The following is a 60,948-nucleotide window of genomic DNA, read 5'->3' as shown; positions in this document are numbered from 1 at the left end:
CTTTTTCCATTCTCCAAAATGGAAGTCCTGTTGGTCATTTCCAGACTCACTAGGCTTAAGTAACGTTGATCCCTTATCCCATTTTTATTTATCATGGCAACAAACATTCTCTCTAGACTCTTTATTAGCAAAGAGCAAACTGGTTGTTTAAGGGCTGTACAAGTTGGTAGGCGCTGTCCAAGAATCCCTCATCTCATGCTTGTAGATAACCCTAAGCTTTAAAGCACTAGGTTCGGCTGCACATGCAAGCACCTACTTGCCATCTAAGTTATACCTTATAACAAACCAAATCTATAAATCAGTTGATTTTTAAGGTGCTTAGTAATTTTACCATTAATTAAAAGAGTCACCAATTTTAGAGTAATGCTACCTTCATAATATTTTCACTATAATTTCATAACAAATCCTAGGTTACAAGTTGTTCTTGGTGGATAAAAAAAGTGAAATTGGTGGCAGGCTTACATTAAAACCAATAACAACTTACTACCTAAGTTTTGTTTAGAAATTGTTTTGAAAATATTGTGAACAATTCTCTTAATTTTACCATATACAAATGAAACACAAAAATTATAATAGGAGACAATACATATTTCAAATATATATGTGATCTTTGGAAACCATACATCATACAGTAGACCACAGTTGAGTTTTTTTTCATAATGAATTTATACACATACAGATTCTATTTTAGCCCATTTTATTCAGTTATTTATAGCTATAGGTCATGTCCAATCCAACCCAAAAAAAGATTTCTTACCAGGTCACTTGTCAGAGACCAACCTCCCTAGGTCAATAGGAAAGATTAAAACAAAAACTACTATTGATAACAGGGGGAAATTTAGTTAAAGCAAGCGATGAGTTCAAATAGTACAATTACATTACATAAACATGAAAGGCTAATTACTTCAACTTTTTTTTCATGTCATGCAAAGTAAGCTTGCCCATTTAGAATTTGAAAGAGTAACCTTTACAAATTTAAGAATATAAGCTAATACCCCTCGGGCACTATCTAGGCCACGTACACAAACAAGCCTTGTCTTCTAATACAGTAGAGCTGCTAATTAAGCCTGTAAAGATCAAAAGGATCCCAAAAAAAGGCTTATTGAAGCAGTTCTTCCAAACAATCAAATTGCAAAAAGTAACAGCTACCTATAATAATATCTGTATCTTCATCTCTGTGAGCATGAGAATTAAAAATCTCTAATGTACAATACAGGTTTGTTCCGAGCTAATGAAGGCTTCATAACCATGATAAAAGAACCACCAAAAAACGTCCATAAAAAGAGATAGTACTCAGCCAAATTGCAAACTGAATGTGCTAAAATTGCCTTCACTTAAAGGTGAAAGGTGCTTACAAAGCTTTCTTATTTAACTCTTACAACAAACACCTAAGTCACATGTTATGCACGCCTCTACTCTAAATTCTCTGCATAACCCATACAAACCAGTTTTAAGACCAGCTGGTTTGATTTACAAAATTAACCAATCCAAACCAGAGCGAATCAAAGTTAACCACCAAAAGTCCTAAAAAGCCGATAAGGATTTCAAAATTCAAGAATTTATGAAAGTTATGGACAACTGGAGATGAATTGGAAATACCAATGATCATAGCTAGATAACTTTCCAATGGCATATTTTATAGATTTTACCTGATTTGCAGTGGTTTCTTCAACTGCTTGTTCAGACCCAAAAAAAACCATACAAGTATGTGAAAAACCATACAAGACCAAAAAAAAAAAAAAAACAGTATTCACTGATTGAACTAGCCAATGATCAGGGTAATGAAATGAAAATTGGAAACCAAACAAGCTGCAAAACCTACCAGCCATCTAGAGACTTGTAAACTCTTTCCCTCTGATAATTATTCACACATAATCGTTGTGAGCGTAATATGGAACATATAAAAAGCAGAAATCAAAGAGACCTCCTCTTATTAGTTGTGTAGATGAAGCCCAATAATACAGCAAAGTCAACATAAATGACATACATCTTGAGTAGTTATCAAATGACAAACAAATATCTAGAAGAATCAAACAGCACCTGCACCGACAAAACAATCAATTTTTGCATTTAGAAAGCTGTATAAGAAAAGGGGCATACTTGCCTATACCCAAAAATCATCATCATCTTGTCAATCTTGCAAAAATTCTCTTAAAACCACAGAGCGAATTATATTGTAACAATCAAATCAAAAGGCATATAGTTCCAGTTGAAAAAATCAAATAATGCGGATGAGAATGAACATGTAAGACTCAAAGAAATAGAGAGACACAAAATCAATACAGCACTAACACCCAAAGATTACCAAGCATCAAGGCCAGGGAGAGAGAGAGAGATCGATATAAGATTCACCCGTAAAACCAAAAAGCCCCAAAACACAAAACCTAACATCCAAAAGCCAGACAAATCCAGCCAGAAAATCGGTGTCTGTGATTTGATCCGTATCTATAGGTAATGGTCCCGCGTCAGAAATGGGCGTCAGAAATGTTGCGATCGCCTAATGCCTGACGCGCCATCTCTGACGCGAAAGCGTTACCAGCGACGGAAGGAAGTTTTTCTGTGCACGCAGAGGCACGAGGCAGCAGGAGTTGCACTTCTTTTAATTTGAATCGTTGTTTTAACCTAGTTTAGGGATGGCAATTTCTACTTTATCCGTGGGTACTCAGTCTGGGTCGGATTTTACCCAGCCCATAAAGAATAGGGCCAGGTTTGGGTTTTAGAAAAAAAAAAAAAAAAAAAAAAAAAAAAAAAAAAAAAAACTCGGAACAGGTTCGGATTGTGGTAAAAACCCAGCCCGAACCCGAACCCGGACTCGACCCGACCCGTTTACAACTTAAGTAAAATTACTAAAATACCTACCTCTCTCTCTCTCTCTCTCATATGTCTTAGCTCCAGCCGCCTCTCTCATTGCTCTCACCTCACCCTCAATAACTCTCTATCTTATTTTCTCTCAAGCCACCCACATGGTCTCACCCAGTCCGGCAGTCACCCTCACCCTCACTCTCATTCACTCACCGACCCACCTTTACCTTCACTCTCATCACGTGGTGGTTGCTATTTGCCAGGGAGAATCACGAAGGTTAGATTGGAGAGAGATGTGCGAGGTTTAGGCCATGACAAGTAGAGAGGCCCACCACCGATCATCAGAGATCTCGGTGGTTCGAGATAGAGAGAGGCTGAGTTGGAGTTCGAGGTCAAAGATAGAGCCTTGGTAGACCGAGTTCTCCAATATTTTTTTTTTGGGTTCGTTTTTTTGTTTTTGGGTTCATGTCCTCTCTCAAATCTGAGTTTGTGTTTGTGATTTTGTGAATCTGTGTTTGAAAGGGAATCTGTGTTTGTGAATCTATGTTTGTGATTTTGTGATTTTTTTTTTTTTTTAATTGTATGGCACAACAATGGCGGACACAACGATGCCGTTGAGTTCTTCTTCAAGTCTCACGGCATTCAGCCTCTCTTTAGACAATATATGGTGGATTTTGTGTATTTGTCAAATACAAAGTACAAAAAAAGACAATGCCAGAAACTTTTTCAATATTTCGTTATGCTTTTTATATGTATATCTAAAAATCTTATTACATAAACACAAACACAACCATATTTTGTATGTGTACGCCATTGAGTTCAATTCTTTTTTTTTTTTTTTTTGGTTGGGCCACAATTTGGGCAACCACTGAGCCCAAAGCTGGTTGGGCTAAACGGGGCCCGACGGGGCGGGTCTGGGCTCCTAAAAAAAACCCGTTTAATAATTGGGCCGGGTCCGGTTGCAAGTTTAGACCCGCGGGTCGGGTCCGGGTATGGAAAAACCCGGCCTGAACCCGACCTGTTGCCATTCCTAACCTAGTTCATTACACACTTCATCAATCTGTGTGCCCGTCCTCATTTACTTTTTTATTTATTTTTTGAAACATGTACTCATTTACTTCTCCAACGGAAAAGTGAGAAGACCAATCCAAAAAATGTTCGATTCTCTTTTTTTAAAAAATTTGGGGTAAATTATGTGTGTCAATTTAAAATTTTTGTGTAAATTATATGTGTCAATTTAGTCACTTATCTTTCATTAAATGATTAATAGAAAATACTGACGTATTTAGCGGCCAAAATAAAATATTATATCCATGCCACATATTAGGAACCAAATACATAATTTACCCACTTTTTATATATAAATATAAAAAATTTAACTAGATCTTGATGTTAGATTTGTTTTTTTGGGTCTAGGTCAAAGTAAACTTAGGTATTAGAGCTAGGGATGACAATTTAAACCCACCCGCAAACAAATGGAGTAGGGATGAGCTTAACTTTTTCCACCCTAACCCACCCCGTTTATATTTAAAAAAGATATTTGTATAGATGTAGACACCCTATTTTACAACTCTCATTTAACTACTTTTGCATTTCATTACATCTCACTTGCATTGCATTTCATGTCATTACTATATCATCACTATAATCAATTAATTAGGCATATTTGAAATTGATTTTCTGAACTTGAGGATCAAGAAAGTCTTAAGAACTAGTCACAATTTGGAAGGAATCAAATCACAATTGATATGGAAACATATGGAACCGAAAATTTAAAAGAATATGGAGAATCTAGACTAAGTGCCAATCTGTACTTGGACTAGAATCTCTAGAAATCTTCCAGATTTTTTACTCTGGCCTTCTCCCCACTCAACTTGACTTTGATCCTACGATTTTTCTTTCAAAAAACTTAATTTTTCTTAAGTCTCTCTCTCTCTCTCTCTCTCTCTCTCTCTCTCTCTCTATATATATATATATATATATATATAGAGAGAGAGAGAGAGAGAGAGTTAGTAGTAGGATGGTGTCTTGGACCTCACGATCTCAATTCATCAGAAGGGATAATTTGGACCTCCTGGTCTCAAGCTATCAACCTCCTATGTACTCACTCTCTTTCTCTCTCTCTCTAGAGCTAGTAGTAGGAAGGTGTCTTGGACCTCACGATATCAATTCACTAGAAGGGATAGTTTGTACCTCCTGGTCTCAAGCTATCAACCTCCTCTGTACTCGCTCTAGAGAAATGTTCTTGCTTGGAGTGCTGGTGCATATAGTAAGGTTTTTAGTTTTTATACCTTTGTCTATATTATGCCCTAGGTTTTAGATTAAAACATGCATTTCTTTATAGTTCTTTAGATGTTCTTGGTTTCTTGTTCGAAGCACGATGTTGTCTAATTAGACCACGAATTACAAATGGCTGGAAAAGTTCTATTGCTATTTCGCGAGGCAATCCACATTGATGTAATGAAAGGGAGGGACCCACGACAATGACAGAACGACCCGAATAATCCACCCGTTTGCCAAGCAGAGTCTCACGAAATCTTCCCTCTTTGCCTTCAATTACATCCGAAAACGACTTGTAAACCTTATTATGACCGTCCCTCACAAACTTGTTTCCCCACTTTTTGGCAACTTCTCGTGCCATCCTATAAACACCCCATTTTGCTCCATCCATTTAACCTCATTTGCATTACAAATCATCAAAAACAAATCTCCAATGCAAGACTATAATTTTGACTGCTTGATCTCCAAATACTTTTCATAAAACAAATCTCAAGGTCATAAAGATCAAAATGATAGTTCATGAGTATTAATCGGACCACTGGATTAAAAGATATCAAATATACAAGTGCACCTGCATGAAACCAGTCCCAACCATAAGGGATTATAATCTCTTAATTCTTTTTTCTTTTTTTGAGAAAATATAATCTCTTAATTCTAATTAGCTATTTTTAGTCCAATTTAAATTAAATGATGTGTCATATGCTATTAGCTAAGGATATGATTTGTGGTAAGGTTGCATGCATCTAATTTAATCCAAAGTCAAAGCATTTATTGATTCCTAACAAAATAGGCAAAAATTGATTAATTAGACAATTATCTAATAAATTAGACTTATTTGAAATAACTAACATGTCACTTAAGTTTTTAATTTTAGGTCATATGGCAATACACGTGATAGTTTATGTGGCATGCAAATAATATTTTATTTTTATCATTAGTCACGTTAGCATTTTTCATTCATCGCTTAAAAGCATGAATTATTTTGACACAATACCAAAATGTGTTGGTCCCTAACCTTTTGATATTTTTTTTTTTATATTAAAAAAATACCATAAAGTTAAAGACCAAATTGACACATTTGAAATGTCATAGACCAAATTAACACACAACATAAATGTCAGGAACCAACACATAATTTACCCACTGTGAGAGACCGGGAAAATTAGGTGCTCTAAAAAAAGAGAGAGATTTTTGTGTGCTTTTTAGGGCACCTCTCTTTTGGGTAAGTAGTGTGGAGTTGCCACTTATTTTTTATAAAAAAAAATAAGAAAAAAACTAAATATAACATGACTGAATAGCATCCTTTCATTGATTGAATAAAAAATTACATAATTGAAAATTACATGACTTTGGGTACTAGTTACAATCTACCAAAAATACATGGGTTTTTGTCCTAATTACATTCTACCAAAAAATAAATAAAGACAAGGATTTATTTATCCAAAGACCTAAATTTGGAGGTTAGGTTACGGAATGAGAAGGTGTTAAGCACCCATTCTGCCCAGACAAAGTCTGGTCTTCTAAACTCTTGTGACCTATGCACCCTTTATATGCATGCTATGATGATATGTTGAACATGTGAAACAAAAATTAAATCACATAAATTTATTTATGAATTCATTCTCTTCTTTGTTAAAAAATTTCAGATTTGTTTTAGTGATTAAAAAATTGAGTTTAATTTGTCAAAAGTAACAGAACTGTTTTGTAATGTGTAGAAAAGAATGGTTTTTTGAGATAAAAATTTAAATATGTTTTTTATTACATAAAACAAAGTCTTTTGATTTGAAAAATATCAGATCTATTTTTAAGAACTTAGAAAAATGGCTTTCGATTTATAAAAGACCAGATTGATGACAGAAAAACCAGATTTGTTTTTATATGTCTAAAAAATGAAAAAGATTTTTTTTATGAAGAGAATTTTACTCATAACATAAATTTATGCATTATGAAACAACCAAAACAAAAATAACCCTAAACATAATCATACATAATCTTTTTCTTTATTTCAAAATCTACATATGTTTAAAAAAAAAATTAGATTTGCATCTATAAGAGATACAGATCAATTTTTGATTTGAGAAAAATTCAGATCTGCATCTAATGAAGATGCAGATCCGTTTTTTTTTTTTAATTAATAAAAATTCAAATCTGTATCTAAGAAAGATGCAGATCCGTTTTTTGATTAAGAAAATTTCATATTTATATCTAGGAAAGGTGTAGATCTTTTTTCTTTTTTTTTTCAAGAAAATTAATAGGTTATATGCAAATAATTGAAATTAAGAAAGAGATTGTAACAATTATATACAAGAAATTCAAGATCATGCTTTAATCAAAATAATAGTTAATAAATCATGTTATGAAAAAAAATGCATCGTCATAAACAAGAAGCATAAAAAGAATAGGGTGATTGAAAACAACCTCTCGCATGAGCACTCTCTTATTCTTGAGAGGATGTTTTAGGGTTCAAAGAAACTTATTCAATTATCTTTGAAACCTAAAAACCTTAAATTTAGTAGCAAATATCAGAGATGATTAGCAAATAGCAACTATTTGGGAGCCTCAAAATGCATGCCTCTCAGAGTGTAAAAAAAAAAAGGTGCTGAATTTTGAGATTCAGTATCGATTTATAGAGGCCAAAAGACTCTAAAAAATAGGCACGGGCGATTAGGATGTGAATTCGAACGCATTCTTCCGCGAAAAGGTCAAAAAGGGTGTGCCTTATCGTCACCCGAAGGGAGTTGAGCCAAAGCCCAAGAGGGGACCATTCGGCACTCCAAAAGAGCCAAATGGTGCTCTTGGACGCCGAACGTTCTTCCATGTTCAGGTGCGTTTTGGGCTCTCTTTTTAGGGTTTTTTTATCCGGTCCTTGTACCTAGACGTGTTTTCATCCTTAGTCTATGATTTTTTTTTATCTCTTTTCTGAATAATTTACGCTTTTTCAAGAAAAATTATCTTGTAGATGAATACCCTAAAATAAATCTTAATAAATTTCAGACTATTCACAATTTTATTGTAATCCAATCATCCATTTTATTCTTATGCATGCAATCCTATTTTAAACACTAATAATCAACCAATCACAAAATTATTTAATTAATTTTAATTTTTTAACCAATTTGAATTAATTTAAATTAATCGTGTGTGGTCAACTCTACCTAGACACACTACATGCTAACCGTGCAAACTTGATTATGCAATATCTTTCAATCCGATAGTCTGATTTGGAAACTGAACATACCATTGCGACCATTAGAATCTCAAGATCATTTTTATAATATGCCATGAATGAATTGATACATATAATGTAAGAACAAATTGATGTATGTAATGCAAGAACAAATCAATACATGTATGCAATCATGATTTTTGGGGTACATGAATGTGTTAGGATTAATGTCCTTAAATCCTATTGTATGACGCTATGTATGATATTATGTATGACATTGTGTATGACATGATGTATGACTTAATATTGTGATTGATAAAGTTATTTTATTTCTATCTATAATAATAGTAACATGAATATTCAGACATTATCATATAGTCCATGAGATGCATAGTATGTGGTTTATGTGAAAAGTCACAGAAGATATAAATCACAGGTTCTTTGTAAACTTAGAATTATAGTTCGTAGTCGGTGATAAAATTGGGCATTTCATCTATGAAGGCTATAACATATCAACTAAGATGATTTGTCTTAATCATGGAAGTGGAGACTTCTAGTTAGTATGTTGATATGTTTTAAGAGTTAAGACATATTGAACTGGACTCCTATGAGATTTATTATTCTCCTAATGATTGTCAAATGAATAATAAACTCACGATTTCTATTTGTATGAACTCTTAATCCTGAGAGAATAATAGACTTGATCATGAGGTGTAGGTTGCTTTGATATATCAGGAGTGAGATCTAAAGTTACGGTCAAAATCTCAGTATGTTGGGCAACCACATTTAGTGTTGATGAAACATATATTCTCAAGATGGAATTCATAATCTCTTAACGGAGATACAAAATATTCTCTTGAGATAAGTTTAATGGGTTTGGTTATTTAGAGTGTTAGGCCTAACCACTTTAGTAAGGAGTTACTAAAGTATATATTTATGGAATTGAATTTCATAAATATATGATAAATAATTTAAAGGATTAAATCGGGTACTCAAGGAATTAAGATGTAGTAATCTACAAAGTGGCAGTCTACATTCATGACTTTGTATTACTATGAATATTTTATAAAGGAGTTGCATGCATAATAAAGTCTCAAGATATAATTTATAAATAAGACCTAGAGTGCAACTATATTTATGTAGTGATATTAAATATAATTAATGGTAACTTTGGACTTGTCAAGAGTTGACTGAAAAGCCCAAGGCCCATTAGAGCTAGTGTTTTATTGGTCCCTTTTGGTCCCGCTCCAAGCCGTGACTTAAGCCCAATTGGAAATGTCCAAAAAGTCAGCCCAATTAGATAATCAGTTAGATACAAAGAGAGAAACATACAAAATTTTAATGTATGAAAAAAACATAACACATTTGTGAAATGGTGTGTGAAAAGTGTTAGACACTTTGGCATTCTCCCTTTGAAAACTGATTGAGAGACCATACATCTTGGGCGTTAGTGGAATTGGAGTAAAGATTGAAAGTGTTCCCAAGTACTTCTGATATTTGGTTTTGAAATTCACCGCTCCATGGTACACTCTTTTGTTCTTAAATTCTGAAACTTATATAGTACATGTTAACATTTATGAATGAAGTAGATCCGTTATTTTTCTGTTACGTATGTTTTGTATGTGATACAAATATGATATTTTTCATTAGAATGATCATTTAAGTCATTCTCCTTGATTAAATCATGGGTGCAAAATAGAGTATCTACATAATGCCCCTCATTGACAGAGCTTGGAAAGCGAATGTCAATGTAAAACAAAGACACTAATTTTAATGATCATGATTTAGTTGAGGTTGAGTTTTCAAAGTTGCCTAGCCCTTGAACCTAAAACTTTGGAACATAGAACTATTGCCTTATCATTTGACAAAAAATGAAAATACTTGACTTAGCTAGTAGTTGATGACTCTGGAAATGATTCTTGACAAGTGGGGCGACCAAGATGCTTTCCAATCCTGATCTTAAACATTGAGTTGTTTGCGACCAATGGGCCTCTCAACCTTGAAACTAGAGCTGTAACACCGATCAAAGGGCTTCTCAACCTCGATTTGATGAAAGGCAACAAAAGGGCTTCTTCTCCTTGGAATTGGAAATGTCTGCGACTAAAGGGCTTCTCTGCCTCAATCTAGAGTTGTTGAAATGTTGATCAAAGGTCTTCTCTACTTTAATCTGAACTTGTTGAAATGTCGATCAAATGTCTTCTCTACTTCAATTTGGACTTGTTGAAATATCGATCAAATGTCTTCTCTACTTCAATCTGGACTTGTTGAAATGTCTATCAAAGGTCTTCCCCACTTCAATCTAGACTTGTTCAAATGTCGATCAAAGGTCTTCTCTACCTCAATCTAGACTTGTTGAAACGTCGATCAAAGGTCTTCTCTACCTCAATCTAGAGTTGTTAAAATTTCGATCAAATGCCTTCTCTATCTCAATCTAGAGTTGTTGAAATGACGATCAAAGTTCTTCTCTACCTCGATCTGGACTTGTTGACTACAAAAAGTCAAAATTTGGGATTAGACTTTAATGATGAGTGCTTTGTGGTCCCATTGCTTTTGGGATGGGTGATTTTTTATTTGTTCCTTCTTGGTTTGAACTTAATCAAGAAAAGTTTAATTGACAAGATTCTATTTTTGAGAAACATTTGATTTTTGAAACTTGGAAGTTTTGAAATTGACATTAAAATTTTGGGACTTTGAAACTTTGAGATTTTGAATTGAAATTTGGAACTTGAAATCTGAAATTTTGAGATTTAGGATTTTGAAAGTTAATACTTGAAATTTTGATCATGAAATTTGAGGTTTGAATTTTTCTGAAATCTTGAAAATTGAAGGTTTGGATTTAAAAATTGGGCATTGAGAATGTGGAATTGAAAATTTGGGAATGAAAATTTTGAATTGAAAATTTGGGGTTTGAAAGAAACTTGAAAACTTTGAATTTGAATTTGAATTTTTATCTTTAATCCATTCCAAAAGAAATTTCATCATTTTTTTTTTTGTTGACTGAGTCAACTTAGTTTGACTAAGTTAACTCAGCTCTTGGCTGAATTTAAGAGTGGGGGCCGAAATTTTGGTCCCCCACTTTTTTGTTTCTCCCCTTTTTCCTTTTTTGCTTCATTTTTATCAACTTTTCTTCCTCCATTAACACTATTCATCTTCTTCTTTCTCTTGATTTTTCTTCTTCATCTCACCATTTCTTCTCACGAAACACACTTTTCTAAGCTTCTTAACATTTCTTCATCCATCTCCATCAATATTTCTTTAGATCCTTGTGTTTTTGAGCATTTTCACCACACACACTTTTTTAGTGAAACCCATTTTTCTTTGTATCAAGGTGGCTTCCTCCTCCAAGGGATCCTCTTTTCTTACTTTTCATGGTAAGAAATATGATCCCACATTTGATTGGCATGATGAGGATGGACTTCTTTAAGACCCTAGGACCCATACTCCATATTGTCATGTAGACACTAAGGTGAGTTTTTCTTTGGTTTCTTTGCTTGGAAAAATGTTGTTTCATGTTTCATTGAAAGTTTCATGGTGAGATATTGTCATTTGGTTGTTGCAATTTGGGGCATTGTGTGATTAGTTGGTTTTATAGCATTCTTGGAGTGTTGTTTTCTTGATCATGGTGCAATTTAGACAATGTTGGTAGCTTATGAAATTTTGACAATGTGGGTAAATTGTGATGTTATTGGATGAATTTTAGGTTTTGGGAGTATTGGCATTGTGAAAAATTTATGTTGTAGACTTAGATGAATATGTTCATGATACATGTGAGAAAAGTTTGTTGGCATGTGTAAACTTTGTTTTATGGACATGGCCAAATTTTGTGGGTATGTGCATGGATATATTTGTGGGTATGGGCAAACCTTGTGGGTATGAAATTAACTATTAAACGGGTCCAAATTTGGTTGGGCTAAATGGGGCCTGCAAGGCCCGTAGGGCCCAGCGGGGTGGGTTTGGGCTCCCAAAAAAACCCGTTTAATAATCGGGCCGGGTCCAGGTTGCAAGTTTAGATTATCCACAACGTAGCCATGGGACTGAAAATCTAGAGTGAAGATGTTTCAGGAGCTGCCATGATTCCTTTTTTCGACTCTCCTCCTGCCAACCGTAAAAACCCGTCAACCTCCATAGGTGTTGTTCATCATTGAGCATGAGAGCATCTACGTGCGGTGAGTAGGTTTGGATGTGTAGGTTAACCTCCTTTTTCCATAGAAGTGCCAAACCACCTCTACGTTGTGAACAAGTCACTGCTAGCATGCATTACTACGGTAAGTCTTCTTGTATCCATTGCATCTCTTCGACATTTTGTTTTGTTTCCATCAAAAACAAAACCTTGGGAGCTTTTTCCCTCACCAGATGAGAGAGGACATCGACTGCACGCTGGTTCCCAAGCCCCTGGCAATTCCAACTTATGAGATTCATTGTGCTCGGCGGGGATGGTCCGCAGCCTCCACCATTGAAAAAATGTCATTATGGGAAATCTCCAGTATTTTGGTCCGCTTTGTACTTGATGCACTACTCTTTGAGAGGTCTGCCTCCTCCCTCAGTATTCTCTTCTTCAAAACATTAAGGGTGGGCTGAGTAGGGTTCACAATTGTTGGTCTATCTATTTTCTTCCACGTGCTTCTTTTTACTCCTTCACGTGCTAAAGTTTTGTTCCCCAGGTCACGGGGCTTCTCACATGGGTTTTTAGTTGTCATGGAGGGGTTATTATCACACAAATATTCAACTGGGACACTGATCAGATCATTGGATGAATTCGAAGTTATTACCCCAGGCACGTTTCTAGCTTCCTTAGTAAATGTAGTTTCAGTTTGGGGTGGAGTAAATTCTGAGATATTGTCCCCAATTAGCACGCCACTTAATGATTTCTGTTGACCCATTATTTCTCCATTATTTCTGTTCCCATGATTGGCGTTATTTCCGTTGCCATAATTGGCATTTAATGTGCCATTATTCCAGGACGTTGGAGGTTTGGTTGTCTGAAACGGCTTCTGACCATTGTCTGGAATTTCCCTTTCAAAATAGAATGACCATTTTTGTGATAAGAGTCGTTTAGAGAGAGAGAAATATTGAAGTATATATCTTGGGAAACAAACGTCCAAAAAAAATTAAAGCACCATTGTGACCAATGTAATCTTTTTAAAGGACATTGTGTCAAACACTAGTCTTGTTTCCATTATGTTTCTTTAGGTTTGTAAGTTTATTTGTTATCTTTAGGTTACGTATGATTTGATATTTGATTATTTTATAGGATCATAAATAATAAATAAATTCCATAAGAGATAAAAAATAATTAATGCATTATTTTTATTAATAATTGTGTCGGATTGACTAAAGTCCATGACCTATGATATTATCTTAGTAAGGGATTTCATGTTAGTCTTTCCTCTTATGAAGTAACACTCCTCCCAATATCTATCAGTATATCTTCGTGCAGTAGTCAGAGAAAAAAATTAAAAAGAAGAAGAAGAAGAAAAAGAGATACACTGATAGGAAACTAGAGAAAAAGAAGGATATCAATATATATTTGATGCTTTGGAATGATGTAATATGCATGCATAAATGAAATAAAAATTAAAAATTCATATTTTTGTGCTAGAGGTATGTTATGACATATATAATATATTAGGATAATTTAATCACATGTATCTATTTCTCTTAATGTCAATGCCATATTCCTAATTTCGGTAGAGTTCCGTGGCATGTAGAGAGAAATAAAAATAATATAAAATAAAAAACCTTAGTTTTATAAGTTCAAAAATTTTAAGCCATTTTTGAACCGCTAATAAAAAAAAATTGCTTATAATTTTTACATGGTTTGAAAGTACGTACATTTCAGAAACCTTAAATCTACCATTGGACTTTATATGAGAAAGTTATAAGAATTTGAAGATTAGACTTGAAATTTAAGAAAATTTGAAAAAAATAGAATGCCTATTACTAGTGTTGATACTCATTTTTGCGACACATTTTCTACAAGCCCGATTCAACCAAGCCCGACTTTATAGTGGGCTCTATTCATGTATTATATTTTATCTTATTCTTTTAAGCATGATCCAAGCCTATGTGACTTATGGGGGAAATTGAGAAAGTGTGGTTTGGAGGGTATGGGTCGGTTCCTTTTGGACCTTTTGCATGAGCCCAGCTCATGCGTGCTACCAATGTGCTACCAAGTGGGTAAGGGACATTAGTAGCACCTCAGGCTTATGGAGGAGGTCTTGTATCCAAAATTTCCACCCTAAAACAACTTTTATGCTTTGGGTGATACCTTTTTTTTTCCTTTAAAAATGGTTGGCTTTCAATGGCCAACTTCAGCTGCTAGCTCTCATCTAGGTGAGCCTCCCAATGGTCTGAAACAACTAAAAATGGGGAGCCAATAAGAGTTCAATCAAGCATTTCCAAAATCATGCTAAAAGCATACCAAACTCTTCCCTAAACAAAAGCAATCCAAGTTAAAACACCAAATTAGTATCATGGGGGATAAAAGCCTCTTCCACTACTTAAAAACCAGTCAAGAGCAACACCCCAAACTCTATATAAAACTCTCTCTTCAGCTCATAAATGAACCAACCATGTTCTACCCACATACCTGAAATTTCAGAGTAAAATCTCATTCAGCCAGTCAACAATCTCACAATTCCGAAGCTTGAGGGTGGAAATATGGGTACAAGGGAATCTTCCCTCCCTTCCTCACAACCTCTCTCAATTTTCTCTTCTCGCTAACTGTGGGTCGAAGTTTCAGACCCGTTATGTTTTTATGATTTTTCTGCACTTTTGTTATTAGCATTTTGATTCTCTTGTCAAAGCAACATTAGTTTTTTGTTCATTATACATTTGAAATTTTGGGCTTGATTCTCCACAATAAACACCGCTAAAGAACTCAATGGGAGATTTTGACCGTTCTCCCATTTTCAGTCCTTGTTGCAAAACGTCCCCGACAACTAGCATGATTGATTTTAACAACAAACCTCCAATTCGGTACATGTCCCTTAGCACAATCCTTGATGGTCTTAACATGCCCTTCTCCTTCAGAAAACCTTATTCATAAAGTGAGGATATTCGAGCTTAAGTGAGTGAAGAAATTCTTCAAGTTATACGACATCTATTTTCAGCACTTTCTTCTGTTGTGGAAAGTTGTACTATTGGATTATTAAAATTAATTATTAGAGTATAAACTTAAGGATTTATGTATGATCCAACTTTTATTTTTATATTTTTCTTTGTGTATTTATTTGTATCTGAAAGTAAATACATTTTTTTAAAAATTTTATAAAGTGCATTTAAGTTTCTTTTTTTAATTATTTTTTATATACAAAAAAAAAAAAAAAAAAATCAATGAGTTTACTCAATTCCCCAAAGACAAGGTATGTTCTAAGCAGAGTACTTAATGAACCATACCTAAACCCACTCTTTTTTCTTGGTCTAGCTTAAGCAATGGTTGACTTAGTTTTGTGTTAGGTCTCTTCTCAAAAAAAAAAAAAAAAAAAAAAAAAAAAGATTTGTGTTAGATCCAAGCGACATTTGGACCCTTGTTACAGGAACAAAAGTTGATTGTGAGGTTATCCGGTGGCTCCCAATCAGCTATAAAGGTTAATACTACTCTAAACACCTTCGTCCTCGCTTCTTAGCTTCAAGGGGCATCAACTTTAGTTCCAAGTCAAGATTTGTCAACAAGTCATGATTTGTCAAGTTATAAGTTCTACAAAAAGTCTAATGTTCAGGCTCTAGCAATGATTAAATTACTTTTCATTAAGTTTTAGTAGTGTAACTGATATAATTCAATCACACAGTGATAAATGTACAAATTATGTCAAAATAAGTATGTAAGTGTAATTGATACAATTTAATCATAGATTGATAAGTGTACGCGTATAGAAGAACTTTAATCTCAACCTGCAAATGACATTAGATTATTGGGTGCCTTCAATCTATCCACAAGTTAACAAGAAGACCTTATTAGATTTGGTGCTTGCTTCTCAAATGGTTCTCAATATATATTCTCCCTTAGAGTAAATTTCATATGCCATTAAGCCTTCCTTGGGTTCAGCTCTTTTTGCTAGAAAATATACTATGGCAATCCTTTTTGCTTTGTGATTGGAGAGAGGGTTATGATACATATTGGTAGAATGATCTGAGAGATCAATATTACTTTCTTTCATTTGCTTGTGGTAGAACTGTTGTATCTTTGATGTCACATGGTGCATATACTACTGAAATAGACTTCTTTTTTTAAATTCAATAGTTACAACGAACAGAGAGATTTGAATCTTGAATTTTTTTTTTTTTTTTGAGGAAAATCTTGGATGTTTTGAAAATACTAATAATTGCCAATCAGTTGAGCTATAGTGCTCTTGGTCAAATTTCGTTTTTGACTCTGAACTTTTAGTCTTTTAGATACCCATCCATTAATGGTTAACAATGGTGTCTCGCGGCTCTCACCTGATCCAATGTCTGACTCCAACTATGAATCTCCTTTCGGTCTAAATTTCTACTCCAATTTCCAGATAATTAATATAAGTGACATTAGTATCCTTTCTATTATTTGAAGGTATATAATCGAAAGAATTAATCATGTGTTTATGAAATACGAGAATTATAAACTAAGTCAAATATTTAACATGCATTATTATAAGTAGATAAAGATATATAACATTAGAAAAAGTGTTTAAAAGTGAATCACTTCCCACATTACTAGAAGCTAACTTAAGCAAGTACTATGTCAAATTGACATATATGAATAATTGTTATTAAGATTGTTATGTTTAATAAACAATGTTTATTGTTTTTTTTTTATTAAATATGATTCTTTGATATTGTATTGTTCATGCCTAGTTTGGATATTTAGTATATTGCTAAGCAGAAAATATAATTCTTGCAATTATCCATCTTTTACTTAGGTGTTAGAAAATTAAAAGGATAAATCTCGTGTATATAGAATGGTAGCCCGTAAAAAGTATGTTTTTGGGCAATTTACTAAGGTTTGAGGCTATGTTTTATGATATAGAAGTGTTTAAAACAAAAGAAATTTCTTAAATGAGTGATGTTCCTGCAGTTTAATCTTAATTGAAGGAATTTATCAACATATTTAGTTGGCTTCTATTTTAAATACCTTGAGCTTTTGATTTCTATTGTAATTACTTAGAACTTTTATTCGGTGATGCCTTCTACGATCACATTAAACTTGAGATTTGATGTTTGAAATTTTACTCTGGATTTTAATCTCTTTGAGCTCTCTTAATTGGTAAAATTACACTTCCTATTTCCTATTTTTTACTTTACCGCCTTTTCAAAAGTTTATCAGCTGGCATCAACGAGGAATGCTCACTCTTCTTCTCACTTAGGGCGAGTCTTCCTTCTCACATAGGATGAGTCTTATTTCCCTTCGTACTTTTTGAAAGGGATTTCTTGAAGTAAGGTGAGGGTCTCAACATGGATAGCGACTTCATTGAATGTTTACATAGAATCAATTTGACGGAGGAGGAGGGGGAAGTGTGTCAGGTGAGAGTAACATGGAGAAAAGAAATTCTAGAAGAATGCTCACTAAGTCTTCTAGGCCGTTTCCTCACAACTCAACCTTACAACCAAAGAGTGGCTAAATCCAAGATTAGAGCAGTTTGGAAAATGGGATCAGACTTGAGGATTGTGGACATTGGTGACGGATTATTTCAGTTCAAATTCACCCTGAAAAGTCAGTTAAAGTGGGTGTTGAACAATGGTCCGTGGAGTTTTTATAACCACCCACTAGTACTCCGTCAGTGGGAGAGCGGCATGACAGCTGCATCCATGACATTCCAAACACTCCCAATTTGGATTTAGATTTGGGGATTACCTTTTGACCTTCTAACGGAGGAGACGGGAAGAGATATTGGGAGTGGAATTGGAAAGGTGGTGGAGATAGATGCAACGACGTTTACGACAGACCAAGCAAGGTTCATTAGAATAAGAGTTGAGGTCCCTTTAGACAAGCCCATCTGCAGGGGGGAGTTGTTTTAAGCCCGGAGGGAGACAAGCTACGGATTGGGTTCAGGTACAAACGCCTTGTTGGTCTTTGCTTCAACTGTGGAATCTTTGGTCATGAGGTGAAGGACTACTCTACACCAAGGGACCCTGGACGATCTAAACCTCCCTATGGAGAGTGGCTAAAGGCAGGCCACCGGCAGAAGGAAGAAAGCAGCGCAAGGGGCGGGTCTAAACCACGGCAACCACCGAGGACTGCTGGCACGTTAAAATTTCTAAAAAATTGAACATCAATAGCTATATCATCAATAAATTGTTTAATTTGCAAATTTTCGTATTTCAAAGTTATGCATAAAATATAAGTTTATTGATCATATAGTAAATAATATCCGATTGACATAAAATTTAATATTCGTATTAAGAGCGTAAATAATATACAATTCAACGGTTAGATTTTCATAATATGTACTAATATTTATTTTATTGAATAAAATTGTAACCTAAGATTATAACCAATTCTATACCTAAACTTTGTAGTTCCTAGCTACAATCGAATTTTTAGCCCAACTTTGCCTATAATATATATATATATATATATATATATATATATATATATATTGCGGTAAATAGAGAAGAAAGAGAAGATAAGGGCTTTCCTGTTAATAGAAAAAGGATCCTTGACACAGCTTATGATGTTCCACGTCGGTGAATGACGCATTAACACGTGTCATATCTCCCAAATTTTTTTTTTTTTTGGAGGAATCGGTAATCGGTATGAATATGATATTGATACCAGTAGTAGATAAGTAAATTTTTGGGGACAAACAAAGGAAAATGAGATTCCAACCCATGATGTTTACCGTGTTACAATTTACAAATGATTACATTTCAATCATAAGTTCATAACGTACGAGAGCCAAAGAATCCATATCCCTTTAGAAAACAGCAAACCAAAAAAAAAAAAAAAAAAAAACTAACAATATATACATTTTTTTTATATATATTGAAACATGCACTCCACTGTCTCTCGGTTACGTCTTTCATCTCAATCTTAAGTTACTAACTTCATGGCAGTTCAAGCTAAAACCCCTTCTCTTCATTTCTCTCATACTTTTCACTCTCCTTCCCCAATGCTTGCATCTCTATCTCTTCTCTTTGGACCACTCAGGTCAATGTCAATGGCTTCAAAGCCTCAAAGAATTAGAAAGTCTCTTGAACTCACTTGCAAGTCCAACCCCAATGATAGCCAGCAAGTATGATTGGGTTTTCATTGTTCTTTAACTACTTTTGTTTTTTCTTTTTCTTTTTTTCATATTGACACAAAAACTGAAAAACCCATCTTCATTGATCTGGTTGGTTCCTTGATTATGTTTCAGGATTATCTGATTGATGCTCCTGAGTCTGTTGGAGATGGCTTTTCCTTCAGTGGAGGTGCTATTCTGTTCTCTTTCGAATACCCATTTTTTACTATTGCTATGTGGCTTAAATTCATCAAATTTTAGCCCGTTAGTGAATTTAGTCTATGAAATTTAAAATGATTGCTTTTAGTCACTTAAATGATGTGGCATAACCAAAAACTGACATGTCATCACTCCATAGATACAAAAATTGACTGCTTTAAGTTTTTTACAAATCACTTTGTTACTTCAGAAAGTAAAATTAGTCATAGGCTAAACTTTAGAGACCTGTATTTTGGCATTGTTTTGATGTGTGCGTGTGGATTAATTGAAAAATGTGGATGAGTGTATTTAACAGGAAAGTATTCAGATGAGCCAAGCCAATCAGATGAATGGTTTAAGAAAGGGAAGATGGTGAGTACTCTCCTTGTTCCTTAATATGGTTTTGGACATTCAAATTGCTGTTCCTTAATTTATACATTTTATAAGAACTAGATGGATATAGAGATTTTAACATTTTTCATAGCTCTGGAGCATTAACAGTTGCTTTTGTGTGATTGAGTGAGAAGTCTAAGGGGTATAAAGATCATAGCTGTTCCCAAGAGCAGTTGTGGTAGTGACATGTTTGATCAAATTTCTGAGTGCTTCAAGTATGTGTGTGTGTGTGTGTGGGAGAGAGAGAGTAAACAAATATTGAGTATCATAGGATTTCAAGAGTTGCTCCCTAGGAAGGGCTTCTCCACATGTTAATTGAAGAAACATAATGATTTAAGTTGTACTTTTAGTAAGGAATTGCATTTGAGAGCAATTGAGGAAAGAAAAAGTATACAAATAATATGGGAGCTTCATACTCTTATGCCTAGTAGTAGAATTAAGAAAACCACTTTCGACAACTTGTGATATAAGAATGGTATTGCCTCAAATTTTATGCATTCTGATGTTCAATGACATCTAAAAAGACCATCTTGGTCTGACAATAAACTGGTACAAAGAAAAAGTTTTCATTTTTTAGTAAAATGATTTATTTGGAATGATTAGCTAATGTCTGATTTTATAACATCAATACTTGGATTTTTCACCCTTTTGTACTTTACCAATCATAAGCAGTAAATTCCATAATTGGTTGGTCTCTTATTTATATTATTCTCATACTGTTTCCTTCAGATTTGGCCTATAAAAAGTAAAAAGTATGCTTATTAACATTATCTTCTTGCTGACACTTAATTACGTTATTAATTTTGTTATGTAGGCTGTGTAAAATAATGGTGCAAGCTATGTTCTCCACAATTTAAACTGTCTCATTTGGATTCCATCTCCATCATGTTTTGGTGTGTGAGAAATTTAATATTGATCATATACTTTTCCTAGGTGAGAGCTCATGGTGTTGCTGGTTCTGGAGAGAAGGCAAAGGATCCCATTTTTGGACTTACAATGGGTGTTAGTTCTCAGACCTCAGCTGATGTTTTTAGGTAAATTCTGAGGTATCTTTGAGAGAACTTTCCTTATTTGGACTGATATGCAACATACCAATATGTTTCAACCGTGATTTTTAAGTGGTTTCAGGTCTCTAAGATATGCAGAAATTCAAATTAAATTTGCAGGGTTAACCGATTTTGAAATATGCTCTGTATATTTGATTTTGTGCAATAGATGGTTTTGCGTTGAAAGTGGAAGTGCTGATAAGCATCCAGTCATATTAATTCATGGTTTTCCTTCACAGGTGAATCTTTTGTTTGCGTAATTTTTTTACAAGTAATTTCATCTTGTCAGTTAGATATTTTAAGAACTCCATTATCATTATGGCAGATGAAATGTTGTGATTTTAATATGATTTTGATTATAACAACAGTCATGTACTGTGACTAATTATTTTCTTTTAGATACACCAATTTATTTTTTTAATTTTTTAATTTCAGGTATTATTTAATACTACTGAAACTAGCATGCCAAGCAATGACTGATTGATAATATCAGGTTTTGTTTTATGGTTTCCAAAAGATATATTTTCAGTTTGTGATTTATGTCTATAAATACTACTTGTTTTTTCAGGGTCATATATATCAGTTTTTTACCTAGAACATTCTTTATCACATATATTGAAAGGATAGTTACATAATTTTGTAAATTTTGGCATATAATGCACACCATATGATAAATAATTGTCATGTTGAGTTTTATAGCTTAAGTAGATTCAGCCTCTTAAGGTGTTCAATTGAGTGTTTCATTTCATATAAAATGGGAAATAATGTCATTTATAAAACTCGATCTTTGTACAAAATTTTATCTGTGATGTTTTTGGCAGATTCAAAGCTATGATTATTATATAAGATAGATGTGTTAATTATTCCGTTAATGGTTGCACTATTTATCAAAATTGTCAGATCCTGAAGTTCAGAAAATTGAGTATTTTGTTATGCAGCATAAAGGATGAACATGGAATTAAAACTTCTTGGTCCACAATTCATTACTTATTGCTAGTAATTTGTGGAAGGTCCATGTCTAGGGTGTGTTTAGAAATGCTATAATTTATTTTTCTGCAATTAATAACTTCTTAGTCTATGTTAGGCTATATATTTCTTAATATATCGGTTGGCATAAGTATAATGATGTTTGAACAAGTTTAGAGGAGTACTGAAATGTCCATGGCTGGTGTATCGCTTCAAAATCAATTAAATATAGAAGGAGTGTCTGAGTGAGCATGCATGCATGTCTGTGCGTCATCTTGAAATATCTAGTTCAAGAGCCCGTCTTGCTAAGATGCAGTTCTTCTTGTCAGATCTATGGATATAGATATGTATTCACTTTGTATTGCTTCTCTAGCATGTGTTCTTTAAGGTTGTTGAGTATATTTGATTTCAAATAATTTCTTATTCCTTCCAGTTACATATTGTAGCTGATGCATAAATCTATTATTGTTGCGGTAAATGTCATTGTTCTAAAACTTCCAACTTACTGACCTCACATTAGTACCTTGTACATTGGCAGGCATACTCTTATCGTAAAGTTCTTCCTGTACTCTCTAAGGACTATCATGCCATCACTTTTGATTGGCTAGGTGAGATCATAGATTTAGTCTATTGTGAATTATAATATAAACTGTTAATTTCACATAATTTATCAGTTTTCTGTTCTCTGTGTAATCACAGCGGAGAGAGTGTGGATCATCTGTTACTTATTTTTCCAATTGTTAGGATGTATGACCTTTTGTATCTGTGGTGTTTGGGATGAGATGGGTGATGCTGAGACCTGTGTAAGGAATGATTCAGTGTTAGAGGAGGAAACTAAACTTGTTGCAGAATAGGGTTTGGAATGTGATTCTATCATGTCTCACATGAAAATTTTGGAAGGGAAAAATAGGAGAACATTTGAGTGACATGAGCTTTCTATTGAAAGATTAAAATCTGCATTTATTGGCACCTTATCTTCTTGGCTAATTCTATATGAGTCTCAATTTCTATGATTTGTTGGATACATTATATTTTAATTTTTTTTCCTTTAGGAGCAGGTGAGTATATCACCTGTATGCACAGCATAGAATAAAAAGTCCCTCTGAACTCATTTAAGCATACGATTTCTATAATATTTAGACTCCTTGGAGATAGAAAAAGTATCCATTCTGAAAATATTGATCCTATATGCTGGTTTGCGAAATGAGAATATATTTGTTATCACTAGTTTCTGTAATGTTTGTAGTTGATAATTCCTAATCTCTTCTTCCCCACCCCCCCCCCCCCAAAAATAGTTTTGAAGCACATAAAAATTATGTAAGGTTTCTCATTTTCAGACTTGTTTTAGGAAAAAAAATATTCACCAAGAATTTAATTTCTGCTTGACAATCTAGCTATAGTTGTCAGATTACATGATACATCTTGTCAGGAAAATAAAGTTCATTATATGCTAATTAGACTATTTTCCTGTCCTTTTTTCCTCTGTTCCAAAAGGTTTTGGATTTTCAGATAAGCCTCAACCTGGATATGGATTTGACTACACATTGGGTGGTAATTGCTTTATCTGCCCAAACAATGGAGGCTATTATATACTTCTCTTATAATATCCTTCAATCCTTTAATATCAAACTATTTCAGAGTGTTTCGCATGGTAAGTTTCCTTATGACTGCAGAGTATGTGTCATCCTTGGAGTCTCTAATAAATGAGCTTGCCATCAGTAAGGTTTCACTTGTTGTCCAGGTGTGTTTGCCTTTCCTGATTGTAGAATAATGGATGTACCAATCAGTATTGCCTTTCTCTTCTTTTCTTTTTTTCCAGTAACATCAGACTGAAGACTATTTTTGATGTTTGATGCACTTCCCAGGGCTACTTTTCCCCAGTTGTTGTTAAATATGCTCTCAGTCATCAAGAGAAACTTAACAACTTAATTCTACTCAATCCTCCGGTATGGATTTCGCAAACCTTACCATTTTGCTTGGACTTTCTTTCCAGCAATTCTCATAGAGTCATTCTGATTATAAACAATGCTGGTATATATGTATACAGTCAAATTGCAGAAATCTCCCTAATGGAATGTGTATAGCGCTTGCTTCCCTGTAATTCCTGAAAAATAGCTGATCTTCTGATATTTTTCTGAAATCCCATTAATCAGTAGTGTTTTCTATATCGACTTAGCCTTCCTTTTCCTTTCGGGACTTTTCGTGTAAAATAAATGTTACATAGAACCAAGTGAGTACAAAATTGCAAATCCGTGGGGTAAGTTTTAATTTTAAAAAACTCAAGGAAAGTTAGTCTCAATTTTGGAACATGGGAGATTCTGCAATCTGTACTGTTTGAATGTAGCTATCTAATATTCAAGAACAGAACAATGGCAGTGATGCATATTTCTTTCTTGGTAATATAGTATTATAACAACTAATGAACATGTTCTTTCCTCTTAAAATTACAGCTGACAGCCAAACATGCTAATCTTCCATCAACCCTGTCCATATTCAGCAACTTTTTGCTAGGTGAAATATTTGCTCAGGTAGGATGGTTCTAAGCTTAGGAAAAATGAAAGGGAGAGAAGACCGGGGAGGGGGGGGGGGGGGGTATTTTGTGAGTGCACTGATACATTTCTTGCTCCTATGTACATCTAGGATCCCTTAAGGGCTAGTGATAAAGCCTTGACCAGTTGTGGTCCTTACAAAATGAAGGAGGATGATGCAATGGTTTATAGAAGACCTTATCTCACATCTGGTTCGTCAGGTTTTGCCTTAAATGCAATTAGCAGGGCAATGAAGAAAGAGCTAAAGGTGAATTTTTTCACATTTTCTTTTCATTTTACATCTTTAAAAAAATTTAATTCTCTTGTTGTAAACCTTAAAATTTTTGTTTGCTTTAACAGATTAAGATTGTCAAGAAAACAAGGTAAAAGTGAACCCATTTCTCTGTGCCATCAAAAATTGCCAAAGAGCTTTTAGCCATGGATAAAATTTCCTGTGCTAATGAGCTCTAGCTCAAATGTCATCTCCTCTCCTTGTAAGAATGTTGTGGATAAGTTATGGGTTAAAGGCCCACTAGGTTTGTGTGTAATTACCAATAAAAGAATTACCTACTGCTATGGGTGGGGGAGAATTGCTGCCATAACATGGCAGACTCTTCAAGTACTTCAAATTCTCATGTGATAATAGATAGTGGATTTTTATTCTTTCTATTGGGTAGGGGTCATAAGGGAATGCTCGTCAAGTTCTATTTTACTCTCTCTCTCTCTCTCTCTCTCTTCATAGCTGATAGATTTCGGCAGTTTTCGTTATTTTTGCCTTGAAGTATACTGAATACACAGTGCCTCTTCATGGGTTACCATCTTTGTGGGAGTTAATTGTACAAACATCTGTAGCTGATGTGCAAATTTAATAGGCGTTATACCATCTACTCTATCATTTATTATTGATGGAAAATCTGAATCTGACCATTTAGTCCTGATTCCCAAGGCCAATTTAAGCTCTCCTCAGACATGAGGACAATTTGCTGAATACACATGGTGTGTGATTTGGATTACCATGTCAAAATGTTACTCTTAGGTATGGGGGGACATAAGATTGTGCTATATTTCTGTCTTGTTGATTTATTCATACAGCATTTTTGTGTTTTATAAAAGTTCCAATGCAAGCTTCTTTTGTCATAGATAAAGATGACTACTTTTGTGTGTATGCGTGCAGGTGTATGATTTTTTTTTTTTTCCTTTTTTTGGGGAAGATGATTAGTTGTTGATGCTTTTTCTATCTTTTTTCTTGTCTTTGCTTTACTGGCAGACCTATGTGGAGGATATGCAGATGATACTCACAGATAAAAAATGGAATGTTCAAACTACAGTTTTCTGGGGCCAAAGAGATCGCTGGTTGAACTATGATGGAGTTGAAGATTTCTGCAAGGATTCAAACCATAAGCTTGTAGAACTACCAATGGTACAAAAATATTCTCTTATGCATGTGTATGGATTGAGAAACTTAGTTTACCATTTAGAAAAATAAAACCAAAATAAAATAAAGGCTATAGTATCGAAGAATTAACAGCTACAATCTTGTGAGTTTTCATGTGCACATTCCAAACTCATATCATTTACTGAACATTGTCATTCATTAAGCTCGTTCTCTGCAACAATATTTTCCTCTATAGTCCCCATTTCAATTTTGTTGTCTTTTCCAGCACTGTGAATAGATTTTATAAGCATTATGCTGGATACTCCAACAGTTGTATAGAATTGATTCTTATGGACCTGAGTTCATAGTACCAATACCTAGCCTCCCTCCTATCATTCTATACATTTATTAGTATGATAAGTCATGTTTGATTTTGGGCTTGAGGGGGTGGAATAAAAAAATTTGGGCTTTTTTCATTGTTGCTCATTTAGAAGCTTGCATCCTGAAACCACATCACAACCTCCAAAATTTTCAGCTACCTTCACAAAATATTTTTGAGTTCCCTTTATATTGGTTCTCTTTATGTTCCCTACATATCTGTTTGAAGTAGTTGTCATTACTGTGGTCCTAAGGCTTTTTGACAGTCTTTAATTGTTTTCCTGAATTTTTGTGCATATTTGTTTAGTTACGCTTTTCTGCTAGTAAACTTATTGCCATATCCTATTAGTGGTCCTTTGTAATAGATTTGTATATTTAGTTTGCATCTATACTATAATAAAATGGTTGCCAGAAAGTACACAACTGATAATCATTGCCATATATTTTCAGTTGTTAAGTTTCTTACTATTGTAGAAAACATACAGTTTAATGTTGTGCTCTGTAGGCAGGACATCATGTACAAGAAGATCGTGGTGAAGAACTTGGACAACTCATTTCTAAGGTTATCAGCAAAAGGAGCCAAATTTGATGATACAAAAATGTTGCTTGAGTAAGCAGTGCTCAGCATTCAGTAAATATTATTTTGCATTTTACAATCCATCCAGTATATTCTTTACAACAACAACAATAAAGCCTCAGTCACAAAATTTTTAGGCTCAATTATGATCCTCAACAGATTAGTTAGGATCTGTCATATCTATTCTTTTCCTCAACTCTATTCTAACTGAAGTTGTACTCTTTGTTACTTCCTTAATTACATGTCATTTTTTAGTACTTCTACTGATGTTAATTTTGGTTTTCTCTACTTCTTTAATTCAGTATATTTTTTGAAAGGTAAAAAATGGCATATTCATCAAAGATTGAGCGTCCATGTGTTAAAAAATCACTAAAAATTTGGAGAGAGAGAAAGAGAAAGAGAGGAAATGGCATTCCATAAAATGGAGGTTGACATGTAGTATTTACGCTTTGATTAGGACGTGTTGTGGGAAAATGGAATTTAATGTACTATGAAGATTTTTCTAGTAGTCAATTTCTCGAGTGTTAACAGTTAATTAGATTGTTGTAGGTGTTATAGTCAGCTGCATTCCTCTTCTGTCCAAAATTAAATACAATACATAAAATCTGCATAATATTAGTATATGTAAATTATATACTGACCCCTTGGAGACTCGAGCTGAAGAAGGGCCCAAGTGATATCTTCAAAAAATGCTCTTTCAAGAAATATGAGATCAATTGTAAACATACTTTAGTTAGGATATTTATCCCTGTTTATGGTATCTCTATAATATATAGACATTGCACCAAAATGGAAAATTATATAAGGATGCATTTGGAATTAAAAGATGAATTTCAGAAATTTGTATAAAGTTCAAAATGACAAGATTTAAATGAACGAGAATTCACTCCGATTAATTTGAATTTTCAAAATTTGTATGAGTATCTTAAACTCTGCACCAATTTAAATTTTCATTGTGGTGATAGTGATAGTGATAGTAAGGTATCATGGTGTTTGTAGTGATGGTAATATGGTGTTATGGTGGTGGTGGAGGTCATGGTAGTGATTGTAGTAGTGACAGTGTTGGTAATGGCAGTGGTGGCAGTAGTCGCAAAAAAGGGTGGTCATGGTGGTGAGTGATGATTGTGGTTCAGTGCACACTGGTGGCAGTGACAATGACAATGGCAATGGCAATGGCAATGGCAATGGCAATGGTGTGTTGGCACTACCAGCAATGATGATGATGTTAGTGCTATCAATAATGATGGTGACAGCAGCAATAATGGCAGTGATGACAATGTAAAGAGCAATGGTGGGTTGTATGGGATGGCAATGTTGGTAAAATGTTTGTGAAATGACAGCTTCTTTCTTGATATGAACTTGGGATTTGGATGCTTGAAAATCCCAAAGTCAAAATTTTATGGAATTTTGAATTGAAAGACTTGCAATTTCATTACAAACCCTTGTTATAAAAGGTCACTAAGATTGACTAATACTGTCATAAAACAATAATACACTAAAAACGAAACTGATTTGGTTTTCATTCTTGCAATCTTGAGAATTTTGTGCATTTATTCAAATTCTCACAAATAATGAATAGTGAAATTACAAGATAATGATCACAGGACTTGTATACAGTAATATGTACCATATTAGCAATGCCAACTTGCTATGTATCAGCCATATTTGGGAAGATGTATTTCAGCACTGCTTGAACTCTACATAGCAGTTCTGCTGTCCTCCTCCCACTACTTTAGGCCAATGACTGTGTCATCATGTGTATGTCTTCAGCAATCAGCTTATCTACGCAAGGAAATAAACAAGGTTCTAAAAAATGAACTAGCTTTTGCCTTGCTGGGGTGTTTTTGATACGGATCAATCCAGCAATAATCCTCCTTTACTGCTTTTTTCCACCTATTCTTGAAGATCTCTAATTCAACAAAGGACCTCTTTCTCACCTGCAAGTGTGCAATGAATCAAAGAATGAGAAAATCTTATCCTTAAGCAGCCAAGATCATATGAACACCAGTGACTTTCAAGAAGAAGGTGCATCCCCCTTTTTGGATGCATAAATCATCAAAATCATCTGATAATCAAAGAAAGAAAGCCACTGCGCACAATTTATATTGTACAAGAAGAAGGTGCATCCCCCTTTTTGGATGCATAAATCATCAAAATCATCTGATAATCAAAGAAAGAAAGCCACTGTGCACAATTTATATTGTACATGTCGAATTCATTATGCACTATTTAACTCTCCAGCTAATGGCTTAAGTATATATTAAAGAAGAAAAATGGGCTCCCGATATGCAGGATTTGGGCAGAATAACTTGTTTCTGTGCATAGAAGATACATTGAAAGGCTTACCCCAATTCTACCATCGGATTGATGTGACAGTGATCCTTCCTGCAAATTCAATGCTGCTTATTAGTACCAGTTCAGACGACTAAAGAATGTGATGTGGTATATTGGGCTTTGATTAAGTGCCAATTTCTCTGAACTATGTGAGCTCATACCGTGGGTAGCTTGATTAGGTTCTTCAGTCTGTATATATAATCATCATTATGAATTAGTAGCGATAGGAAAATTACGCAACTGGATTAGTTAGAGAGGGAGAGAGAGAAGTTTTAACAATTAAAAAATAATGATTTATTGTAAGGTTGAATTTATTCAATCATTTTGTTGGCTTTATTCCGTGCTAAATTTGCTTGTAATTCAGCATTTAGAAACCCTGTATTTAGGTGGGAATCATGTAAGGGTAGTGAATGAGAGAGTGAAGAAAAACTCAAGAGTGTGCATTCAAAAAGAGCCTCACGACTGGATCTCGTGACTGGCAAGTCGCCAAAAATGGCACACGTGTGAAGCATGCAAGGGGAGCTGAAGGGTCACGCCAGCTATTGCACTACAGGACAAAACCTCCAGCTGGCCAGGTAATTAGCTCGCAACTCAAACTCATGACTCGTTCCAGTCTCGAGCTCGAGTCGAGAACGAGTCGCCAGAATGCTCTGTTTGGCTGTAACTAACTCTTCGCATTCCATACACACCCTACTATAAATACCCTTATACCCACAAAATGTAGAGAGCTTCTAGAGAGAATTTTGAGAGAGAAACCCTAGAGAAAAACAAGATTGACTCATCTACAATCTTCATCCTTTGATTCTCCAAATTCCTCTACTCTCACCTTCTCCATTGTTACATTCTTGAGATGGACATTAGCCAAATCCTTATCTCACCATACTCATATCTGTGAGGAGGCATTTTGGTACTTGAGAAGCAGTTCAGAAGGGACCCATTAATTTTGGTTGATGCAATGAGCTATTGCGGGATCTGGTAAGTTAGAGAAGATAAGGTTCGGCGTAACCCTGTTGGAGCAAGAAGCTTAGAGAGCTTAGGTGCACTGGGTAGATTAGGCTTGGAGGGTCATCTGCTATTCATGTATCCCAACTTTATTCTTTAGTGGATTATTGACCGCTTGGAAGGCGGCGGAGAGATTTTTCACCGAGGACTTCAGTTTCCTTTTCGATAACACATTGATGTGTTGTCTTTGTGTTTGCATCTCTCTTCCCTCAATCTTTGCCTTTTAATTACTGCTATGGTTGTGATTAATTTCGGTTTATATTTTTTTACCAATTCTGACTTAGCTTATTTTCATATTCCGCACATACATTGTTTGATTATAAGCTTGTATTGGTAATTTGTAATTTGGGGGTCTAAACGTTTATAGGTGTTTTACACACTATTTGAACATTCAATTGGTATCAGAGCGGGTGCACTTGCTGTGGTTTAATTACCTAAGTGTGATCCTTAACCCCATTTGAGATGGATTAATCCCAATCTCTCAATTCTCCACCATATTTTGATGGAAACAACTATACATTTTGGAAAGTTCGCATAAGGGCATTCTTATGTTCAATTAATGAGACTGTTTGGGATGTAGTAGATGTAGGATGGACTAGGCCGGAAGCCGCTAAATCCACATGGGATAAGGCGGCTCTTGCGGCAGCCAATGCAAATAGTAAGGCACTAAATGCTATCTTTTGTGGTGTTTCTCCAGATGAGTTTCACAAGATTTCTCACGTAACAATTGCCAAGGAGCCATGGCAAATATTGGAGACCACCTATGAAGGCACAAAAAAGGTCAAAGACACTAAGTTGCAGATGCTAACCACTCGATTCAAAAAGCTGAAAATGAGTGACGACGAGTCATTCGACTCATTCTATGGCAAGCTGAATGAGGTGGTTATCGACAAGTTCAACTTGGATGAGAAGACGGAGGACTCAAAGATAGTGAGGAAAATCCTTCAATCATTGCCGGAGAGCTTCCATGCAAAGGTTACAGCAATTGAAGAGAGCAAGGACCTTGATAACACCAAAGTTTAAGAACTAATTGGCTCACTTCAAACTTATGAGCTATCATTGCCATCACAAAGGAAGAGCAAATCCCTTGCTCTAAAGACAATCAATGAGAGGGTGGAAGCTCACGACTCATCGGATGAGGATGAGGTTGAGAAAGATGTGGCATATCTTGTAAAGAATTTCCGAAAGTTCTTGAAGTTCAAGAAGAATGGAAAATTTGCTGAGAAGGGAAAATTCCCAAGTTTCAGAAAGAATAAAAAGGAATTCAAGAGAAAAAATGGGAAGGAGTCTCAATCCTCTCAAGGAATCACATGCTTTGAATGCCATGGACATGGACATCTCAAGAAAGAGTGTCCTAATTATTTGAGAGGGAAGGGCAAGGTATATGCCACCACTCTTAGTGATTTCGACTCCTCTAATTCAGATTCAGATGAAAGCTGTGATGGAAAGGGAAACTTCTCTGCATTCATGACCATTGCTCATGTGGAATCTTCGGATGATTTAAGTGTGTTGGTAAAAGAGCTTGGTGAGCACACTGAATTGGAGTCAATAGGAGTAGCAGAAGAATTCGATGATGAGAAAGATGAAAGAACAAAGGGATTGCAAGAGACCTACAACTCCCTTCTCGAGAAAACCGGTGAATATGCAAAAGTGGCTAACGCAACCATTAAGAAAATGAAGAGAGCTGAGCAAGACTACAAGAGTCTTTTAGTCCGATACAAGGAGACTAAGTGTATAGTCAAGACGTTGAATGGAGAGCTGACCGAAGCCTACTCAAAGATAAAATTTCTTGAGCTTGAGGTGGTTCAAGCTAATGCTAAAGTAGAGCGGGTCTCCTCCAAGAAGCTTGATGAAATGCTTGCTCACCAAAAACCTTTTTTCCGACAAAAGCAGATTGGGATACACCGAAAATAGCAGTTCGGCTGCTAATATATCCAAGGAAATGAAGTTTGTGAAAGCTAAGGAATTAGTGGTAGAAACTTCAGTTGTTGAGAAAGTGAAGCCGGAAAAGAAGCGGAATGTGATTGACCAACGGTTTTTACTAAGCCTCCTAACCAATTAGTGGTCAAACCTAAAGATAAAGGGAAATCTCTCCCAAAGTCACAAAGAGGTTCTAGAACTCAACATTTTTGTCATCATTGTGGAATTCCAGGACACACCAGATCAAATTGTCATAAACTTCAAGCATTGAAGAATTGAAGTGCTCAAAGGTCGAGAGGACCTAGACATGGCAAAGGGAATTGGACTGCTGAGCAACCAAAATGTCAAGAAAGTAATCCCAAAATGAGGGATTTGATGAAGATGATTAATGCTGACAAGCTTCACTAGAAGGTTTAAAAGTCAGAACAATGGCACCCAATCCTCTAAGGATATCACCCCAAACGCAAGTGTCGTGTAGGTAAAGAAGGGTACTCATGCATAAGTATTATAACATGTCTATACATTAATACTTCCTATGTTTTGTGACTTTGTTTGGTTATGTGCTTTTTGTTATCATTCCAACATGTGTTGAAAATTCTGTTTGTTTGCTTTTTGCTTTGAATGTTTTTACTTTTTTTTTTTGTCAATCTTTACTTGTTTTGTGTCAAAAATCCAAAAACACATAAAAAGTAGAAAATCCAAAAAGTTTGATCGACATTATTGTGTATCGTCTCAAGCATGTTTTGCCTTGTACCTTTGTACTAATGGTTTTGTTCATTTATGACCATAGCTTGTTCTTTATGCATTCTTATCATTGTGGGAAATATCTTGAAATCTATGTGACTATTGTAAATAGATCTTCAAACTTGTCATGAATGATTAGTCAATGGTTTTGTTGATCTTGAAACTTGCATAGACTTGTGCCTATATATCTTCCCACTCTTCTATCTTTTCTTGCTTAAAGAGCCCAACAAATGTAAATCTCAAAATGAAAAGAGATAATGAGCTACAAAAGCCATCACACATGCTAGTATTTGACTAAGAAAAAGGGAAAGCAACTTTTATAATAATGTATGATGCTCAAAAAGCCAAAGGCTTGCTCATTAAATTGAAATATCAAAAATTTCAATCATCGATCTCAAAATGAGATGTATTGATTATAAAGATCAAATGATATGATGTGTATGAAGTCAAATGAAAAGTTTCAGAATTATGTAATCAAGTTTTGTGGGAGGTCATATATGCATATTTCTATAATTGAGATTGGTCACTTTTTCTCGTGCTAATTGTGTATGTCTTGATTCAATTGATCATTGAAGCTTCACATTCGACTAAAGACCATCTCATCTTTGGTACCCACACACATCACATATGTCTATGTTCAATGAATATTTTATTTATTTTGTGATTGTACATGATTAAATATGTTGCACATGCTCAATTATATGTTGATAAAACAGAAAAAGATTTTTAAGTGTTTTGTTTGCCTTTGGAAAGTATTTTGTTTGAAAATTTTCAAAAATTTCAAAAAACCGTGCAACCTTGTTTTGGCGACTTGCCTCACGAGTCAAGCCAATCGCGAACTTACACAGAAGCTCTTAGCCACTCTCTAGCGAGTCATGCCCCCAGTCGCAAAAAGGACTTTGAAAATTTTTCAAAAACTGGGTTTTTAAAATTCTCGCGACTCAGTTTAGCGACTTGCTCGCAAGTAAAAGCTCCAGTCGTGAGATTACTCAGAAAGTTTGGCGACTCCTGACGCAACTTACTCGCAAGTGGAACTTCCAGTCACGAAAAACACTTAGACAAATTTTTCAAAATTTTGTTATAAGAGTTTTTGGCGGCTTGCTTTGGCGACTTGCTCGCGACTCAATCCAGTCGCGAAAATTGCATATTTTGCACAATGAGGGTTATTTTCAGAGTAGTTTTTAAAAAAATTTCATTTTTCCCTCACACATTGTGACTGTTCATTGTCTCCCTCTCACAAACTCACCGTGTTTCACTTGAAAATCCACCATTTTCATCATCTTCAAACTTCAAGCTTCAAGAAAAGGTATGGGTTTTCCATTTTTCTCAAAGAATTTCACGTTTATGCCCCTTAATTTCTTGGATTTTGGGTTTTTTATGAGTTTTGAAAACTTGAGTTTTGAATATGGCTTAGGTAATTCTTGTTGAGTTTGTTGAATGGGTTTTGTTGATATTGATAATATGCTACTCGTTATACATGTGTCCATGTTCATGTCTCATTTTTTAGTAGTGTATCAAGTTTGTGTTATGTTGTGCATGTCATCCTCATAGTAAATTGTTTTAAGGACAGTTACTTGTGTTTCTATGGATTTCATAGATTACATTGTGTTTAGTTGTGTCAGCACAATCATCACATTTGCACACCACACGTACCAATGTTGCTCATGCTCAAATACATGCTTGAATACTGAATACTTGGTTCATTTACCATGATTGAGTAATAGGTCTTTTTAAATAACAATGTGTGCTTATTTCATGGACTAACTTGGATCTAATCAAGTTTATATTTGCGTCTTGTGGTTTTGCACTTGGTTCTCTGCTGTGTGTATGCTATTTTACAGATGTCTCATCGTTCCTCTCAAGGAAAAGAACCTATAATTGATGTTCCATCATCCCCTAAAAAATGGACTCAACGTTTGTCTCAAGTTTCAAACAGTGAGAGATTCAGGATTCCCCTCGATTCACAGACTTTCTCAAGCATTTTTGAAGATGCTCCCACTGTGGTGGAACAAATTGTAAAATTTGATACCTTGAGAACAACATTTATTCCTAGGATCTTTGAGCAAAAGATTGAGCTGATCTGTTCGGGAACTTCAAAGACCCGATTGATGAATTGGTTAAGGAGTTTTATTCAAACGCTAGATACACCAAAGTTAAGTTGAAGTGTTGGGTATGAGGAAAGGAGTTCAACATCAATCCATACTACATTGCAAAGGTTCTTCAAATCAACAGACCAGCAAATGTAGACCTCACACCATATGATAATAGACTTCCTAAGGCACAAGATATTCTTCAAATTCTTAGGCCAAATCATGAGATTTCATCCAAAGGCACGTCCATTGGAACAGCAAAGTTTGCACCTGATCTAACAACTCTTAAATTGATCATGTTCTTCAACCTCTATTCACTCTCGAACACTGCATTCATCAACTTTGGAAAAGCGCAATTTCTATGTGATCTCATCACCGGAGTTCAAATTGACATTTTTGCCCACATTTTCCAGTTAATAGGGAAAACAGCAGTCAGAACATGTCTACCTTTTTGTAGTCTAATCATGAAGATCATGGTTTTTGAAGGTGTTCGTCCACCAACTGATGGAAAAATTCTAGCATGTCTTCAACCATTATCCATGATATCTCTTCAAGCAAGTAAGAGTCACTCCTCTAAAGCACATAAGAGTGAATCTTTCACTCTTACCACTCCATCCGGTCATGGCTCAGCAACACCTGTGCATACCGAGACTGCATCTCCTCACACTCCAGCATTGCAGACCACTAACACTCAACCTGTACCTCCTAGCTCTCAAGCTGACAGGTTGAGCACCTTGATTGAGGGTTTATACCAGTGTATTTCTGGATTTAAAAGGGTTATCTACTCCACCAACAACCAAGTTCAAATGCGTCTAACAACCATTGAGACACAGTTGGATGCTATTCAACAAAAGCTGGAGGACAACCTTTAGCTATTCGTGCCAAAAAGGGGAAAAGCAAACTCATTGTTCATTGCATAGTTTGGATGATGGCATACAGTAAGGGGGAGAGCAACACAGGAATGGGAAGTGTGCATATTGAAAGGGGGAGTTGTGTGAGCTCAAAAGGAGAATACTGATACATACACACATACTTTTGTCTTGCTATTTATAGCTTTTATAACTTATGGATATTTATTGTGTTACTGTTTAAATTTTTTGGTTTACATATTTAAGTTGTTATTCAGTACTTGTTTTGTACCTTAGCGTTGTAGCTCAATACTTTTAGTTAATGTTATGCATTTCTTTTAGTACATCACTCTTGTGCCCTTATTGGATTTTATATCCTTAATGCAATTACCTTCGGTTGTTTTATCGGTTGAGTGTTAGACATGCAAATGATACTTTGCATTGAGCTTATAAGCTTACATGTAGCTTATAAGCTTGCATGTAGCTTATAAGCTTGCATGTCCGGATGTTCATTCCTTGAGTAAATAATCATTGTGGTCATTATTTATAGTGATTGCTCGTTTTTGGTCAAGCCATGTTTTACTGCTGTTATTCTTTATTGCTTGATTGCATTGTGCTTAATCACATTGTGCTTGCTCCATATGCATTTCAAGTTTTCTGCTTACAATGATCGTATTGTGTTGTTGTTTTCAGGAAAGACTTGTCTGTATGGTTCAAGAGCTTCACAGATTCTAGAGTTAGGTGTGAGTGAGTTTTGTTCAACTGTTCCCAACTCACATGTTAAGTCTAGAGTTTATTTTAGGGTTTTGTCACGAAATAGCCAAAAAGGGAGATTGTAAGTTTGAATTTATTCAATCATTTTGTTTGCTTTATTCCATGCCAAATTTGCTTATAATTTAGTATTTAGAAACCCTGTATTTAGGTGGGAATCATGTAAGGGTAAAGTGTGAAGAAAAGCTTAAGACTGTGCATTCAAGAAGAGCCTCGCGACTGGATCTCGCGACTAGTGAGCCGCCAAAGATGGCACACGTGTGAAGCATGCAAGGGGAGCTGAAAGGTCACGCCAGCTATTGCACTACAAGACAAAACCTCTAGTTGGCCAAGCAATTAACTCACGACTCGTTCCAGTCGCGAGCTCGAGTCGCCAGAATGCTCTGTTTAGCTATAACTAACTCTTCGCATTCCATACACACCTTACTATAAATACCCTTATACCCACAAAATGTAGAGAGCTTCCAGAGAGAATTTTGAGAGAGAAACCCTAGAGAAAAACAAGATTAACTCATCCACAATCTTCATTCTTTGATTCTCCAGATTCCTCTACTCTCACCCTCTCCATTATTACATTCTTGAGAGAGACATTAGTCAAATCCTTATCTCACCATACCCATATTTGTGAGGAGGCATTTTGGTACTTGAGAAGCAATTCAGAAGGGACCAATTAATTTTGGTTGATGCAATGGGCTATTGCGGGATCCTGTAAGCTAGAGAAGATAAGGATCGACGTAACTCTGTTGGAGCAAGAAGCTTGGAGGGCTTAGGTGCACTGGGTAGATTAGGCTTGGAGGGTCTTCTGCTATTCATGTATCACAACTTTATTCTCTAGTGGATTGTTAACCTTTTGGAGGGCGGCGAAGAGATTTTTCGCCAAGGATTTCGGTTTCCTCTTCGATAACACATCGATGTGTTGTCTTTGTGTTTACATCTCTCTTCCCTCAATCTTTGCCTTTTAATTACTGCTATGGTTGTAATTAATTTCAGTTTAAATTGTTTTACCAATTCTAACTTAGCTTATTTTTATATTCCGCACATACATTGTTTGATCATAAGCTTGTGTTGGTAATTTGTAATTTGGGGGTCTAAACGCTCATAGGTGTTTTACACACTATTTGAACATTCATTTATAATTTAGTCATGATTTTGGATGTAATCCTAATGTGAAGATTTAATTAATCACAATGCTTAATGCTCTCTCTATTATGAGTCCCCATGATTAAAACACTACAAAAATAAAAATTTTCTTATATGGGAACCAATAAAATTTTACTAAGAGAATAAAATGCAGAAAAGATGACGAAAAACAGGATAGAGAACAGTTCTAGAGAAATCTAAGGACTTAAATGAGGAAAGGAAGTCCCAGATATATGATAAACACGGGTGAATCTTCTATGGCCAAGATCCCCATTCTTGGATAGAACTCCTTATGATGTTCTTGGTTATAATGTGACATGATGTGTACCAATGTGTTATATGGTCTCCTCTAATTACTAATAAAGGACTAAAAGACAACATCCAATACTTAAACAATGGTGGCAATGGAAGGTTGGACATATGATTCCCTCAATAACAAACGGATTTATGTACCATTCTTTAGAACATTCGAAATTCAGCCTTTCCCTCCTTTTATTTAGTTATCCATGATCTTTAACTAAAACTCATTTGGCTCCCACTATGCAGCCCCAATAATAATATTTCTGGTAAATAATAGCGAACGACACAAGAAACAGAAGAAGAACATAAAAATGGACTGATGAAGATCCCGCAAGAGCATCTGCCTTAAAGAAAAAAGCCAGGGAAAGCAAGATATTTTACCCTCAAACATAAATTTACACACAAGAGAGAAGGTCTTCATTGAAAAAATTTATTAAAAAAAAGGGAGAAAAATAAGGAAGAAGGGAAGGACGATCTCCGTATATTTCAAGTCAAAGGTGTCCATCATAGCCACATAGGTGTGTGTGTGTGTAGTGTATAAAAAAAATTTAAAAGGAATTTATAAACAATGATGTTATACACCATGCAATAACTCAATAAGTATGGCCCAAGTCACCCTAATGCCATTGGGTTGACATGCTCCTTGTGTCAAGTACTCTAAATTTCACATTGACCAAAAGAAGTATTCAATCGTCATTCAACCCCAAAACAAATGTCCTTTTTTATTCGACAGAACAAATTGTTCAGTCATGGCAAATTATAGGGTACATGATATGTATGGGAGGAGCGATGATCAAAAAGTAGCCTAGATGTTATGTTAGACTCATGTAAGCATGTAGCATGGCTTTTAGCTCTAATAGAGGCAATACAAACTAAAGTAACCAACTATAACAATGTATCTAGCTAAGTGATCAAACAAGAAGATATTTGGTTGTGTATAAATAAAGTTTCCACTATGGAAACATGTGTCTCAAAGATTATTTAATTCAAGTTAAGGAGCAGAAGTAAATTAAGGAAGAAGTACATGGATGGAAGTAATGAGGACGGACACAATTATTAACATTTAATTGATAATATAGCCTTAGATACTCTAATTTTAGCCCATCCCAACACTATTGGGATTATGAATTAGTAATAAAAGAGTTCTAACCTTATTTGCCACTGAACCCCCTAGCGTGGGTAAACCATAATGGATGATGTACTCGGAATCAACAATACCAATGTTTTTGGTTCGATCACCCTGCTTTGCACATAAGAAATTTTCTCAAGGTATGAACAAATTGAAAAATGTTTGTGCACGTGTGTGTGGTCATAAGATGGGAAAATTGCCTGTGCACAGTAACCAAGTTGAAAATCCAGGCCCCACGCATGAACTAAGTCATTCTGTCCAAACATTAGGGGAAAAAATATAAATTAGTGGCAAAATTTTGTAAAGCCCTATGTTTATTCATCTTAGAGAAGTTACTGATAATGTTAAAATCTTGTTCATTAGACCAAAATCTATTATTTATAGGTCAAGTCCAGGACATACTGTCCAGCCAAACTGATAAGAAAGAAACACTCAATCTTGTATTCAACCGTTCAAGTTAAGGCCATACCTGAATCATATGCCACGCACAGTGCCAGGATGCTCTTGAGAAAACAGGAGCCATCATTTCCACCCACCTGTCATATTTCACAAACTAAAGATCAGCACAATAACTGATAACCTTCAACGGTTGGATACACATACATACATGCATTCATATGTACGTATATGTATGTATATACACAATTGTTTGTGTTTGTGTGTGTAAAGTAGCAAACCAAAAACGAGCTGCATTCAAATTTGCTACCCTGTGCACGGAGGCTCTGTGCTGTTTGCATCACACTTCCTTCCACCTCCAATCAACTTGTTTATCTTCCTGTTAACCAGTGCAAAACCAACCACAACGTAGTCTCGTATTAGAAGAAACCATACTAAGAAATTCAGTTTGATCAAAGCCAAGTAGTTTTGTCATGACACCCAAAATGACAAAACATATGACAGTTATGCATAAAAATCATGAAGACCTGCCACCAAAATTTATATAATAGTCAAATGAATAAATAGAGATGGGAAATTAATTCAGCTCATTCTGAAATATCATTTTCTTGGAAAGATTAGGGAACCTGTGTACTTTTGATCTGCTATCTCTCGCTGTGAGATGATGGTGCACCTCTGATATATTAGGATCAAGTGCTGGCTGTGATATCTCAAGCCCTTCTTCTTTAATAATTTTAAGATATCTGCAAGGAAGACATTAACCCAAAATTGAGCCAAACTGAGGTTTATGTGCATGCATGAACCCACACACACATACAGATTATGTGTCATATTTATGACACTGTTTTATGTTGACATTCTATTGACAAACTATGAAATGAAAAGCTAATATTTTATACTATCATTATTATTATTTTCAAATGATAAACAAACAGGTGCACAATCTGTTAACACTTCCAACATACATGCATCTATGTACTCATTCATACGTGCATATATGACATATGTACAGCTACAAACAAATCATCATAAATACTAAGTACACAGCCATTTACATATACATACATACATACATGCATGCATACAAACATAATCACAAACTCATACTGACCCAAAAACTACAAACTCATAAAAATGCATATTTACCTTCCAACATTAAAATTTTCAATTCCAAGGTCTTCATCCCATAGGAAGATGTAGGCATACTCAGACACAATATCTGGATGTAAGAACCGCTTGGCAAACCACCTAAGTCATTTAAAAAAAAATTTATATACTAGTATGATGATTAGACACATCTGAACAATCATAAATCTTTCTGTTATTATTATTATTATTAATAAAAGTTACCACTTTGTTTGATTGACGGCAGAAACATGTATGGCACGATCACTCCAGTCTAAATCTCTCCAGTCATCCACAATGCCATCATAATGAAAAAGCATCACGACAAAATCACTGGACAAAAACTGTAATTTGGGTGGAATAGGAAATTAGATTTAATGAATTCAAAGACAATCAAAGTAACGAGAGCATGGCTTGTCACCTTCTTTACAATTTTATTCACACTTTCTTTTTGCTTTATTCCAGCTGCAATAGCCAATAAGTTCATCGATGACTTTGATTTCTGGATAGAAGTAGCATACAATATAATTTAATAGTCAAATCAGATAATCAGCATTTTCAAGTTAGTATCAGAGAAAATACACTGGATCTGTCTCAATTGAAAAAGAGAGTGGAGAACAGGTAGAAGACAATAAAGAGCAGAATTTACAGAAAGAAATATTTTCTCTCAGAAGTTATTTTTGTAATTATGTTTCAAGTTTCTGAAGTATAACATTTCTTTGGTCAGTGGAATGTTTTATGCTAATTATTGTCTTCCTTTCTTTTAAAAAAATTGCATTGAATATTTTCTTAAAGTGGTAACTAACAATCAATATCTCACTTGATTGGAAGTAGGATCCCGTAAATTATAATTTTTTTTTCTAAAAAGAATTTGATCCTAAAAGTTTTGTGCCTGCAATCTAAGGTAGAAATTTGTATCATCAAACCTCCGGTACACCAAGTGAGACCTATTATTTCCCCATCTCTAAAAAAATATAAAAACAAAAACCAGAAAGCAAAAACAAAAGAAAATATGATAGCAAAAACTAACTTCTCCTTTCAAAGATTGTCTCTACAAGCAAGTTTTAGGATGGAAAAATAATATTTCTGCGCCTACAGTTCATGTGCACAGTCAACAAGAAAGGAAGCAACAAAAATTTCTCCTTCTCTGACCTAGATTTTCCAGTAAGATGATTTTCTATCCTTAGATATTCCTTAAATCAGAAAGGGGTGAAAAAGCAAAGTAAAAACTGCATGGCCCTTTAGTAAAATGACTAAAAGTAACGCAATCTGCAAGGCCATATTACTAATAGAGTGACAAACCTTTTTATCCTGGGGACCCCATAATGATCGCATTTCCAAGTCAGAAGTCTTGGAAACAATACCCTTAGGTAGTGATTCACTTCCTTGTGGCCTGCACTGAGTCTAAATACAAATGGATGTGCATATAAGAATAGAAAAGCTAACCAGTACATGATAGAACAAGGAGCAAATTATGCTTTTAAATTGGTTTTGGATGGTAGCAGTATACCTCACGAGTCTTCGATCTTGTATTCTGCATAGCATTATTGAATCCCCTTGACAAAAACCTCTGTGCAAAGATGGCCCAGTTATTACTTTTAGAAGCCAAGTTATTTATTTGCGTCTAAAAATATATACGCACAGGCTTGATATGTTTATTAGAGCTGGTGTAAATTTGCAACTTATATAGCTTTCTTGTGTAAGATATGAATGAAGATATGTCAAGGGTAAGTCCATGAAAATATAGTGGAAAATGCCTCTAAACCCAGAAAGCAAACTAAATATACCACAGTACTCTAATACTAAGTAAATTTATGCAATAAACATGGAAACGAGAGTGTGTTTTACCTCTTTGTAATCTGTGACTACAAATGCACTCCCTATGAAGAAGCCTGCAGAAAGCAAAAACAGCATGCAAAGGAACCTGCATCTAAATGTTCTCTGCCTCCTAGGCTCCACCATTAAAGCTTTCTAAAAGCAAAGAGGAAACGAAAAATATTAGCCCAAGAAAGGGGATAACACGGAATGCATTAATTGAAATAATACACTTGGAAAGACTGATTCTTTTGACATATAGGTTTAACGTGGTATTCTCAGTCATCTGCATGTATTCATTTTTTTCTTGTTAACTGAAAGAATTTGTATATTTTGATGTACAACAACAACCAAAACTTAGTCCCATGAATCCAAGTTTCACTAAGGAAACAAATAAATGGAAGAAGATTTCCAATTGAGAGATCCACTATAAGGTGTTATTGAATTGATGATAAATTAAAACACACAAAGGAATAAAATGAGCACTGTGGAGTGAGAATCCACACAAAATTTGAATGTGACTTTCTTGCCAAAATGGGGCATAATAATCAGAAGTTTTCAATAGGACCATATTCACTTCTCAGTTAAGCTAGTTCAAATCTCCTAATCCAATCTAACTTATTAAAATAAATAAATTTTCAAAAAATTATTAAAAAAAAAAACAAACAAACAAACAAATGAGTGAAAACATTACAATTTACCTCCATGTGATTTGGCCCTATCACAATTTAGTCCTCAAACTTTCAATTGCTAAAATTGACACCATTAGTTTTGGTCCAAAAAAAAAAATCGAAGTACCTCTAACAATTTTATTTTAACCCAATCCTTAGGGGGTTAGATGAAACAATTGAAAAAACTTGTGGGACTAAATTTTGATTAGGCCAAACCATAAGGGGTAAATTTTTATGTACAAAATGCAAAATTTGTTAATCCAAACAGTAAATGTAGAAACTCAAAATTTGAAAACTAAATTGTGATAGGTTCAAACCGCAACAAATTTGAAGAAACTATATGGTAGTAGTACTTTAAAGGAAAAGGAGGTGTCCTTTTAACTTGTAATGCCCATGAATGATCACATTATAATAAAAACTGCATTTAGGATATATGAACTCCCAACTGAATTGAAGAACCTATATATATGTAGTTCTGAGTATATTCATGAACAGTAAATAAATGTCATAGTTATGAAACAGAGAGTTAGATAGTTAAAGACTAGTAAGAAGGTCTTACAGAATTTGACGTCTTCATGTGAACATTTCAGAAGAACGTAATAGGGAGCAAATTCTAGAGATATATATAGTATAGTATAGGTTGTATAGCCAATGTTATTAGATTATAATATAATATGATATAGTCAAATAGATACATATGTTTGTTGTTGTATTCTAAGTTTAAAAAGTCGTGCAGAAGGTTGAGCAGTTTTTTAGTTACTTGAAGCTACAAAAGTTGCTAACAAAGTATGGAACGTCACGCGTATCTCGAATCTCCAGACAACAACGGATAAAACGGAAGGCGCGTGAAGACATAACTCGAGCGCCGTTAATTATGTTGTGTGTGAACCACTTTATCTAAAATCATAACTGACACAGTTTTTCAAGTGATGTGTATATACGGTGTGTATAATTTCTCCTTATAAAAGTTTTTTTTTTTTTAAGAATATTATGTATTTTAACACATACACAGTAGAGGAGATAAGGTATTAAAAAAACTAACAATGGTGTGTATTCAAAATGGTCTAACTCTTGAATACACACCACAGGCTTTAAACCTCTTTAACTCATACTTATTTTCCGATGTGGGATTAACCCACTGCTTTTTTTTTTTGGAAATACTAAGTATTTAAACATACACACAAGTTATATTCTTTTGTTTGAACTTTCTAATTTTGATATATAAAAAAAAGTGCTGAAATTCAATAACTCTTTACAGTTAATGGATGCTCTAATGGAATTGATTTAGGAAAAATTTTTAGAAATTTTTCATGGAAAAAAAACAATTAACTTTTTGATAAAATTTTTATATTTCTCATCAAAGTGATAATTAGACTTTTCTAAAATAATCCATTAACAAATGGGCACCTATTACAGTACCCTTATTTTATTGTGGTCAATATCAATAAAAGAAACAAAAATGTGTTTAATTCTAAAGAATATTAAAAATAAAAATAAGAAGAGAGAAAAATTAATAGACCGGTCCTTAAAAGTTGGAAAGAAAACAAAACATTCTTCCAGCTAGCTCAACTGGTAAAGTCTCTGATAGTTGTATAAGAGATCTGGGATTCAATTCCCGCCTACACCAAAAACTGATTGGTGTCTTGGTCTGATGATAAAGAACTATCATCAGAAGCGGACGCTATAGGTTGAAACTCTCTCAAAAAAAAAAAGTTTCAAGTGTTTTTATTGCAATGTAAGGGTGCATGCAAGGCATAGTAATTGGGTCGTTATGGCTTTAGTATTTAAGGGTGAGAGAGTGTTTTAGGAGATGAGAGTGACACTATGTAATTACCAAGGCTCAAATTAGGAGAATTATCTATCTCTCTCTCAACAACCTTCCACATAAGACTCTCTCATTAAGTGAGACATCATTAGTTACTCTTTCCACCTTTCTCTTCTCTTCTATTTTGGCATACCTAAATAATATTTAGATAAGGGCAAGGATTTGCTGCAAACTATGTTGTAACAACTATTGCAAAATGCACACGTGTCAAGTGACTATTTTGTGAAAAATTCAATTTTGACAAGGAAGTTTTCATTTAAATATAAGTCTGAACAGGTGTCTATCTGAGGCATTGACACGTGCATTTTTGCAAGAGTTGCAGCAACTTAGTTTGCAACAAATCCTTGCCCTTTACATAAACACATTATTCTTTTCACCTCTTACTATTCTCCTTCAGCTGAGATCTTGAAGAAGCGCAAGGACTATCTCAACCTTCCCCTACTATGATTTTTTTGCCCTCACAAAAATATATAGGGTAAATTGCAAATTACACCCTTAAAGTTTGGGGGTGTTTAAATTTTACACCCCGAAGGTTCAGAATTTGGCACTTAAACCATGAAATTTGGTGGTGTTTGATTTTAGACTCTAATGTTTCAGAATTTGAATTTTATCCCCAAAAATTTGGGGGTGTTAAGAGTTTACAACCCCAAATTCTAAAACTTTAAGATATAAAATCCAAACACCCCCAAACTTTAGGAAATAAAATCCAAACAATCCTAAAATTTAGGAGCTAGAATTCAAATTTTGAAACGTTAGGGTGTAAAATCCAAACACCCCCAAACTTAGGAGGTAAAATCCAAATTTTGAAATTTTAAGGTGTAAAATTTAAACACCCTTAGACTTTAGGGGTGTAATTTGCAATTTACCCAAATATATATTTGCAAGGGTGTTGTGCAATCCTCAACAAGGTCTTGTCACTAAAAGCCATTTTCCTTGTAATGTATGCGTTAACATATTTTCACATGCTTAAGCATCATCCATTATCACGTAATACATATTGAAACACTCTCTTATTATCCTAGTTAATTCATTTTTAAATCATCACTTGTTCATGCATTTCAAGATTTTTGCATCTTATTGTTACATAAAGTATACGTTAACTTCAATTTAGAATCTAATTTCAATATTTTTCATATTATGTTTCGTCCATTTAATTTTCATTTTTTTAATAATTCGATAGTTACAATGAGGAAGGAGGATTTAAACCTTGGATGTCTCTGTCAGAAATTTCAAAAAGTGCCAACTAATTGAGTTACAACGCGCTTCGCATGTGATGTGTAGTATATGTCACTGTTCCATTGTTATGGTTGTTTCCTTTTGCTATCCATAGTAATATTATATTTAATTTATGATTTGGATGAGTAAATGAACTATATTGACCAATAAACAATAGCGGAGTAGGGATTGAGGGGACAATTTCTCCTTGTCTCACCAAAATTTCCTTTGTATTTTATTTTTTATATGTTTATTTTATATACAAAGTTCCATCGGGAAAAAATATAAAGAATATATTTCGTATCTTACCAGTGTTCTTTAAGTTTTGAAAGCTAAACAAGGATAGGCACCCAAAAAAAAAAGGGAAAATAGAGAAGCAAAAGCTTTAATCAAAGAAAAGAAAGTATACTATTACATTTTATGATTTTAAAAAGTGTTAAGAGCTTAAATTCTTCTAAAAAAAGCTTAAATTCTTTATATATTATTTTGTTAATTTTCATTCAAATAAATGTATAATTAATAAAATTTGAAATTAGTTGTATAATAAATTCATAATTTTGATATTATTTTTAAATTAACCTTAAAAGGTGTAGACAAACATATTATTACTCTATGTCTATGGTTTAAAATGGGCAGCTCAAACCATTTCCCCTTTCACCCTTCGGACTTCAAGCACTTTGTGTATAGGGAGGTACCAATTCAACTACAAGGCTCTAGGTTTAAAATTATTTTTAAAATATTTTATTACTTTAACAAATGTTGATAGCTATACTTGAAATTCATAAGAATCATAACTATGGAAAAATGTCATGACACTCCCTGAACTTTGGGATAGTTGCACTTACACCACTAAACTTTTATTTTAGCCAATTTAGTACATGGACTTTAATTCATATAGCAAATAGTCTCCCTTAACTTTTTCTTTAACCAAATTAGTACATAAACTTTTATATTGTAGCAATAAGACCCTTTTTAACTCTTTTTTTTAATGTGCCCAATTAACCTCTTTTTGCACCAAATCATTAAATATAATGAAAATGAATTTTTGCAACAACATAAAAGTTAGAGTGGTCTATTTTTTACGGTGCTAATGTTTATGTACTTAATTGCCTAAAATAAAAGTCCAAAGTCAGGGTGCAAATACAACAACTCCAAAGTTTAGGGGATGTCAAGGCATTTTACCCCTCATAAATATTAAAAATCATAGCCTTGAACTTATAGGTGGAATATTATTATGAAAAAGATAAACACCATGTTTTTGTATATTAAAAAATCTAAACAAATGAGCATAATATAATTTGTATTGTAGACACTCAATTTTACACCCATGACTTAATCAAGGAAGATGACTAGAGTGACCATTCATATACCCAAAATTCATGATTGCATTGCATGTATTAATTCATTCATAGCATATCATAAAAATGATCTTGAAGTTCTAACAGTCGCAACAGTATGTCCAATTTCCAAATTGGACCGTCGGATTGGAAGATATCGCATGATCAAGTTTGCATGGTCTACATGCATTTTGTTTAAATAGAACCAACCACACATGATTAATTTAAATTAATTCTGATTGGCTAGAAAATTAAATTAATTAAATAATTTTGTGATTGGTTATTAGTTAGTGTCAAAAATAGGCTTCCTTGCATGGGAATAAAGAGAATAATCAGATAACAACAAAATTGTGGCTATTAAGACTTTTTGGATTGTTTATCTACAAGATAATCATTGCTGTAGAGACCTAAATCATCAAAAAAATGAGTTTAATTTTTAGAATATGGATTAAAAACGCATCTAAGTACAAGTCCCAGCTCAAAAAACCTTTAAAAAAAAGTCCAAAATAGAATAAAACTCAAACATGGGACCAGCACTCAAAAGGGCCATTCGGCACTTTTGGAGTGCCGATTAGCACTTTTCAAGTGCCGATTGGCACGAACATGGGCCACGGCCCGAAGGCACTTGGATTGAGATAAATCTTATCTTTTTCGATTTTTTAGAGATAAGGACACATTCTAGTTCATATTCTGATCATTTAGCTAATTTTTTGAATATCCCAGCCTCTATAAATAGAGGAGACCTCTCAGAACTCAGCACACTTTTTCACGCTTTCTGACCCCCCCTTCTTTCTGGCTCTTCTATTCTTTTATTTTCTCCCTTACGTTAAAGACATTCTGGAGGCTCTTGCCTTAGGAATTTCTTTTCTGTAAGCAAAATATTTTAGACTTCAAAGAGTTGAATAAATTTCTTTGAATCCTAAAATATTCCTTCACTAAGAAGAGCATGCTCATACAAGAGGTAGTTTATTTCTTTCCCTTTCTTTTTTTGTTCCTTTCTATTAATTTTGTTTGATGATGCATGAATAGGTTTAGGATTTTTTTTTTTCTTGATATAATCGCCATGTTTGGTTTGAAATTTTCCTTTAAATATGTTTTTAGATGATTGTTTGTTGTAATCTTTTTCTTAAATTTCAAAATCTGCCAATCATCAAAGATCTTTTTTTAAGCTAAAAACTGATCTGGTTTTCCAGATCTGATTCTTTCAAAACTAAAAACTGATCTGAATTTTTCTAACACATAAAAACTAATTTGTATTTTCATTAAATACAAATCTATTTTTTTCTTACATATAAAAATTGATTTGTATTTTCATTAAATACAGATCTGAACTTTTCTAACCCATAAAAACTTATCTGTATTTTCATTAAATACAGATTTGATTTTTTTAAAGAAAATTTTCTTTGTCACAAAGTAGAAAATTTTGAAATTTAAAAGAGGAAATTAAAAGTTGAGTTGATTTCTGTTTGATGCATGTAATATAGATTTATTTCATGTGTAGTTCCTCTTCTAAAAAAGTATTTTTCTTATTTTATTCATAAAAAACAGATCTGATCTTTTTTTTCCCCTACAAATCTAGATTTTGTTATTCACAAAACATATCTGATTTTTCTTAATGAAAACCACCACTTTCAACTTTGCTCCATAACAGATCTAATATTTTTTTAGCAAAAACCTTATTCTTTTATTTACACAAAAACAAATCTATTTTTTTCATAAAACTTTTGTTTATCTACACATAAACAAATTTGGTTTGTTTTAAATGAATCAAATTATTTTTTTTATTTACGAAAACATATCTGAATTTTTTCTTAAAAAGATGATACATTCATAAGATAGATTTATGTAAGTTAGTTTTGGTCAAGTGTGTCATGTATGTTCAACATATCATTCACATCATGAAAAAGGATATATTGGTCATTAGAGTCTAGAAGACCAGACTCTGTCTGGACGGAATAGGTGCTTCCCATTCCATAACCTAGCTTCCGAATTTAGTTCTTTTGGATAGGTAGACCTATGCTTTGTCTTTCTTTTTATCACTGGGTAGATTGTAACTAGAACAAAAAATCATGTATTCTTTTGGTAGATTGTAATTAAGACCCAAAGCCTTGTAAGGTTAATTTACCAAAGTTGTACTTTTCTATTCAATCAATGACAATGAAGCGTTATGATCATGTAATTTTGTGTTTTCTTTTTTTCTTATTTTTTTATATAAAAAAAATAAGTGGCAACCCCACACCACTTACCCAAAAAAAAAAAAATGCTCTTAAAAGCACCAAAATCTCTTTTTTGAGAGCACCCTTTCTCATTAGAAGTTTGTGGTCACTCACAGATATGTTATTAAGAGAGATGCTCTTAAAAGCACCAAAATCTCTTTTTTGAGAGCACCCTTTCTCATTAAAAGTTTGTAGTCTCTCACAAATATGTTTTTTTTTAATGAGTTTAATAATATAAAAATACTAAATATTTACATGAGTGACATTTTATTGTCCAAATTGATCTTAAGTATTATATAAAGCGTGCACAACGTATATGTTTATGAAGCTATATGTTCATTAGTTATGCATTTTTCCCATGTTTATGAAGATATATGTTCATTAGTTATACGTTTTCCCCATTTTGAAGTTGAATCTTATCCTATAGCCATTGTTATTAGGGCAGTCAACCAACATCGTCCCACTTTATAACTTAGTGCCATAAATGTTAGTTCTTTTGGATTAAGAGTATTTTTTTGCCATTGACTTACATTTTGCTTGGAAAGTAATAAGAACTAAAACAGTAAACTCAAAAGAATTGATAACAAAATGATAAATATAATTTTAAGACTAAACATACAAAAACACATATGTTTATATATTAAAATATTTCCGGTGAAAAATTATTGAAAAGCAAGATAATTTCCTATATTTTGTGATGTGATCCAAAAATGAAATGAAGGATACAATTAAATTTTTTTTTCTAAAGGCTTGTATATACATGATGAAATATCAAGAAGTTTAATTAGGTTTTGTTAGAAAATTGTTATAATCGCCTATGCATTGAAAGAGTATGTGCTGGTTTGTGTAAGCAAAAATGTTAAGATTTAAAATAAAACAACTAAATTAATATACAAATATCGATATTAGTGAATCGGTGAATACAATGTTTGTTTTTGCTTTTTGATTTGGCCTTAGGGGGTTTTATGTTTGGTTGAAGTATGTAAAAGTGAGCTTTAATAACCTTTTATGTATATAAGCTTTGTTATATGTATCTTACATATCTTGGAATTGTAGATGGCAATGCAAAAATTTACCTATATAATTGTTCAAATGATGAAGCATGAAAATTTCTGGCGTCACATGTGGTTTGACTTTGCTAAGACTTGGCTTATTAGGAAGATCTAAAACATCCAAAAAAACTCCAAAAGGCTATTGAGTTATGTGAACCATCTACGTTTTTAGTTTCAATGAAATTCGGCATTCTTAATATCCAGTTTTGCTTTAATTTTTTAAAAATTTTTGTGAAGTGTCATTTTTTAATTCAAAAACGCCACATCAGCATTGCCACTTGGCAAAATCTATATCGAATTTGACATGTTGCTAATATCAAGTTCCACGTAGAACTCAACATTAGTAATATCGAACTGCAAAAGAGGGGCATTCTCCTAGATTGTTTGAAAATAGGGTTGTTTGATTACATAGTTTAAAAATTAAGGCTATTTAGCCATTTTCCCATTCAGGTTTAGGCTAATTTTTCCACTTGGTTACCACTTATAAGTTTCTTGTTCCTTACTAATGAACAATGATGGCAATGATAGTGGAGTAGTTCATACAAACGTAGGGAGTACCCAAAAAAAAATTTTGAAAATATAATCAGCACCACAACACAAGCATAAGGGCAATATTAAAAAATAAATAACATAACATAAAAGTAAACATAAACATAAACCCATAAAATAGTCGCAAATGAGAGGGTATGAGAAAAAGATAGTATTGAAAATATAAAAACATAAACAGTACCACAATACAAACACATAAGCATTATAAACACAAACACAATCAAATATGAGAGAGAGAGAGAGAGAGAAGGTTAAAATGTTCAGATTTCTAAGTTTAATTATTTATTTCAATCTCAATCTCAAATTAGATGTTCTTGGCTTTATTGTTGTTTGTGCTACGAATATTTGTTTGAAATAATTTAAATTAAAAATTTTAGAGAGAAAGAAGGTCAAAATGTTCAAATTTATAAGATTAATTATTTATTTTAATCTCAATCTCGAATTAGATGTTCTTGACTTTATTGTTGTTTTTCCTACGAATATTTGTTTGAAATAATTTAAATTAAAAATTTTAGATCCGTTATGAGTATGAGCTTTTATTGACATCAGCTTATAAGCTCAATTTTTAATTTTTAACTTTTATGTATAGCTTTTTAAAACTTTTCTTTTTCCCGTTTTTTCTTATTTGTTCAAATTTTTTCAAGGTACAAATATACTTTAGCACACTTACATCAAAAAACATTAAACAAAAATATAAATAAACTGATCTCAAACAAACACTAAGACAAACTCATGAGAAAGGTTCTTGTTCCATTAGTTGTTATTACGGGGATTGCATTTCCATCTTTCTCCCCTATGTTTCTTTTTCTTATTTCATTTTATGTTGTTTAAACAAGCACAGCATTCTTCCATTGGCCTTTTTTACTCAAAACACAAAAGCTAAGCCCAATTTGGCTTAAGAAACTTGCTTTTTTCAGATATTGCGAAATGGTGATAACTACACTACTTTATTTCTGCAATTAATTAACCCACCTTAGCCAAAATAAAGGATAAATGGTGATTCCAGATAATTTTCTACAGCAAAATAAAGGATAAATGGTATTTCCAGATAATTTTCTACAGCAAAGTAGATGTAACATGAGCAGATAAAGCGTAAGTTTAAGAATGATTACAAAGATATCCCCCCTAGCTTCTTAAACAATTCATAGAATTTTAAACAATTTCAATAAAAGAAACAAAAATGTGTTAAGAGTCTAAAAATTATTCTTTACAAAAAAAATAGGCTAATATATTATTCTTGTACCAAAACTTAAATAAATAAATAACACGTCCCTAAATTTTGTAAAGAGTTTTTTTTTTTTTTTTTTCCAAAAGTCTAGAAACAAAAATAGAGAGAGAAAAAAATCTTTTTTCAACAGTTTGGAAAAAAATTAGTTTAAAATTAGATAATTAAATATTTTCAAAAGTTTAACGAAGAAAAAAGAACCTTTCAATAATTTAAAGACACAACAAATTTTTAGTAAATTTTAAGGACAAAAATAATATTTTAGTCCAAAAATGATTAAAAGAATAGTCCTGAAAAGTTGGAAAAAAATTATAAATAAATAGACCATCTTCCAGAATCCAAGTATGTGTTTACCCTACAATATAGGTGCATTCAATGTATAGTAACTGAGTTATTATAGCTTTGAATTTTAGGGGGAGAGACCATTTGTAAATACAAAAATGTTATACTCACAAATTGTTTTACAAATTGCTAACGTAATATATAGTTATTAGTAAGTAAAAATGTAATGATAGTAGTGAGTTAAGACAAAAACCTATAAAAATTTGTCATATCAATTATTTGTAAAAATATTATAAAACAATTTATACATGTAACATTACTTTTGCAAGTATAACTGCGTTTTGCTTGTTGAGAAGATTAGGCTATAATTAATAAGAGTCCGTTTGGATAGAACTTATTGCTGAAAACTGAAAATACTGTAGCAAAATAATTTTTAAATGTATGAATAGTGATGCAGGACCCATTTTTAATAAAAAAAATTGATAAAAAAGTACATGAACAGTACGCATACAGTACACGCACAGTACGCGCACTGTGCACTTGTCCCCCGCAGCAGCAGCAGCAAAAAGAAGAAAAAAAAAAAAAAAAGCAAAAAGTGAAAAATATAAGTTGAATCCAAACGTCCTCTAAAGCTCTTGGAAGGCCAAATTAGGGAAGAATTATATTCCGTTGCCTGATCATTCCAAAGAATAACTAAAAAAGTTTAGGCTAAAATATAAATTGCACCCTTTAAGTCTAAATTAAATTCATTTTAGTTTTCTAAACTTCTCTGTCGTTCAATTAAGTTCTTTAAGTTTTAAATTTATTTAATTAAGATATTTTGTACAATTTTGTTAAAAAGTTGCCATTATAAATATAACATTCTAAATGGAAAATAACTTAGAAAATTAATAAAAATATTTATAGAATTTTTATGTGAGATTATTTTTCAACTATTATTCATTAATTAAATACTTTAACAGAAATTTTTTAAATATAATAGCATTGAAAAATGAGGTTGTATTATGATGAGTATGAAACAGCCCTCTTACACGAGGCTCAGAGTCCACTCCACTTAGACCGCGCGTAGCTGGTAATCCATTTAACATTGGAAGTCATAAATCATTCCCATGTTGGGGAAGCTGCAGAGAGACCCATCGAATAATAATAGCACATCTATGATCTACCACTATTGTTGCTGTCAAAAACAAATTATCGATAGTTAATTATGCCAAAACTAACACTTCAACAAATACCATTTGAGAGATTAATAAGAGACAGAAAAAGGTGTATTCCATTCAAAATGGAGCTGCCACCAACACCAACCTCTAAATTAACATAAATTGAAAAGCATTGATTACTTTCAAGTTTCAACCAATTCAAAAGCCATTTATAGCCAAAAGTCGCAATTACTCGATCCATTCCAAATTAACTAGGGTCAATATATATATATATATAGGATGCCAAATTGCCAATAAATATTCTACTAAAGCAAACTCCGAGTGGCAAAAGGGAACTAAATCAGATTCTTGATGATTGATGTATCAAATGGCTAAAATCTTCTATTTAATCTATAGTAGTGATTACAAACTTGGAAATGCTTATGAGAAAATTTCAGAAAATTGAAGACGAAAACATATCAGAATAAATAGCAAATTGAGTGTGTTTATGCATTCAAGTAGTTTGTTCTAGTCGTGGTCAAGATCAAAAGTCTAATATGAATAGGAACAATTTATTCGACAGTACAGCCGATTAAAAAAATATTGGTACAGCAGTTTTGTGAGTTAAATAAAATAGCAAAACAGATTTTACAACAATAATAAAGATGACACACAAATTACTAATAATTAAATGAATATTTACTCATTTAGTTACTTCCTCAAATGGAAATAAATATTGCACAATGTCATTTTCATAGCTATATCCATCTAAGTGTGTGCTTATAGCTTTATATCTTTTCAGCACAATCATTCATTTTCTCAAAGTTCTTGAAGATCTCAACTTCATAAAACATGGATTTAATTAAAATAGTAGCTATGTAAGCAACATTATTTGAATTTAAAATATAACATGAAACAAAACACAGTTCTGAATAGATTAATTCCTGTAAATACAATACTCTAGAAATACGCAACTGTAACATGCAATAAACAACAGTCAACAATTTATGATAGTGAGTTCAATAATCTTGTGCAAATAAATTAGCAACCAAACTATTTACAATAATCCTGAATAGTTAATCCTATAACCATAAACCAATGAAAAGAAATAAGTTGATGCATAGAGAGCATGAAAGACAATCAAGTTACTTATAATCAATAAATAAAGGCCACAAATTTCTAGATACTACTTTCAAGTTCTGTAGGTTTTTTTTTTCAAAAAAGAAAAAAAAAGAAAATGCAATGTTTAATTGCTCTACATTTTTATTTTCTTCTTCCCTATAATTAAAACTGGCATCCTGCTACTCTTGTAGCTGATCATGCCATTACAAGGCCTTTTTCCTATGAGTAGCAAGAATATATGAATGTCAATATTGTAAAGATATACAATTTGAGAATACAAAGAAGAATAAAATTATTACTTAAATATATGGACCATTTCATAGAACAAGTAGGATGGCCAAAATAACTAGAAGAAAAATGAATGATATACAAAAGATTCAATTGAATAGAGCACATATAAAGGAAATCTATGACAGCTCGGTTCAAATTATTGCCACTCCCAAAGAAGAAAAACCATTTCGCATTTATGATGTTTCATAAATTAATTCATAGGGAAAATCTTGTTACACACTCGCTATTGCATTCTCCCTTTGAAAATGAAAGATGAAACCCATTATCTGCACTCTAAAACAGGTTATCACCTTCCTATTGTGTCAACCATTTTCAATAACTCACACAACAAATGGCTTCTCTCGACCTCAATTACAATTTTATTCAATCATTTCTGAGCTCTGCATATGCAGCAACTTCTATGATGCAAATGAGTCACAGTGACCAGCACCACTACTTAGAGCTATCTACAAGGTTATGTCAACCAACTTAGAAAGAAATAATTCTTACACACTAGAACTTCGGAAATGAGACAAAAAGGATATATTTCTAGATATTAAATCACAAACCTAACATGATCTAAAAGACTAAAACCATCAACAGTTACAAAGGCAAGTTTAGGGGATGTGACACCCCCCATCTTCCACAAAGTTTTAATACTAGTTTTTAAATCTCAAACACAACCATTTTCAACATGACCTGTATTTTCCCCTTCGAATTGTTGTGTTTCTTGCCCCCAACACCCACACTTTGAAAACAAATGTGAAAACAAATGTTTAATATACCACATATATGCCCTAGCAGAAACAAAGGAAAAAAGAACAGAAATTTAAACATTGAAATATTTGTCCATAAATAATTCTATGACAGGCACAAATATGGAAAAAAACATGTAAGACGAAACTTACAAGCTTCTCATTGTCTGCAATCCCTCATTGTCTGGCGTGATTATTTGGAGGGAAGGAAACACTCAGATCTTTAAACAATGTGAAATACCAATTTTAGACCTGATATATATTATTCCTCAGATCCTTATCTAGATGAAGGCCACAAGAAAATATTCTTTTTCAAATTTACCTGAACTTCATGTGTTCTGCCCTCCCCAATTGCACTTTCTTAGTAAACCCTTAATATTAAAAATAAAAAATTTAAAAAACTACCCTGTGTTTGTAAACTGTACAAAGCCCATCTAATGCTTTATAGAGTAGTTATGCATTATAATGACACAACCATTGCATGGCTAGAGAGAATGTGTGTGTGTGTGTGTGTGTGTGCGTGTGTGTGTGTGTGTGTGTGTGACCCCTCTATAAAGTCCAACTATTAAGGCAAAACCCAAGAGATATCAGAGCCCTTTAAATCCTTAAATTACCTAAATTCCAACAAGAACAAGTAAAAAAGGATTTTTTTCTTTTTTTGGCGGGGGGGGGGGGGTATTGGTTTTAACAAACCGTGCATCTTAAATACTTTTTCTGCCTATTCAAAAATATAAAAAGGCTATGAAAAACAAAACAAAAAAAGTTGTGTGCAATTAAAAAATTATGAAATTAAAGAATATAAAAAAAAAATTACAAAATGAACATTAATATTTAGAAAAATTCAAGCCAATTAACAAGCTGTAGCCCAAAATGGGATTTCATCTTTGGCAGCGGGTTCAATCCCACTTGGGTGTGAATGATCTTATATAAGCCCATATGTATATGATAAAGATCAAATTACACCAAAGTAACATTTTGACAATGTTGATATTTTTCAAATCCCTCTAAGATCTTTAATTACACCTATAGTAACATTTTGATTTTGTTAATGTTACACCACTTAAATATTTTTTAATGATTTTCCATTTTTCAAATCCCACTATTGGATTACAAGTTTAACATGTACACCAAAATTATGTGGTAATCAAATAGTATTTACTATCTAATATATAACCTTTTTTATAAGTTTAAAATAATATGAGAGAGAGAGAGCTTGGTTAGTTAGCATATATAAACTTATACTTTGTGTATAATTTTTTTTTTTTTTAAGTTATAGATGAAATAGTTATTGGTAGTTTAATCATCTTGAAATTTAGTAATATTTTGCAAGCATAAGTGTATAAGAAAACAATGTAATCCAACGATGGATTTTTTTTTTTCAAAAATAACGTACAATAAAAAGTAATTTAACATTAACAAAGCTTACACTAGGTATAACATGAACTTAACACACACACACACACATTCTAATTTGTCTAATAGGCATTATAGATTTAAAGTTATATATATGGATTCTATATTTTGAATTTGTATATTCAAACAAACATTCTTAATTTCCATATAGGTTTCATAGACCTAGAGTTATAAGTATTCAATATTTTGAATTAGTCTACATAAGAGATCAAAACCACCTGCTACCCAGATGCCCTATAACATGTATACAGACCAAAGAAACCTGCTGCAGTCAGGAAATTGCATGACAACGAGAAAGAGCACGCATGTACACAGTCATGACTGTTTCATGAATGCTTACAAGCGTGCTCTCTCTCGTTGTCAACCAATTATATGTCAAAGCTTGAGGAATTCTGCAAAAGATAAGAGAGAACATATAATAGCAATGCTTCAATAAATCCAACTACTATGGCATTTTTACCAAGAAAATAAGGGACAGCAGAAGATATCTACTCTTAAAAAAAATAGACATATATGTTCCTTGTAATCTGACTAAGTTATATTTAGTTGAAAGCCTTTAGATTGTAAAGCATCTCTAAGAATTTCTAACTTGACATTAACTCCATGTCAAATTTCATCAACTAAAACTATATCATCCACAAAAGGCATACGCCAAAAGACTTCATATTGAATTCATCCAATGAGATAACAGTTTAAGCTATATCAAACATAAAACTTAATAAATTCCATGGTCTTAATCAATTTAATTTACTCTAAAGGAACTCGTTCTCTACATTTTCTACATTTATCCATTAGAGATATAATAACATAACCTCTATGATAGATCACTTTGGAATAAAATCAAAGTAAATCTCCAATATTGTTATTCTCCCAAAAGTTCATAGTGACTCATAAGCTTAATTGCACATTAATTTGTACAATTTTGAATAATTTCCTTATTATTGTATATGGATATTTGAGTCTTTTTCTCCACTCACTAGACATTTTGTTATCACTTAAAGATCTTTTCATTTCATCACCCAAGCACTTCCAAACAACAATGGTTAATTCATTAAGTCCACAATTCTTACTGTATTCATCGTCCTCAATGCGTCATTTACCCAATCATCCTAATTCTTCAAACAAACCTATGATTTCTATCCTCAGTTGGGTAAAACTTGGTGTTCTCTAATCTTTTATGTGCCTTCCATTAAATGATATATCAAATTAATTTTCCCATCTCTCTTTAATGCATTGAACACATTCAAGTCACTTGCTTTCATTCCATTGTCTTAACAAGTCTATATTCTTTTCTACAAGCTTCATCACTAACTTGCTCTATAATCCATAATAAGCCTTAAATCTAGCCTTTTTGACAGCTTTCTTTGCTTCTTTGCCACATTATAAAATTCACAAGCAGGGCACTATCTAGGTAGGTCTCTCTCTCTCATCTAACTACTACTTAAGCCACCTCATTCCACCACCAACTCTCCATAATCAGTTGGCTACATCTTTTTGATTCTCCAAGTGCTTCTTCAGCTTCCTTTTACTGCTAGTCATTCATCATGCATCTTATCAACACCTTTGTCTAGACTCCACTTGCCTTCTTTAATTAAAAATCTGTAAACACTTGTGTCTCTCCCTTCAAATCCCACCACCTAAATCCTAAGTTCCTCTATCAAACATCTCCTATTTTCCACATTATACTACAAATGTCTAGTACCACGAATTTGTGTTGTTATTATTCTCTCTCATAAAATCAACTTATAATTTTTACAATATCTACTATCAACTTTTCAAGTAAAGACCAAATCTATTTGACTAATGTATTTTCCACTTCTAACAGTAATTAAGCGTGTGAATCTCTCGTCTTCACCATTTTAAGAAATTTCCTTAGCGAAACTAAAATTTATTGGAGTCTAGCACAATTTTTCTTTTTTTGTTTAGAAAATTGGGAGTCTAGCTAGCTATTAACGTGGAAGCTACAACAACATGAAAAAGTGTAAGTAATATTTTTTAAACGTTATTAGACTCTATTAAATTTTGGGTGTTCTAAATTGAAGTTTAAAGCAATGATCGTTTAAGTGTTCCTCTCCACTTAGTAAACCTCTAACACCCTAAGCCTACAAAATTTACAACCTATACCAGTTAACTGACTCTTTTAACCCAGCCAAAGTATAACTTTCTTTGTCATCAACTTATTCCCTCAAGTCCCCAGCTACTCTTTCAAGTTTCAACCTATACAAACCTTATCCAATTTACAAAATCCAAGCATCTCAATATATCCCTAAACTTATTCATATCCTACCTTTCAAGGTTTTCTTTTCTCTTCCCGGAATTGGCTCTTACTGTTTCTTCCCTTTGTTCCACTTTGATAACACCTCCCTTCAACTAATGAAATATTTACTTTCATACATCAAGAATGGATTATTTCTAAGCCTGATGTTCTACCTATGTTATAATGCCAAACTCAAGTGAAAATCAACTTATTTCAAGGTTCAACTTCAAAGATTAAAGATCGAAATTTTTGCTTAGAGGGTCATATTCTGAACACTTCTTATTCTAGAGTTTATCCCACACTAGTATTCCATTCTAAACAACAAGAAGATCCTTCTAACACTAAGCCACAAACATGTACAAGGAAGTATCACATGCAATTAAACCCTTAAACCTTAACCAAAACCCTTGAAACTCCAAACTAGGAGTACATCTTGAACACTAAAAATAACCAAAACTATTAAAAAAAGAAACAACCAAAAAAGACTAAGACTCCATCTTAACCGAATACAAGGCCTCCAACTAAAGTATATCATCATAAAAAAAAATAAAAAATAAATAAAAACTAACCACCAAATCAGTTCCAATTCATTCCATGAACCGCATAATAAACTAAAAAACAAGCTAAAAAATTTTACCCATATTGCAAAAAAGAACATACTTACCAACTCTTCAAAAATCTAAAGATTTGCCAAACAAAAAATAAAGGATTCACTTAAGTAAAAATAAAATAAAATAGTAACGCCCAGAGAGATCTTAAAGTTTGTCTTTTGTTGTGAAATGAGAGATTAATAGACAAATCAAAGCAAATTTTTTTTTTCAAAAAAAAAAAAATCTGACCTTTAATACAAATAGATAAACAAACATTTTAAACCAAACCAAAACCCCCCACACCATTTTATATGGCTTCCTTGTGCTTTAACTCCAACATTTTTTGAAATACTGATAATAAAAAAAAAATTTAAAAACCAAACAAATTAACAAAACAACTACAAGAAATCCAAGAAAAGAAAACCCTTTAAAGGAAATAAAGTCAGAAAGACAAGGTATGATAAAACAAAAGAACTAATATGAAAAATCCAAAGCATAAAACGCAATGT

The 60,948-nt window shown here is 33.4% G+C and overlaps 2 protein-coding genes across 7 annotated transcripts; one reads left to right on the top strand and one right to left on the bottom strand.

The window, feature by feature from the left end:
- Window positions 1-19,222: 19,222 nt before the first annotated feature.
- LOC142618477 (uncharacterized) lies at window positions 19,223-28,433 on the top strand. Of its 6 annotated transcripts, none has more exons than XM_075791423.1 (14): window positions 19,223-19,458; window positions 19,582-19,636; window positions 19,961-20,016; window positions 20,971-21,071; window positions 21,253-21,322; window positions 22,588-22,657; window positions 23,544-23,600; window positions 23,723-23,790; window positions 23,915-23,995; window positions 24,500-24,577; window positions 24,690-24,845; window positions 25,845-25,997; window positions 26,836-26,940; window positions 27,983-28,433. In XM_075791423.1, the coding sequence occupies exons 1-13, from the start codon at window positions 19,273-19,275 to the stop codon at window positions 26,917-26,919; spliced, it is 1,215 nt and encodes a 404-aa protein (XP_075647538.1). In that variant the 5' UTR covers window positions 19,223-19,272; the 3' UTR covers window positions 26,920-26,940; window positions 27,983-28,433. The 6 variants fall into 6 exon arrangements, with proteins under 6 accessions (XP_075647538.1, XP_075647537.1, XP_075647532.1 ...); XM_075791422.1 differs by having other exon boundaries at window positions 27,940-28,433; XM_075791417.1 differs by having other exon boundaries at window positions 22,570-22,657.
- On the bottom strand, window positions 28,434-42,671 carry LOC142618478 (uncharacterized). Its single transcript, XM_075791424.1, has 13 exons — window positions 42,555-42,671; window positions 42,217-42,276; window positions 42,009-42,110; window positions 41,128-41,208; window positions 40,932-41,050; window positions 40,728-40,829; window positions 40,208-40,324; window positions 39,892-39,960; window positions 39,655-39,721; window positions 39,386-39,439; window positions 39,207-39,296; window positions 29,254-29,292; window positions 28,434-28,844 (listed from the first exon to the last, which is right to left on the bottom strand). Exons 1-13 carry the CDS (start codon window positions 42,666-42,668, stop codon window positions 28,686-28,688), a joined length of 1,173 nt encoding a protein of 390 aa, XP_075647539.1. The 5' UTR covers window positions 42,669-42,671; the 3' UTR covers window positions 28,434-28,685.
- Between the last annotated feature and the right edge of the window lie 18,277 nt (window positions 42,672-60,948).

The sequence above is a fragment of the Castanea sativa genome, chromosome 12 (assembly GCF_040712315.1).
Source record: "Castanea sativa cultivar Marrone di Chiusa Pesio chromosome 12, ASM4071231v1".
NCBI lineage: Eukaryota > Viridiplantae > Streptophyta > Magnoliopsida > Fagales > Fagaceae > Castanea > Castanea sativa.
Note: the sequence above shows the minus strand (reverse complement) of the source record. Positions and strands in the feature narration are given on the sequence as shown.

Excerpts from the sequence above, each read along its gene's own strand:
- LOC142618477 (XM_075791417.1), top strand. The coding sequence starts at position 19,273 with ATGGCAGTTCAAGCTAAAACCCCTTCTCTTCATTTCTCTCATACTTTT. Across the intron at positions 19,459-19,581 it reads ACCCCAATGATAGCCAGCAA|GATTATCTGATTGATGCTCC; the intron begins GTATGATTGGGT and ends ATTATGTTTCAG. Across the intron at positions 23,601-23,722 it reads ATTTGACTACACATTGGGTG|AGTATGTGTCATCCTTGGAG; the intron begins GTAATTGCTTTA and ends TTATGACTGCAG.
- LOC142618478 (XM_075791424.1), bottom strand. The coding sequence starts at position 42,668 with ATGGTGGAGCCTAGGAGGCAGAGAACATTTAGATGCAGGTTCCTTTGC. Across the intron at positions 29,293-39,206 it reads GGGGTTCAGTGGCAAATAAG|GAAGGATCACTGTCACATCA; the intron begins GTTAGAACTCTT and ends TTGAATTTGCAG. Across the intron at positions 28,845-29,253 it reads AATCCGATGGTAGAATTGGG|GTGAGAAAGAGGTCCTTTGT; the intron begins GTAAGCCTTTCA and ends GCACACTTGCAG.